Raw genomic sequence first — 72,089 nt, 5'->3', positions numbered from 1 at the left:
GTTGCAGTGTATGACTTTTACTGACTGCACCAGCAACGCGTTTCAGCTTACGCCTTAGTCACACTAAAGGCTAAGCAGTAACAGCACATTTTTTATACATAACAAACATAGTGAAAGGACAATTAAATACATCATAGTGAACAAATAACAACCCATGGCGGCCATCTTAACACTATTACTCAATGTATTAAAGAATAAACAATTTCAAAATAAGTTCATTGCTAATTCATTCAATACTTATCCTAAAATAGTTAATGCCACAAATAATAATTGAAATTATTGAATGAAGCACGTAAGGCATCTGAAAAAGCATTATATCAGCGAGTAAGAGACTGACTAGTAAATGTAAATTATCATCAATGTATATTAAATAAATATAAACAATATAACCAATGTGGTAAACGTCAGTCAATAGTCCTGATACCAGATGCAACCAATAAACAATTCTGCCCAAGTGGGCGAAGGATTTCATCCAATAAACAAAGCTGCCCAACTGGATGAGAAGTTCCATACATAACATGTGTATGAACGGCCTGAGTTAAACGAGTGCAAATCACCTAAAAAAATGTGAAAGAATAAAATGAAATTAAAAATTAAAATTAATGATTCCAATCATATTAAAATTATTACACAACAGAATTGGCAGCATAACTATATTTACAGTTACATGTCTTTAAGCTTAATGATGCAGGTGTACTGCTAACTCTTCACTTGAGTTTAACCCTAAGGGAGTCATGGTTTCTAGGTCAATAATGTATCTTGACTCTAGTTGGCGTAATGCAAGTTGTCTGTCCCCACCCCGTGTATTTTCAGGAACAGCGTCAATCACCACCATTCTTAAAAGTTTTTCATCTTGAAGATGTTGGTCAAATTATGTTGGGCAGCAGGATACTGTCTGCTATTATGACGTATAGCCCTGACATGTTCAAGTACACATTTTTTAGCACAATGAATCGTGTTCCCTATATAAGCCTTATTGCAAGGACAGACAAGTACATAAATACAATATGTTGTATTGCAAGTGAGAGCTTTTTTAATCACATGTTCCCTCTCTCTGCTTGAGATGGCTAATGTTGTGCAATCAATGCTATTCCTACAGGCTTGCATTTCTTACAACAACGAAACCCAGGGCAGATATTACTCATTGCCCCACTATTTTGAATCACATGATTGGGACTCAATTCATCTCTAAGTGTCCGATTTCTTTGAAAGGTAATTTGGGGGCAACTGGTAAGATGTTTCCGATGGTTAGAGTCAGTTAACAGGACATGCCAGTGTTTTTTTAAGTATCTGGCGATCATCTTGTGCTTGTCCTGAGTATGTAGTAATAAATCTCAACTTCTCAGAACTCGTATCACGGTTTACCGGATGTAACAACTGTGTACGAGTAACCGACTCAACTCTGGTGAATGCCTAGGAAATCGTTCTAAGGCTATACCCTCTTTCTTTAAAGCGTTGAGACATAAGTTCCTTCTCTTTCAGGTAACTGCTCTCAGAGCTACAATTGCGCTTGGCGCTTAACAGCTCACCATAAGGGATACTGTATACCAGTTTCCGGGGATGGGCACTTGAGGCACTCAAGATACTGTTCCCTGCAGTTGTTTTACGGAACAGCTGTGTCTGTATGGTGTTATCAATAATTTCGACCAAAACATCCCAAAACTCAATTCTAGTTTCACTTATATGTTCAGTCAAGACAAAGTTAAAAGGATTGTCATTAAGTTTCCTGACAAAACCTTTGACTGAATCAATGTCACCATTCCAGATGATAAAGATATCATCTATATAGCGCAGCCACAGGACACAGCAGTCATAATCCACAATTTGTGAGACCACCTGCTCCTCCCACCAGTCCATCACCAAATTGGCATAGCTGGGGGTAAAGCAGCTTCCCATCGCTCTGCCCTGTGACTGGCGTAGATGACATCATCAAATAGAAAAAAGTTACTGGTTAAACAAAATTCTATCATTGCAAGAATCGTTTCAGAATGTGACCATAAAGAAATAAAACGAGTTTTCAAATAATGTCTGATAGCCTGCAAACCTATATCATGCTGGATACAAGTGTATAAACTACACACATCTAAAGTAACCAGAATATAATTAGGTTCCCAATAGATCCCATCAATGACGGTCAAAAAGTGTGTTGTATCCCTCAAATATGCTGGCAGGCTAACCACAAATGGACGTAGGTAATGATCAATGAATTGTGAGGTATTCTCTAGCAATGACCCAATGGAGGAAACAATAGGCCTCCCCGTGGGATTGACTGGATCCTTTTGTAATTTAGGTAGTAGATAGAGTATTGGGATCCGTGGGTGGGGGCATTTAAGATAATTAGATTACTCCCACTCCAACAATCCCCGCTCTCTTCAATCTACCAACAACTCCCCGTACTTTACATTAGAGTTCAAGATGGCATTCCTATCTGACATGCAGTAACACGTAACATAGGACAATTGCCTAAGACCTTCCGTCAAATAAGCCTGCTTGTCTAATATCACAATGTTCCCGCCTTAATCAGATTGTCGAATTACGATGGTCTGGTCGGCTTTGAGGTTCTCAAGTGTCCTCATCTGCTCTAAACTGAGATTCTTATTACCAAAAGGAGTCTTTTTCTGTTACATTTTTTTTAAATCAGCCAAAACCCCTCTCTCAAACACCTCAATGGCATCACATTCGATCTGAGGTAAAAATACTGACTTTGGTTTAAACCCACTTCCTGGATTCACATCAATGTCAAACTCTTGTGCATTGGAAATCATATCGTCATTACTTGCCATTTGTTCATATTGAGATGTAAAGATGTTAAGAACTTTCATATCATCGACATTAAGATTACTAAGGGAAGCTGTCTCCGCTCTAGTACAAACTGTCTTGCATTTGGTGTCAAATCATTTCTTCAATTTTAACTTACGGGAAAAGTAAAACAAATCAATCCTAGTCTGGGCAAAACTCAAAAGCATAGGGCAAAAGGGCAAACCTAACCCTAAGAGCTGAGTTTCTTCTGCCGATAAGGTTCGCTGTGAGATATTAACAACAGTAATTTTTGCGACTGTTTGCCCCTTGTCATCATTCCTACAGGGGTTGGTACATCTTGATTTGCTCCTCTGTTTTGCTCTTTTATTCCTCTGGTGCTTCCTCTTCCGCCTCTCCCTCTCCCTCTCTGAGCACCTTGCGTGACCAAGGCGTAAGCTGAAACGCGTTGCTGGTGCAATCAGTAAAAGTCATACACTGCAACTCTCAAGGTGTCCTTGCGTTTTTTCTGGAACGTCGGAAAACTGTGTTTTCATATATACATACATACAAACAAAGAACAAACTTAATTTCACTGCCTACCTTTACTGTACACACACGTGTATGCCATTCCATGAAATACGTACCTTTAATATGTATGAGACGGATATAATGATACAGCCTATGTACCCGTAATATCAGATAGCTCAGAGTAAAAGATATCTGGATGTTTATTGCCAATAGACCGAGATTTAATAAAGTTTTTTGTTATCTGGTAATAACGATAAAAAAAGAAAAAAACGTTAAAAAATGAAAAGTTAACACTGGCTAACTTTGGTTCTATCTTTATTAAACGAACATTTGCAGTTTTATAAATGTAACTTGAACCATAGAACGTCAACTATTATGAACAAACTTTGATATTTAAGCACTCAACACGTTAGGAAAGTCTGCTTTCACTTTCTAGTACACGGAGGTCAGGTGACTAATGTTTTTTTAGTGTTTTTTTCACCATGTCTCAATACTCGTGAACAAGGAAAAGTTTGTTTCCGAAACGCGTAGAGTTGTTTGCTGAATAAACTCTGCCTTGAAGCATTTGGGAGCCGTGAAGCATTGTCGTTTTTTCATATCACTGCAACGGAGTGTTTGGATATTTGGGTTTCGCTAACCCGTCACGGCCCGCCGTCATATATATATATATATATATATATATATATATATATATATATATATATATATATATATATATATATATCATCAACCAAATTCCTTTGCAGGAGAGTCGGAACGCACTCACAGATCCTGTATTTGTATTCCAAAATTTCTTTTATTTAAGCCATAAAACCCAAAGTAAATCGGAAAGAACCAACGCGTTTCGCTATCAACCGATAGCTTGTTCACGGTCAGTTTTCTCTTTCAAAAAACAACCAATAAAAACACAATGATGCCAAAACATGTAACCGCTGATGTCACTAGATTATTGCCCCTCGGGCTTCTGGTTATTGTAGTCTACAATATTAGTACATCCATTCAAATTGAAACGATAACAGTGATTTTGGGTAATTACAGTTTCAGTGGTTGAAAAAACACGAAAGGGGTATATAAAGACACTTCGCTCTTTAAACAAAAATTGCCCATCTGTGTAAAAGGATTTTTTTCCCTCTCTTCACTTGTGCTTGTTGGTACCATCCATTACTTGATTGTATTCAGACAGGCCTGTAGTTTCAGTTTAACCGGCACGATGCCACATACAATGTATGTATGGCAATAAATTGGGATTTAATGTTTATGAATTGATGCCCCCCGGTGGGCTTATGTGTGTCGAGTGTACATAAATGATGTTGTTTCCCCAAAAAGTAACTGTAATGTTTTTCTAGTGTCCCCATTTATCCTCACATCAGGTGTCCTCATTGTGGGGTGTTACTGCATTAGTTGTCTGGACTTGAATGGTTGACTAGTGGAAAATTATGCATATGTGGTGACAAGGGCCTAAAACCACCTCAACTTCCTCTCAAAGTATCAAACACAGTATAGTTGCTATGGCACAAAAACTAGGTTCTACAGATGTATATACAATTCTTCGCTCTGGTTAAGACCCCATGGTGTATAGGTTCGAAAGTTCAGAATTTGTCGCGATTCTCTGCGTCTCAGATTCTTTTCCCGGTCTCCTCCTCTTTCATGAGTTGGAATTGTCTCTAAAGCATAGAAACATAGAGTTTTCCAGTCCCCATCATGGTTACTTTCCATGTGCTTCGCAACCGCGTTGCTCCTGTCTTTGTTTACTGTTGCACGCACATGTTCAAGTATTCTTTTTTTCAATTCGCACTTGGTGCTGCCGATGTATTTTTTCTGGCAAGGGCATTCGATTACATATACCACATATTGGCTTTTACATGTAATGAAGTCTTTGATCTTCCATTTTCTGTTGTCTGGTAATGTGACCTCAGTAACGTTCTTTGCAATTTGGCAGACCTTACATGTGTGGCATTTCTTGAAGCCCTTCGTTGATAGCCATTGTGTTCCCTTTTTCTTTTTATGATCCTGATGGTGACTGTGGACTAGTTTATCTCGTAGATTCTTCGCACGTCTGTACGTAATTTGGGGATGTTTTCCCATGATTTCACTGACAGTTGGATCTAATTGTAAGAGTTTCCAATTTTTTCGGAGGATATCCCCTACTTGTTTAGCTTCTTTGGAATGATCTAAAATCAATCTGATTGTTGGAGTCTTTTGATTGGTCGTGTCGTTTTTATTGCCTTTATAGTTGACATCCAAGATGGCTTCTCTTTTCTTCTCATTTGCACGTTTCCAACATTTTTGAATAGTTCCTTTCTTGTATCCTCGATGTTGGAATCTTTTAGCTGTATTGTGACTGTGTTCCACCCATTCCTGTTGTTCTGAGCAGATACGTCGCAATCTCAAAAATTCCCCATAAGGTATATTGTCCTTCACCGATGTTTTGTGGAAACTTTTTGCATGTAGGGTGGAATTAGTGGATGTTTCCTTTCTGTGTAGGGTTGTTTCCAGTTTGTTGTTGGCCACATAGATCTCTGTGTCAAGGAAGATTATTCTTTCGCTGCTGACATTGTAGGTAAATTTCAAATTTGCATCCGTGGAATTCAGTATCTCAAAGTATTCCTCGAACTCCTGTATTGACCCATCCCATACTATCAGGAGATCGTCGATGAATCTGAGCCATTTCATAATTTTGTTGACAAATCTATCATTGCTCGGATGCCATGCTACTTGTTGCTCCCACCACCCCATGGTGAAGCATGCGTATCCTGGGCTGAACGAAAAACCCATTGCACATCCTTTGGTTTGGATGTAGATTTCTTCACCAAAAAGGAATACGTTTTGAGTCAGACACATGTGAATCATATCCATAAGCATTTGATTGTGATGTTTAAATTTAATATCCCTTTCCTTAAGGAAGTGGCTGCATGCCAATAGTCCAATGTCATTGTCAATGTTCGTATAGAGCGAGATTACGTCCATAGTAATCAACAGATATGATGTCTGCCAAGGGAGGTCCTGAATGTGTCTGAGAAGATCTGTTGTGTCCTTCAAGTATGAATTTAAATTAAGCACAAAGGGCATCAGGAAGTGGTCGATGTAACTAGCTATTGGTTCGAGGAGTGACCCTTTAGCGGATACTATTGGACGGCCAGGAGGTTTTAAGGGGTTTTTGTGCACTTTAGGTAAAAAATAGATAGTGGCTGTGATGGGATGTTCAGTGGTTAGAAATTTTCTTTCATCATCATCAATCAAATTTGATTGTTGCCATCTCCAGATTTCTTTGTCCAGATTTTCTTTGAAGTTATTTGTTGGATTCGTTTCCAATTTTTTGTAGTATTCTTTGTTTTTCAATTGGAGATGTGCTTCCGCCACATAATCTGAAGTGTCCAAAATAACAATATTGCCGCCCTTGTCCGCCATCTTGATTGTTATTGTTTTGTCATCCATTAATTCCTTCAGAGCTGTTCTTTCTTCTCTTTTTAGGTTGTCCTGATATTTGTTGCCCCTTATTTTGTAGATCCCTTGTACCACCGCCTCTTGGAATATATCGATTTTATTACCTGGAGGAAATTGGGGATAGAAGCGTGACGGAGGTTTCTTGCCGCTAAGGCCGGCTCCTTTCTGTGGGCAAGCCTGGGATTCCTCAATGGCATTTTGATCCTCCCTGAGGTCCAGATTAATGAGGGTCAGGAGGGCTGGCATGTCTGTCGTTCTTAGGGTGGGTTCTTCTGCAATTATCTCTCGATCTTTCGATATCTTGGAGATCTTGATTTTTTCTTCATTTTCTTTGAAGGTTTTGGCCAGTTTGATTTTTCTGATGTATTTATAAATGTCAATTCTTACTTGTGGTAGGTCCATAGCTTGTGTTGGACAGAAGTTTATTCCGTGTTTCAGTAGGGATATAGCATTATCCGACAGGGTACGTTTAGATAGATTCATTATTTGTAATTCTTCCTTGTCATCCAGTGTTTCGTTCCAATTTATTTCGAGGTTTTCTGCCGCATGCTCCTTGTTTTGGTGCCGGTCTCCTCGGGTCCACTTTTTTCTTTTGCTTCTTCTTGTTGGTTTTTTGATGTTGATGTGGGTGTCCTCTGTACCCATTTTCGCCCTCTGCCTCTTCCTCTTAGTGTTTGAGATTGGTTTTGACTTTGTTCCCAAAATCTTTGTTGGAGCACCAATCTCATATCCCCTAAAAAATTCCTTGTGGATTGTTCTTCACTGGGTTCTCCCTCTATATCACTTGCTCCCGTCGAGGTTAGTGATGTTAAACTTGTGGAGCTTTGTGCCCCTCTCTCCATTTGACCTTGTTCTTTGAAAAAATCAAACTTTTTGGCATACGTAAAGATCCGACCCTGTGTGTAGTCCTCTTTATCTCTCTGGAATTTGGAGTGTTTCCTCATTTTGACCACTTCCTCATGCTTGTCTACAAATTTCTCAAGGTCTTCTTTTAGCTTCGTCATTTCAGGGTTTAGTTCCATTGCAGCTAGTTCGCTCTCCAAATTTTGTAATTCATCTTTTATTTTCATTAGTGCAATTTCTATATGTTTGACTAATATTGCTATCAGTCCCAGGGAAGAGTTTAAAATATAGTCTCCCCATTCCTGTAATAATTCATTACTGGCATCCTGTTGACTCGGCATAAGTGAGATCCTCAGTCCCCTTGGTACTCTACGTACTTCCAGGTATTTTTTCAATGTTGTATGCTCCCACCATTTATTGATCTCTTTTTTGCTTAATTTCTCCCATAACTTGAGTTTACTGCGTGTGTCAGTCTTGATATTCGTTGTATTGCGTTCTTTGCGATTTGTACCATGAGGTGTAGTCTCCTGTTCGAAGAAGGAGGTTAAGTTTTCATTTCGTTTGGCATCTCGTTTATCCATATTTCGTTTCCGATTAGGTTGGGTTTATTAATGATATTTGCTGGCTATTACGGCCGATGTTCTGAGTTATTTTGCATCGGTGAAGAGAGGAAAAAGTTACGGATCTGTCCTTTGAGGGAAAAAGCACACTGATACTGCAATAAAGCGATCGCAAATACTATTTTATTTTCCTGTTGCGTTATCTTGCCAGTGCAGTCGAGTTTTCCCTCGTGTTATGAAAAAAAACAGCTATTGTGGACGTGCTCGTCTCTCAGAGCGTACGGGGATCACCGAAAGACCAACTTACTGAAACAAAATACCCAGGCTTACCTTCACCCTCCGATGTTGGTTTACCGTTTGTTATTGTCGCAATAGGTGGCTTTCTTCCGTGATTTCGCCCAAGATTTCCATAAGCTGGCGTTCACCGGGTCCAGAACATAGATATCCACTCGAAATCAGCTCCGTTTGTATGGACCCCTGGCGCCTCTTCTTTCGGTGCAGTTCCACAGCAGAGCCAAAGCCGTCAATAATTCATCAACCAAATTCCTTTGCAGGAGAGTCGGAACGCACTCACAGATCCTGTATTTGTATTCCAAAATTTCTTTTATTTAAGCCATAAAACCACTGAACATCCCATCACAGCCACTATCTATTTTTTACCTAAAGTGCACAAAAACCCCTTAAAACCTCCTGGCCGTCCAATAGTATCCGCTAAAGGGTCACTCCTCGAACCAATAGCTAGTTACATCGACCACTTCCTGATGCCCTTTGTGCTTAATTTAAATTCATACTTGAAGGACACACGGATCTTCTCAGACACATTCAGGACCTCCCTTGGCAGACATCATATCTGTTGATTACTATGGACGTAATCTCGCTCTATACGAACATTGACAATGACATTGGACTATTGGCATGCAGCCACTTCCTTAAGGAAAGGGATATTAAATTTAAACATCACAATCAAATGCTTATGGATATGATTTACATGTGTCTGACTCAAAACGTATTCCTTTTTGGTGAAGAAATTGAATAACTTTGGCGCCGGTTGACGAATCTTCGCGAAATTTTAAAAACTAATGGGGAGCTCCGCTCAGCTCCTACCCTGAAAGTCTCGGAGGGATTCGTCAAGCCATGGGCCGAGAAAAAAGGGGGGTCCCAAAACGCGTTTTCCCCATGCATTTTTCCATAGGACATTTAGTCGAAGGTACAGCCCGAACGGCTGAACAGAATTACTTGAAATTTGGCAAAGAGGTAGTCCTCAGGTTAGGGAAGTGCCTTTTGCATATATGGAGTAAATCTGTTCAGTAGTTCCTGAGAAAATTGAGTTAAAAGCACATAAATATCTATAGCCGCGCACCGTGCGCTCACCGTGCGCGCACCCTAACGTGCGCGAGCGTAATTCTGATTGGTGGTTAAATGTCAACCAACGTTCGAATCGGTCGAAATCAGGAAGTGTCGGCCGCCATTTTGTTTGTTTTGAGTGCGAGAGTGAAAAAGGAAGGTGGCGAACGTGAAAAGGGGGCAGGGTAGAGAGTTCCTGACCCCCTAGCCTTTGTCAGGGGGTCCCTGAAGGACCCCGAAGGCAGAAATTTTTTTTTTTTTTTTTTTAAATCGCATGGTGCGCGCACTGTGAAAAACCCTAAAATAAAACAAAAAACTTTTTAATACGTAGTTTATTGTAAAATAAATATATCAAAAATATAGTACTACATACATAACTTAGCATTTTTAAAAAAGTACAAATTCACTGAAAAAACCATAGGTTTCACACACGTTATAGTTAGGAATTAGCATTTAAAAAACCTTGCAAATTCACTTAAAAAACCATAGGTTTCACACATGTTATAGTTAGGTGGACATTTCACTCGTAAAAAACCAATGAAATTCCCCCGTTATAGTTAGTTCAGATAACTATAACTCGCGCTACCGCCACTCTATCACAAGGATGATGTCATCAGTGATGTCATGAGTGATGACACTGACCAAGTCATGAGTGATGTAATATGTGACGTCCTGAGCAGTGGATTGCGGGCTCGCGAGTTATAGTTATCTGAACTAACTATAACGGGGGAATTTCATTGGTTTTTTACGAGTGAAATGTCCACCTAACTATAACATGTGTGAAACCTATGGTTTTTTAAGTGAATATATATATATATATATATTATCTACTGGCGATCGCCAGTAGATAGTTATAGTTAGGACCTATTTTCCATAGGAAATTCGCAACATTCTATTCCCAATAACTTTGGCGCTGATTGACGAATCTTCGCGAAATTTTCAAATCTCGTGGGGTGCTCCGGTTTGCTCCTATCTTGAAAGTTTTGGGGTGATTCGTCAAGGGGGGCTGAGAAAAAATGGGGTCCCAAAACGTGTTTTCCCAATGCAATTTCCCATAGGAAACTTTAGCCGGGGCTACAGCCTGAACTGCTGAACGGAATTACACCAAATTTGGCAAAGAGGTAGTTCTTGGTTCAGAAAGAACCCTTTTTGTTAAATGGTGTAAATCCGTTCAGTAGTTGCTGAGAAAATCAAAAGTAAAAACATATATATATCTATGGCCGCGCAGGATCCGCGAACCCTCCCGATCACGAGCTTTATGCTAATTGGCTGTCAATACTCCAAACCAGGAAGTGTTGGCAGCCATTTTGTGCCTTAGTAGAACGGAGGCACAAGAAATCAGCAAAACTAAGGCGCAAAACGCAAAAAGGGGGCAGGGTAGAAACACTCCCAGGGCCCAAAAAATTATTCATTTTTTGTTTTTTTAAAACTGCAAAATCCATGCCGGGTGTGCAGCTCCTGCGGAGAAAAAGAAAAACGAAGCGCGGGCTCCCACGCTTCATTGCTATTTAGACCCCGGGGGCCAAGTCCCGGGGGCAATATTGTTAATTGTAATGGGGGGCCCAGAGAGACCACTAGCCCCGGGGACCGCCACCACGGGGCTTTGAAAATAACTGGGTGAGGGGGCTCAAAGGACCCCCCAAGCTCCAGGATCACCCACCTTGGCTTTATCGCAATATATGCGGGGGGCTCATGGCCCCCCCGCAGCCCCGGGGACCGCCACTCCCCGGGGCTTGTGTTTTTTAAATAAAAAAATAAAAAATAACCTGTGTGGGGGGACTTGAGGCCCCCCACAGGCCCCAGGGAACACCACCTCCCCGGGGCTCTAAATATTATAAATGAGGGGTCCATGACAGACCCCCCAGCCCCGGGGACCACCACCTCCCCGGGGATTTCGAAATGTTGGGAGGGGGGCCGTGCAGCCCCCCTCCTGGAGCACTGTCATGGCCCTGGGGACCGCCACCCCCCAGGGCCGGCTCCTGCAGTGTCCCGGGGTGCCCACCCCCGGGACACTGTAGTTTGCTATGGCAGGGCGGGAGCCTCGAGGCTCCCACCCTGCCATAGCAAACTGCTTTGGTATTTGGAAGAGAGAGCAGGAAACCTGCTCTCTCTTCCAAATACCAAAGCAAATTGCTTTTCCACATGGGGAGCTGCATCTTAGCAGCTCCCCGTGTGGAAAAGCAATGCCGGATCCCGCAGGAGGCGGGGAGCCGGGGGGTCCGTGGGGGATTGGGGACCCCCCCATGGTCCCCAATGGAGAGGGCCAGCACCTGGGGATCCCCCTCCTGAAATATTAAAAAATGGAGAAAAAAAAACATAAACAAAGGCCTGCCTCGGAGATCGGGTCCCAGGGGCCATAAATGGCCTAAGGAGGGGGGCAAGGCAGCCCCCCTCCAAACAGATGAAAAAAAAAAAAGGACCATGCCCCGGGGGATGGGATCGCCGGGGCCGATTATGGCCTCGGGAGGGGGGCCAAGCAGCCCCGATTTTTTTTAAATTGGAAAAATAATTTTTTTAAAAAAAGAAAAGACCGGCATCGCGCCGGAGGCCACGCCCCTTCCTTGCAGCACTCTGCAAACGCGCCCCCTGGCGCGTTTGCTGATGGGGAACGAATTGCCCTTGAATACTGGGGGTCCCTGGGGGCAAACTAGCCCACCAGGAACCTCGAGTATGCACCAGGGGTCTGCGTTGCAGAAAGGTGTTCTGAGGCCACGCCCCTTTTTACACCTCTCTGCAACGCAGCTCTGTGACGCTTATTGGAGGTAGCTGGTGGGCTAGTTGCACCCCAGGGACCCTCAGTATTCAAGGGGAGTTAATCCCCCAACTTAAAACGTGCCACAGAGTGCGTTTGCACAGTGGTGAAGGGAGGGGGCGGGGCCTAAGGTGACATGTGTGCAAACACGCCCTGTGGTGCGTTTTAAGTTGAGGAATTAATACCTCCCCCCAGGGACCCTCAGGATTGAAGAGAAATAAATTGTCCAACTTAAAACGTGCCACAGGGCGTGTTTGCAGACATGTCACCTCAGGCCACGCCCCCTTCGTTCGCCATTGTGCAAATGCGCCCCCGTGGTGAGTTGTATGTTGAGGAATTAATTCTCTTTCAATACTGAGGGTCCCTGAGGGCCAACTAGCCCAACAGGTATCTCTAGTATGCGCCAGAGAGCTGCTTTGCAGACAGGTGTTCAGAGGCCACGCCCCTTTTTACAGCTCTCTGCAACGCCGCTCTGTGGCGCTTACTGGAGGTACCTAGTGGGCTAGTTTGAGCCTAAGGACCCTTAGGATTCAAGGGGACTTAATTTCTCAACTTAGAACGGCCACAGGGCGCGTTTACACAGTGGTGAAGGGAGGGGAGGGGGCCTGAGGTGACGTGTGCAAACACGCCCTGGGTCGTGTTTTAAGAGGTAGGTTTAATCCCCCTGTCCTATTATATACTAGGGGCTTACAGAGGAGGTCATGCTAATCACAAGGATACCCCAACGCATAGTGTTCCCTAGTGTATGTAGGTGTTTTCACTGTATTCTAAGTGTCTTTTAGCATAGCACTGGCTCTAGGACTGGTTAGTCAGAGTCAGTTACCACCAGTACCTGTCTGAAAAAGTTGAGGGTACAGGATGATTTTGCAACCAGGCTTCTTTCTGCTCCTCTGTTTGTTCTTTCTGCACGTCTTCCTTCTTCCTGCACTTTTCTTCGTCTTTGAGGACTTCTGTTGCTTTTTTTTCTTTCTGTGCGTTTTTTCTTCTATCTTCACATGTCCTAACTCTGTAGGCATAGTTAGAAACTAGCATTTAAAACACCTTAGAAATTGACTGAAAAAAACATAGGTTTCAGGCACGCTAAAGTTAGAAATTAGCATTTAAAAACCTTTGAAATTCACTGAAAAAACTATAGGTTTCAGGCACGTTATAGTTAGGAATTAGCATTTAAAAAACCTTAGAAATTAATTGAAAAAACCATAGGTTTCAGGGGCGTTATAGTTAGCTGGACATTTCGCTCGTAGAAAACCATTGAAATTCCCCCGTTATAGTTAGTTCAGCTAACTATAACTCGCGCGCGTGCAATGCACTGCTGATGACGTCACATATTACATCACTCATGACATGGTCAGTGACATCACTCATGACATCACTGATGACATCTCAAATGGCATCACTGATAACATCATCCTTGTGATAGAGTGGCAGTCCTCCTCTCACCCTAATATAACCTTAGATACACACACTCAAAAATAGAAACTAACTTTTTCAAAACAATGGATATGCCAATACCACTTACAACACACTGTCACGGGGTCACTACCGGGGAAGGTCGGGGTGGAGACATTAACGATTCTTCGTTTCCACCCCGACCACAGGACGCTAACGGCTCCTTTAACCAGGACTGGAGCTTTAAGGAGGCGGGATGGGCAGGTCCGGCGTCATTGGCCGTGGACCAATCAGAAGACTGTCTCGACTGTAAAGCACACCCGGAAGAGGACAGGGGCGCAAAAGCCGGAGGAAGGAGCGGAGGCGAAGAGCGAGAGCGTGAGGACGTGGTGGTTGACAGAGGTGAAGAGAGGAGAGCGAGGATCGGTGGAGCGGCGGAGAACGCTGAAGAGAGGAGAGCGAGGATCGGTGGAGCGGCGGAGAACGCTGAAGAGAGGAGAGCGAGGGACGGTCACCGGACGGAAGAGAGCAGAGTCAGAGGGAGGATCCGAGAGCCAGGAGGCCAACGTCAATGTGAATCGCCCCGCCACGTTCATGGAGGAGTGTGGCTAGGAAAGGTACGGGACCGAGTCCTGGGGTTTGCCTTTACACGGGGAGGGACTAGCTAGTGGGAGTCGGGGAGGTCACGGGGGTGTGAGTGTACTTTTTTCGGAGGAAGTTCTTGTTTCTCCTTTCTCCCCTCACACTCCTCTACGAGTATTCATTGTCTTTTTTTGGAGGTGAATATAATGCGGTGACAGCCCCGGTGTTTCCACACTCCCTTAGTCCTTCTCCCTTCTAATTCAAAGCTCCTCATCTCACCCGTATGTCTCTTTGTTGTTTTGTTCCCTTCACACGTAAACGGCCCTGAGAGAGTCGGAGGGGGAGCCGGAAGTCGATAAGAGACGCTGTCCGAGAGGAGGAAGACTGGGAAGGCATTCTAGTAGATGGTTCTACATGGTTATACCTCTAACCTAATAAAAACTCGTAACTACCAAGAACCTTGCGTGTAGTGTCTCTTTCTCTCTAGGGGGTCACACTACGACAAGTGGCGAGCCAGATAGGAGCCTAAACAACCCCGTCCGATACAGGATGGAGGCCCTGATCCACCAAATGAAGGAAGGCCAGGCGAAACTAGAATGGGCCGTAGAAAAAACCTCTAGCCAGGCGGAGGCCGATCGCGCAGTTTTCACATCCGCCTTACAGAACCAAGCAGAAACCATGATAAAGCTGGCTGAAGGACATGCACAACTGCTAGCCACGTTGGGACAGGGTAGGGCCAGCAACCCACCTGGGACTGTAGTCCCTTTACAAAAACTTGTACCCGGAGACGACCCCTTGGCGTTTTTTCTGAATTTTGAAAGAGCCGCGAGGGCAAGTGCTTGGCCAGGGGAACGATGGCCCTTCTACCTAGCACCTCTCTTGACCGGTGAAGCCCAAGCGGTAAACAAAGACGGGACTTCCACCTATACCTTAGTGAAGCAGTACATACTAGAACGGCTGGGAGTAGACGATGAAACGCATCGCCTGCGATTCCGTCAGGAGAGGGGAATACCGGGAGAATTGCCAAAGACCTTGTTTTACAAACTAAAAGGGGCAGCAGACTTATGGCTTAAACCCCAAGAAGGCAATTTAGAGGAAGTGATGAACAAGATTTACCTGGAGCAGTTTTTGGAAGCCCTCCCATATGCAACCCAGCGCTGGCTCCGACAACATGACAGGTTAACCCTAGAACAAGCCATCGAGATGGCGACCTCCTTTGCCCGGGCTCAAGGACGACCCCCCGTCAGGGAACCAGAAAAGAACAACCGGAGTGGTGTCTCTGGAAAACCAGAACAGAAGTTATTGAAACCCTTACCACCCCCTCCCCGTGCGGCTCGTGTGGATAGCCCGGCTTACTCCGGGCCCCAATGTTACGATTGTGGGGAGTGGGGGCACATAGCCCGATATTGTCGGAAGAAACGGGAAAGAGAAGAAGAACCGATGGATGTGAGCTATGTACCCCGGTCTATCCTCTTCGCCCAAGAAACCGGGCCTGTCTTCTACGTAAGTGTACACCTCAACGGGAGAATATAAAGGGCTCTCCTGGACTCAGGCTGCAAGCACTCCGCCGTAAGACAGGAATTGATAAGTCCTTCTTGCCTTATACCCGGTAGAACAGTCCATATTAGATGTATCCACGGGGATGTGAAAGAGTACCCGATAGCCAAACTGACCCTGGGGACCGACTTCGGAGTACAGTCAGAAGTGGTAGTGGGGGTTTTAGAATTTCTTCCCGAACAACTAATCATAGGGATAGACAATCCCTGTTTCGCTCCAATGCTGCAAGACGCTCTGAGAGCTCCCAACCATGATGTTTTTCTTACCCCTGAACCCTGGGCAAGAGACAATCATTTTCGAACCGCCCAACTGAACGATGCCAGTCTCACTCATGCCTGGCAGAAAGCTCGAGAGCCCCAGGACCCTCAAGACAGGGTCTATCCCACGTTTATCGAACAAAATGGACTACTCTATCGGTTAGCTAAACGGGAAGCGCTACCCCAACTGTTGGTCCCTACAGGGTTCCGGGACCAAATCCTTTTCTTTGCACACGCACATCTGCTGGCTGGTCATTCAGGAGCGGAGAAAACAGGGCAGTCTATTTTACAGCATTTTTTTTGGCCAGGGGTTTATGCCCAAGTCCAAAAATACTGCCAAGAATGTCAGGTGTGTCAACGTCGCAATCCTTACATCCCTCCTCCCGTCCCCTTACAACCCCTACCCATTATTGGTACTCCCTTCGATAGACTAGGTATGGACATAATAGGGCCCTTACCCAAATCAGGGCGTGGACACCAATATGCCTTAGTGGTCCTAGATTATGCTACACGTTATCCGGAAGCCTTCCCCCTCAGGGCTGCTACCTCCAGTGCTATCGCCCAAAAATTGGTAGAGGTGTTTTCCCGAATGGGGTTTCCTCGAGAAATTATCACCGATCAGGGAACCCCTTTCGTCTCTAGATTAATGAAACAAGTGTGCGATCAATTGAATATAAAACATATAAAAACATCGCTTTATCATCCTCAGACAGACGGGTTGGTAGAACGTTACAACGGCAGCCTTAAGCTTACGCTAAAGAAACTCCTGTCTGGGGATGGTAAACATTGGGACCAAACAACTTCCACTAGCCCTGTTTGTCTTACGTAGCCAAAACCAAGCCTGCTTAGGGGCATCTCCCTTTGAATTACTCTTTGGCCGTAAACCCAGGACCCTGCTTGAAATCACTAAGGACAGTTGGGAGAGGGAGGGACTACAAGAAGCCGAAGCCCTCCTCGACTATACCCAGCAACTGCAAACCAAATTACATAAACTACACTCTTTGGCTCAGAATCAGTTAGCCGTGAGTCAAGTCAGGCAGAAAACCTTCTACGACAAGGGTACTAAGTGGAGAGAATTAGACGTAGGGGATTGGGCACTGGTGTTATTACCTACCTCTTCCCACAAGCTAAAAAAGGAATGGCAAGGTCCATTTCAAGTTCTCCGGAAGGTAGGAAAAACCACCTACATCCTACAGATCTCAAGAAAGAAAACCCAAATGTACCATATTAATATCTTGAAAAAGTGGTTAGGACCCCCTCCGGATACAACCCATACGGTGTTGGTGGCCTCTTACATACCCCACACCGTCAATGATACTCCCATAAATCCTGATCTAACGACCTCACAAAGGGAAGAGGTCCATGCTCTCTTGTTAAATTACTCAGATATCTTCTCTGATCAGCCTGGGAGAACCCATCTTGCAGAACACACGATCTCAACTCCTCCAGGAGTTGTAGTAAAACAAAAGCCCTATCGGATACCCGAAGCCCGAAGGGTGGCTTTTCAAGAGGAAGTATCCCGCATGTTAAAAGCTCGGGTAATCGTCCCTTTCCATAGCAACTGGTGCTCTCCCGTGGTCCTAGTGCCAAAACCGGATGGCAGCATCCGATTTTGTATAGACTTCAGAGCCGTAAACCGGGTGTCCAAACAGGACGCCTACCCCCTCCCTCGAGTAGACGAACTGGTCGAACGCCTTGGTGAGGCCCGTTACATAACGACCATAGACCTCACTAAGGGGTACTGGCAGATCCCCCTGTCCCCCAAAGATCAAGAGAAAACCGCCTTTTCCACCCCTTCGGGTCACTACCATTTCACGGTACTCCCTTTTGGCTTACATGGAGCACCCGCCACTTTTCAGAGAGCCATGGAAACTCTCTTGGCTCCCCATCTACGATACGCCGCAGCTTACTTGGACGATATCGTAGTTTTTAGCAAAACCTGGGAAGACCATTTGATACACCTGGGAGACATCTTTAACAGTCTTAGACATGCCTCTCTTCATGTTAACGCAAAAAAATCGAGAATAGCTTTCCAGAAGGTCAGGTACCTTGGGTATCTCTTGGGAGACGGTCATATCGCCCCACAATCAGAGAAAGTGGCCGCTATATTAGCCGTCCTGTATCCCCAGACTAAACGGGATCTACGAGCCTTTTTAGGGTTGGTAGGGTACTACCGTAGGTTCATCGCCCAGTTTGCTGATTTAGCTGGTCCCCTTACCGATCTCCTGAAGAAAACACATCCCTCTCCCCGGTTGCGGGCCCCCACAGAGCAGGAAGAAAGGGCCTTTCGGGCCCACCAGACCGCCCTTACCACCTCCCCGGTCCTAATGACCCCGGACTTTTCCAACCGTTCCTGCTCCAAACAGATGCCTCGGGGGTGGGGATCGGAGCGGTGCTCTCACAGACAGATGAAGAGGGAGAGGAGCGACCACTTCCTTATCTGAGCCGTAAACTCTTCCTGAGGGAACAGGCGTACTCAACGGTTGAAAAAGAATGTCTGGCAGTGAAGTGGGGGGTGGAGAAGCTTAGGTATTATCTGGAAGGCAGACCTTTCATCCTTTACACCGACCATGCCCCCCTCACCTGGTTACAACGCAACCGGGGTCATAATGAACATAACCTGCGTTGGTTTCTGGCTCTACAGCCCTACCAAATTGAAGTCCGTCATCGGAAGGGGACATTACAAGGGAATGCTGACTACCTCTCCCGTTATCCTTATTCCCCCGATCGGGGTATTCCAGGGGGGGGGGAATTGTCACGGGGTCGCTACCGAGGAAGGTCGGGGTGGAGACATTAACGATTCTTCGTTTCCACCCCGACCACAGGACGCTAACGGCTCCTTTAACCAGGACTGGAGCTTTAAGGAGGCGGGATGGGCAGGTCCGGCGTCATTGGCCGTGGACCAATGAGAGGACTGTCTCGACTGTAAAGCACACCCGCAAGAGGACAGGGGCGCGAAAGCCGGAGGAAGGAGCGGAGGCGAAGAGCGAGAGCGTGAGGACGAGGTGGTTGACAGAGGTGAAGAGAGGAGAGCGAGGATCGGTGGAGCGGCGGAGAACGCTGAAGAGAGGAGAGCGAGGATCGGTGGAGCGGCGGAGAACACTGACCGGACGGAGGAGAGCAGAGTCGGAGGGAGGATCTGAGAGCCAGGAGGCCAACGTCAACGCGAGTCGCCCCGCCACGTTCCTGGAGGAGCGTGGCTGGGAAAGGTACGGGACCGAGTCCTGGGGTTTGCCTTTACACGGGGAGGGACTAGCTAGTGGGAGTCGGGGAGGTCACGGGGATGTGAGTGTACTTTTTTCGGAGGAAGTTCTTGTTTCTCCTTTCTCCCCTCACACTCCTCCACGAGTATTCATTGTCTTTTTTTGGAGGTGAATATAATACGGTGACAGTCCCGGTGTTCCCACACTCCCTTAGTCCTTCTCCCTTCTAATTCAAAGCTCCTCATCTCACCCGTATGTCTTTTTGTTGTTTTGTTCCCTTCACACGTAAACGGCCCTGAGAGAGTCGGAGGGGGAGCCGGAAGTCGATAAGAGACGCTGTCCGAGAGGAGGAAGACCGGGAAGGCGTTCTAGTAGATGGTTCTACATGGTTATACCTCTAACCTAATAAAAACTCGAAACTACCAAGAACCTTGCGTGTAGTGGCTCTTTCTCTCTAGGGGGTCACACTACGACACACACCTAAATTCCAAGATCTACACACACATCCACTCATTTACCAACAGTCCTATACAGTCACTCATACATGTACTCACTCATCATATGTACTCATGCACCTATACATCCTGTTACACACTGACACTCATCCATAGAGTTACTCACACACATAGTCACTCAAGCTAATAAAGAATCAAACATCCATTTACTTGCATATACAGTTATACACACACACCACCACCACACTTCCTTCTACAGAAACTTACACATACTTACTCATTTGAACAATCACTTATAGAAACACATACTTATTCATACAGGAACTCTTCTAATCTCTCACTCTCACATATACTTACTTATATACACCAATACTCACATATACTAGTTTAAAATATATGTAGTTACTTATAAAGACACTATTGAGACAGTCATTCACTCACTAACACACCCATACACACACTCATCCACCCATACAGTCCTGTACACATACTGTCTTCAACACAGGCAAATAGTGACTCACTCATTCATGCATGTATGCACTAAGTAATACCCCCCACTGAACCATACAGACACTAAGACACTCAGACACTCATACTGATACTCGAAAAACCAAGTAATAACCCATATAGACACTCATGTAGCTACTCACCAACCCATGCAGCCACTTATACACAAAGTGAGAGACTGATACAGATATTTATATATTTAAACATTACTCACTAACCCATGTATTCACTAAGATACACGTAGTCAGTTATACAATCAATTTTTCATTAACAAAATCATCCATTTAGACACTTATATACCCATTTATTCTTCCATCGACCTTGAGATATACATATATAAAACATATTTAATTTTCAGAAAAACACACATTCACTGGATGATATCATCAGTGATGTCATCAGTGATGTCATTTGAGATGTCATGAGTGATGTCACTGACCATGTCATGAGTGATGTAATATGTGACGTCATCAGCAGTGCATTGAGGGCGCGTGAGTTATAGTTAGCTGAACTAACTATAACGGGGGAATTTCAATGGTTTTGTATGAGCAAAATGTCCAGCTAACTATAACGCCCCTGAATTCTATGGTTTTTTCAGTGAATATATATATATATATATATATATAGATATATGCTTTTAGGTTTTTGCTGACGCAGCCGCGCTGCGCCACAAGAAAAGTGCCCACACTCCAGGTAAGTCCAAGAAAGTTTATTGGGGTAGCTGACGCGTTTTGACCAGGAGATCTTTGTCAAAGCTAGGGAACACACATTGTGGCAATGTATTTATGGCATACAGTGAGACACAGTGGAGGGAAATTAAACATGGAAAAAATACTTTGGGCATAAACAAGAAAATGCCAACTCATCAGTCACAAAGAAAAAAGACTATGCAAGTCAAAACATTTTTTTAAAAGAAATTGAAAAAATAAAATCAATCCCAAAATTAAATAAAGGGTGCCTCACCCAAACAGAAGTATATATAAATATATATACAGAAATATGCAAGGTGAAAAAGTGGACAATATATCGCGAGAAGGGAATTGCAAGTGCAATGCAAAAGATCTTTACCTTCTCCATTCTACTGCCCAGAAAGAGAAAATCTCCCAAAAAGGATTCACAATCGACATTTCAGTACAGTTCAATGGACCAGTGACCTTAGAAACTAAGTGGCATGAGGTGAGAAACATAGAGAAAAATTCAATGTATTACATTTCAAACAAGTTTATTGGTCCAGTAACCTTGAAAGTTCAGTAGTATCAGGTGAGAGAGAAATTACGAACAATAGGGAGAGAGTAGAGTAGAGGAGACAAGAGAGGGCTTTGCAGTGTGGCTGGTCAGACACCACTGCAAGAAAGGATAACAACAAAACCCTCAAATTTCAGTGAAAAGCAGTTGCAGGCATGCTACCCAGGGAGCAGATGGCATTATCCTAAGTGAACATGATGCTCCTTGTCCTGGTTCAGACCTCCCGGGTGTTTGGCATTGAGCATGATTATGTATTTGGATTCCAGTCTTCTTAGTGCTCATTCCCTGTCTATAACGGGAATCCTGTCAATGCCAAAATATGAGATTATTAAGTTCTCAGGTTTTGTGGCGCTATGTACAGTGTTGCAGTGGCTAGTCATGGGATATGTCTGATCATTATTTTGTGCTCTAAAATATGTTTTTTCACCAGAAAAATCATGCTCCCAACATACCTCAATCCACAAACACACAACAGAACATAAACAACAAATTCCGTGTTGCAATTAATGAAGGGTCGTATCTTATGTTGCTTGCCATTGGGTAAGGATACTGTCTTCACATTGGTACTGTGGGTACAGGCTTTGCATTTCACACATTTGCGGAATCCTGGGAGTTCCCTCAACCAAGTGCTGCTATGCTTCTGGCTGGGTTCCAATAAGCTGTGGACCAACATATCCCTCAGTGAGTTACTTCTGCAGTATGTGATATTGGCGTCTGGGGTGACTAATTTGCCAATGATAAGGTCCAGTTTGACTAAGTGCCAGTGTCTTTTGATATTCGCCTGGACTTTAGCACAATCTGAATTGAAAGTGGTGATGAGTCTGATCACTGGCTGGGTGTCCTTTCTAGGCCTGGGTTTGAGTAGGGTTTCTCTCCTTACTTCACTCACCTTCCTCCTTGCCTCATCCACTACTTTGCGTGTGTACCCTCCCTGTAGGAATCTTTCCTCCGGCTTTTAACCTTCTGGTGTACTGCAATTGCGCCTAGCTCTGAGAAGTTCCCCATAGGGGATACTATTCTTCAGTTTAAGTGGATGGTGGCTTTTGGCATGGAGAATGCTATTCCCAGCTGTTGCTTTCCTGTGCAGGCTTGTCTGTATAGTATCATCCAATACCTCTACACTGACATCAAGGAAGTCTAACCTATCCTTGCTGGTCGTGCTCGTAAATTTCAAGTTCAGCTCATTGTCGGAGATTGCCAGAAGGAATTTGTGAAGGGCATTCTGAGGGCCATCCCAGATTAAAAAGATGTCATCAATGTATCTGGTCCAAAGGACCAGATACTTGGTGTATTCAGCAAAGTTATTTGCCCAGACAAATTCACACTCCCACCACCCCATAAATATATATTTATATATATATGTGTGTGTATATATATATATATATATATATATATATATATATATATATATATATATATTGTCCAAAACTTCTCCAAGTTCAAGAAAAGCAATCGACGCCGTGTCTGTGCTGAAAAATATTTATTGCCAGCCGAAAAAGCTAGACGCGTTTCGCCTGTCCTGCAGGCTTGTTCACTAGCAGTTTGTTAAAGTTTTCAAAGGCAATTTAAAACAGTAAGTGACGATCAACGCACGTGATGGACTACAAGCATAGAAATAAACAAAAGACTCGTAGTTCACTTCGGTTAAACTAGATACACGATCCTGGCATGTGCCATAAAGTGTAAAACCAATTCATTATTGTCAAACACAATCAGTAAGCACTCATTAGTGTAGAGTATTTGATAACATACATCAATTGTGACACAAATATTAACCAAGTGGTCCAATTAGAAACAAAATATTGTTTTAGCCTGCAAAGTGAATGCATTGCAAAAGAGGGGGAATTTAGATCAAGTGATCAGTCGCACTGTCTATAATTACAGTCATTGTGTCAAAACATGATTTAGTACATCAAATTGAAATTAATACTGAGTACATAGTATCTATAAAATACTGCCCAAGTGGGCTGATGCAAAGTACAAAAAGAGTCAGTTGTAATTAATAATAGTTGATTTGAGTCCAAAACAGTGACGTGATCAAATAAACACAATACAGATAAAACCAGATAGAAAAAGGACGAGAGGATTCTACAAATGTGTGTGTAAGTCTTCTTCCATATTGAGACCATGTGGGGTTTTAGTATTAAGTCTGATAATGTAGCAAGACTCAAGTTTGCGGAGCTTCTTTTCCCGGTTACCGCCTCGGCTACCAGCTGGAACTGCATCGATTACAAAGTAAAGAAGACCTTCGGGGTCTTTGCTGTGGCATCTATCAAAATGTCGGGCCACGGGGTAGCTTTTATCCCCATTTTTAATGGCCCGTAGATGCTGCAACACCCTCTTATGCACAGGTAAGATAGTAGAGCCCACATATTTGAGGCCACAAGGGCACTGTAATATGTAGACCGCATAGTCAGTCTTGCACGAGTACTGCCCCTTGATTTGTTGGATGGATTTATGGGAAAAACCTGCTGGGAAACTAGTTGTGTTTTTCCCATACATACAGGCCTTACATTTATGGCATTTAATAAAACCACCCTTTCTTTGGAGCCAAGAACCCGCTAATTTAGTTTGTTTGCTGGGTAACACATTGCTGACTAATGCTTGGTGCAAGGATCTAGCCTTTCTAAAGGTAAATTGAGGTCTTCTTTGAACAATTTTACTCAACACTGGATCACTCCTGATGATGTGCCAGTGTTTGTTAAAGATTGTTCTCAATTTGTTCTCTTGTTTGTTGTAAGTCGTGATGAACCTACACTGATTAGTGTCTTTTGCTAAATTTTTTTTTGACTTATTGTCTTTATTGAAAAGAATTTGTTCTCTCTTAATTTTTCCAATTTTGGTGACAGCTTGGTTAAGACAATTGTCCGAATAGCCTCTAGCTTGAAAGCGAGATTTCCAGCATGCAAGTTCAGTGTTGAAATCCTCTTGACTGCTACAGTTACGCCTGGCTCTAAGGCATTCCCCATAGGGAATGCTGTTAACTAGCTTGGCTGGGTGGAAACTGGAAGCATGCAAAAGGGTATTACCATCCGTAGGTTTACGGAACAGTTTGGTATGCAATTTGCCCTCTTTCACATATAGTGTTAAATCCAAAAAATTAATTTCAGAGTCACTGATCGTACTAGTGAGTTTGAGGTTCAGGTTATTGCATTGTAACTTGCTGACAAAATCTTGTGCACTTGTCATGGTGCCTTTCCAAATAATGAAAAGGTCGTCGATATAACGACTCCAGTGCATAACATTATTGTTCCATTCGTCATGCCAGCACGTCTGGACCACCTGCTCCTCCCACCAACCCATATGCAAATTGGCATAGCTGGGGGCGAAGCAGGTGCCCATCGCCGTACCGCAGATTTGCTGATACAGTTCTCCATCGAATAGGAAAAAATTACTATCTAGACAGATGGTAATCATTTGGAGCAACATTTGGGTATGGTGCCAATATTTAGCTGGACGAATACCCAAAAAATGCTTACATGCATTGATGCCATCTTTGTGGCGAATACTGGTATATAGTGTAGTGGCATCTATGGTGAGTAGTAGGAAATCTGGTTCCCATGGGATGTCATACACTTTGCGTAGGAAATCGCTAGTATCCAAAATAAAGGATGGTAATGCTTGGACAAGAGGACACAAAAAAGAATCAACAAATTTAGAAGTATTTTCGAATGCACTCCCTATAGCCGAGATGATGGGACGCCCAGGGGGATTAACCATATCCTTGTGCACCTTTGGTATAAGGTATAGAACTGGAATGACAGGGCAATCAATTTTCAAAAAAGACATTTCATCTTTACTCAATACACCTGTTCGTACCCAATCAACTAAGGAATTATTAAAAGATACATGACATTCCTCCATAGTCTTCTTATTGACCTTAATATAATTAGACTTATTATTCAGTTGCTTATAAGCCTCAATCAGGTACTTCTGTTTACTCCAAAGGACAACATTGCCACCTTTGTCTGCATTACGAACAATGCAGTCGTTGTTGCTGGTCAATTTATCAACTAGATTATAATAGTTTTTAGACTGTTGATTAAATGCAATACTTTTACTGTTTAGTGATGTACATAGGTTTTTGATATCATTGGTCACCAAGTCATTAAATAGATCAACAGAATCTCTTGCTGTGACAGGTGTAAATTTGGAACGAGGTTTGAAATCAGTCAGTTTGTCAATGTTCATATCAATCCCTTCCTTATACGCCAAAGATGTCATCAAATCTCTAGAGCTGGTTGCTTCCAAAGGTCCACTTGGAGATACATTAGTATCATCCTGGTTGATTAGCTGCTGCAGTTCAAGCATAAGATTCATGTCATCCACTCCCAGATTGGCAAATTGAGTGTGTGAGGGCACATGAACAGATGGACTTGCTTTCTCAGGTATTACTGCAAAGAATTTTTTCAGCTTCAAGGACCTGACGAATTTGAAGAGATCTACTCTTGTCGTGACATAATCCATGTCGATTTGAGGACAATATGAGAGACCAAGTTTAAGGATGTTTGTTTCTTCTTCGGAAAGCACAATGTCCGTTAGATTGACAATTGTAGCTTCACTTGACGCACTTATTGCTTCGGATTGGATCTGGGATTCCTTTTGTCGTTGGTATAGTTTGGAGCCTTTGCGCCTCTTCTGCCTCTGCCTCTTGCTCTTTGTACTCCGCTGTTTGTTGGTGGTCTTGGGCGTAAATTGAAGCGCCTTTCCTCCCGTAAAAAATCAAATTCATCCACTACCGATGGCACGACTGTACCCATCGGGGCGTTTGATCCTTCTTCTGCATCCGTGTCGAGTTCTGAGCTAGGAATGCTGCTGAGGTCAGAAACACAGGTGAGGCCCGTGGTAGTAATTGCATTCATCCTCAAATTTCTCATACTCTCAAACTTTTTGGCAAAAGTGTAAATTTGACCTCTGTCGTAGTCGTTCTTGTCACGCAAAAACTTCTGCGCCTTCCTTTCTTTTATGGTCGTTTGAAGCTTACCCAATCTTTCTTTCATTTCCACCAAGAATTTGTTCACCATCTCTTGGTCTGATTCCTTTTTAAGCATATCCAAGATTTGATCTATTTCTTCAAGGATTTTTAAACGGTCTATTTCCGCATACTTTATAAGGATCGTTAACATCCTGCTGGAGGATTCCTGGCTGTTATCGGACCACTCTCTCAGCATGTTAGGATTGGGGTCCTCATAAGTAGGCGCTACTAGGATACGTAACCCTCTGGGTATTCTTTTGGCATCCAGATAACAACGTAAGGATTTGGCTTCCCACCACTTGGAAAGTTCAGTCCGCTTTAACTTCTCCAAACGTTTGAGTCTTGCCTGCACATCAGTGATTTTAACTCCTGCAGCAGGTGTAGCAGGTTTATTGCCTCGTGCTGTTTTATCACAGAAGATCGACAAAGCAGCTTCCTCCCGTTCCTGTATCTCGGCGGCTGACATGTTTGCAAAATTATAACTAGTGCGGCGTGAATCCGCAAAGCACAGAACCGCCAGTATTCACATAGACCAATGCGTGTGAATAAGTAAGGTTTCCTGGCTTTCCCTTCTCCCCAACCGTATAATGAAAAACGCTCACCTGAGCTAGAGCTCCAAACGTACACAGGTCCTCCGACTCGTGTCAGCGCTGTACTCTTGGCAGAGGTTTGCGATAGTCCAATTAGTCAGGGCGCGATCCCGCTTTCCTGAATCCACGGCATATTGATTGCCCTGTCATTCCAGTTCTATACCTTATACCAAAGGTGCACAAGGATATGGTTAATCCCCCTGGGCGTCCCATCATCTCGGCTATAGGGAGTGCATTCGAAAATACTTCTAAATTTGTTGATTCTTTTTTGTGTCCTCTTGTCCAAGCATTACCATCCTTTATTTTGGATACTAGCGATTTCCTACGCAAAGTGTATGACATCCCATGGGAACCAGATTTCCTACTACTCACCATAGATGCCACTACACTATATACCAGTATTCGCCACAAAGATGGCATCAATGCATGTACGCATTTTTTGGGTATTCGTCCAGCTAAATATTGGCACCATACCCAAATGTTGCTCCAAATGATTACCATCTGTCTAGATAGTAATTTTTTCCTATTCGATGGAGAACTGTATCAGCAAATCTGCGGTACGGCGATGGGCACCTGCTTCGCCCCCAGCTATGCCAATTTGCATATGGGTTGGTGGGAGGAGCAGGTGGTCCAGACGTGCTGGCATGACGAATGGAACAATAATGTTATGCACTGGAGTCGTTATATCGACGACCTTTTCATTATTTGGAAAGGCACCATGACAAGTGCACAAGATTTTGTCAGCAAGTTACAATGCAATAACCTGAACCTCAAACTCACTAGTACGATCAGTGACTCTGAAATTAATTTTTTGGATTTAACACTATATGTGAAAGAGGGCAAATTGCATACCAAACTGTTCCGTAAACCTACGGATGGTAATACCCTTTTGCATGCTTCCAGTTTCCACCCAGCCAAGCTAGTTAACAGCATTCCCTATGGGGAATGCCTTAGAGCCAGGCGTAACTGTAGCAGTCAAGAGGATTTCAACACTGAACTTGCATGCTGGAAATCTCGCTTTCAAGCTAGAGGCTATTCGGACAATTGTCTTAACCAAGCTGTCACCAAAATTGGAAAAATTAAGAGAGAACAAATTCTTTTCAATAAAGACAATAAGTCAACAAAAAATTTAGCAAAAGACACTAATCAGTGTAGGTTCATCACGACTTACAACAAACAAGAGAACAAATTGAGAACAATCTTTAACAAACACTGGCACATCATCAGGAGTGATCCAGTGTTGAGTAAAATTGTTCAAAGAAGACCTCAATTTACCTTTAGAAAGGCTAGATCCTTGCACCAAGCATTAGTCAGCAATGTGTTACCCAGCAAACAAACTAAATTAGCGGGTTCTTGGCTCCAAAGAAAGGGTGGTTTTATTAAATGCCATAAATGTAAGGCCTGTATGTATGGGAAAAACACAACTAGTTTCCCAGCAGGTTTTTCCCATAAATCCATCCAACAAATCAAGGGGCAGTACTCGTGCAAGACTGACTATGCGGTCTACATATTACAGTGCCCTTGTGGCCTCAAATATGTGGGCTCTACTATCTTACCTGTGCATAAGAGGGTGTTGCAGCATCTACGGGCCATTAAAAATGGGGATAAAAGCTACCCCGTGGCCCGACATTTTGATAGATGCCACAGCAAAGACCCCGAAGGTCTTCTTTACTTTGTAATCGATGCAGTTCCAGCTGGTAGCCGAGGCGGTAACCGGGAAAAGAAGCTCCGCAAACTTGAGTCTTGCTACATTATCAGACTTAATACTAAAACCCCACATGGTCTCAATATGGAAGAAGACTTACACACACATTTGTAGAATCCTCTCGTCCTTTTTCTATCTGGTTTTATCTGTATTGTGTTTATTTGATCACGTCACTGTTTTGGACTCAAATCAACTATTATTAATTACAACTGACTCTTTTTGTACTTTGCATCAGCCCACTTGGGCAGTATTTTATAGATACTATGTACTCAGTATTAATTTCAATTTGATGTACTAAATCATGTTTTGACACAATGACTGTAATTATAGACAGTGCGACTGATCACTTGATCTAAATTCCCCCTCTTTTGTAATGCATTCACTTTGCAGGCTAAAACAATATTTTGTTTCTAATTGGACCACTTGGTTAATATTTGTGTCACAATTGATGTATGTTATCAAATACTCTACACTAATGAGTGCTTACTGATTGTGTTTGACAATAATGAATTGGTTTTACACTTTATGGCACATGCCAGGATCGTGTATCTAGTTTAACCGAAGTGAACTACGAGTCTTTTGTTTATTTCTATGCTTGTAGTCCATCACGTGCGTTGATCGTCACTCACTGTTTTAAATTGCCTTTGAAAACTTTAACAAACTGCTAGTGAACAAGCCTGCAGGACAGGCGAAACGCGTCTAGCTTTTTCGGCTGGCAATAAATATTTTTCAGCACAGACACGGCGTCGATTGCTTTTCTTGAACTTGGAGAAGTTTTGGACAATATTTGTGACCGCGTTTGGGAGGTCTCTTCATCGACGCGCCCTTCGTTCTGGAGGCAACGGGTGTTCCCATTCACTTGTGGATTATATATATATATATATATATATATATATATATATAGAGAGAGAGAGAGAGAGAGAGAGATATCCGGCTGCCAGTAGGTAGTTATAGTTAGGAACCTAGTTTCCATAGGAAGGGCGTTTTTAGTTTGCCAATACCTTTGGCGCCCCTTGATGAATCTTCACAGACTTTTCCAAATGTATACGTTAGCGGTTCCAGCTGGTATGTTGAAAGTGTTGGGGTGATCCGTCAAGCGGGGGACGAGAAAAAAGAACGGTCCCGAAACACCTTTTCTCCATGTTAATTCCTATAGGACCTTTAAGCACGACTACAGCCCAAACCGCTGGACGGAATTTCACCAAATTGACAGAAAGGTAGATTTGGTGATGCAGATCACCCTTTTTGTGATTTGGTGTCAATCTGTTCAGTAATTTTAGCGCTATTAAAGGGCCGCTGATTCTTGCAGAGTACTTGTGGATCCATGCTGCAATCTGATTGGCTGCCAACCCTTCAACCAGGAAGTGTTGGTGGCCGTCTTGGTTTTTTGTAGCCAAGTCACACAAAAAAAATTACAACATAGAAAAGTGGCCAGGGTAGGGACACCCTGAGCCCCTGGGCGCTGTGCAGGGTCTCCTAGAGACCCCACCATGGCTAAAAAGCATTTTTAAGAAAATATACGCCTGGGTCTTTGAATGTTTTCTAGATGTAAATAAAATGGTCTCCTGTGCTTTTATTTTATTTGGCCCCCTGGGGACTTGGGGGCTGGAAAAGAAGGGGGGCCCCCCTCCTAGCTCTTATAGTAGCCCCGGGGACTGCAACCTTCCCAGGGCTTTACATTAATAAAGTGTGGGGGGGCTGCATGGACCCCCGCAGCCCCAGTGACCGCCATCTCCCTAGGGCAGTGTTTCCCAAACTGGGGTCCGAGGACCCCCAGGGGTCCGTGGCACATTCCCAGGGGGTCCGCAGGCAGCAGTTTTAAAAGCACTGCAAAGTTCCTTGTTAAATTAGCAGTTTTCGAGCAACTATAAAAGTGTCAAGAAAATGCCAGTGATTAATGTACCTGCTGGAGAGAGATGAGAGTTTTGTCCAGTGGCAGCTTTGACTTATCTAATGTGACACAGAGGGTTAATATTAGGGGTGGGCGGAATTTGCGGAATTAACCTTCGCAAATTATCGCGAGAATGTTTAAAATTATCGCAAACAAGCAGAAATATCGCGAAGATGCGGAAGTTTTTTTCCGGCATGTTCGCGAGATTTTCTGCATGGTTGCGGGTCGCCAACTTACCCATGTGGTTGCTTGCGGGCGCGGCCATCTTGTTTTGAGTTGTTCTCGCGGTGCATGATCGCGAGAAGAAAGACGTGATCGCGCGACGCATGACGTCACTGCGGGCGCGAACTGTCGCAAATGGCTAAAAACAATACAACATCTCATGGAGAACGCGACCGGATCAAGAAAACTTGTCGGCGAACGCAGGGATTCAGGTAAGGCGATCGCGCGCGCGCGAGAATGTATCATTTTACAGCGCGAGCAAGAAACAAATTATCGCCAAGCTGCGGAAACCGGAATTTTTGACATTTTCGCGCTCTCCGCGGAACGCAAAAATGTCAAATTATCGCAATTTCCGCGAACGGAACGAAATTTTTGCCCAGGCCTAGTTAATATGCCTACTGCAAAGAACGTGTACCATGCATTTTAAAAAACAGTATTTTATGTGCATAGGTCAGTGGGTTACTGATTTTGTCACAGAGATTCTTTTGTCACTGTGCAATTCATAAGGGACAATCGTAATCTAGCAGTGTCCTATAAACTGTCATCAAAGAGCTGCTTGCAAACTGCATGGTAAAAGTTAGCTACATATGTTTATTCCCAGTCTATCATTATCCTGATGCTGCTATGTTCCCACTTCCTGCACAAGAAAAAGTTTGTAATGCCGTTTTGTCACTTCTATGTGTGCTGCCTAATGCAGCACACATGAAAGTTACAAAACGTCATTTTTATTAAAGATTGTGTATGTGCAGGAAGGGCCACCTTCCTGAACATAAACAATCAAAGGTGATTTGCTTTTTCCGTTGGAAAAAGCAAAAACGAGGAGAAATAAGGCATTTCTCCTCATTTCGCCAAGTTAAGACCAGGTTTTCATGGTCTTAATTTTGGTGCTGTCTCCTATTTAAGCTGACCTTGTAAATAGAGGGCAGCGTCAAAATCAATGGGTATTGGAGTGGAACGCCCACTGCAACTCCCACTGCCCACCTTTTTCACGCTAAGCATTGCGTGAAAGGGGGCCTTATTTACAAGGCAGCCTTAAGCCACAATAAGTGGCTTAACGCTGCCTTGTAAATAAGGCAAAGCCCCTATTGCCACAGGAACATCGCAAAAAGTGACGTTTCCATGGTGATAGGGACTTGTAAATATGCCCCTAAAATCCTTAGTAATTCGAGTATTTGTTTTATGTGCACGTGTGTGTTTATTTTTTCGAATTACTGTTTTAATGTTTGAAATTAAATCCTACAAATTGCTTGGGGGTCCCCGGCTTCCAGTAGTGGTGACTCAGTGGGGGTCCTCAGGAGTCAAAAGTTTGGGAACCACTGCCCTAGGGCAAATAACTTAAATAAATGCGGGGGTCAACACGAACTCCACTGCAGCCCCAGGGACTTCCACCTCACCTTGTCTGTAATTGAATACAATGTGGGTGGTCACACGGACCCCCCCTGCAGCCCTGGGGACCACCACCTCCCCAGGGCAAATAACTTAAAGAAATGCAGGGGCCCACGTGTCCCTTCTGCAGCCCCGGGGACTGTCACCTCTCGGAGTCAAATATAACAAAATAATGAGGGGACCTGGGGACCATCACCACACCAGGGTTAAAGTAAACATTGGAGGGGGCCACACCCCCACTTCCTGGAGCCATACATAGCCCTGGGGACCCCAGCTCCCACGGCCGGCTACTGCAATGTCTCAGGGGGCCCTACAGTTTGCTGTGGCTTGGTGGGAGCTGCCAGCCAAGCCACAGAAATGCTCTGCTTTCAACTAGCGAGAGCTCACAAATGCTCTCGCTTGCTGAAGGCTGAGCATTGGACTGTTTCCCTGTCTGCTGTCAAGTGAGCAGGGAAACAGACAAATTGCTTTAACCCTGGGCGTAGTTCGCGAAGTAGCACTATGTGAAGCTACGCAAAGTGCACTTCGCACTACGCGAGCTACGCGTAGCACTTCGCGAACTGCGTAGTACCCTGTTCGCACTGTGCGAGATGCCGTTTTCAAATTTGCACAGTGCGGACAAGCATCCGGCACTGTGCAATCATTGAAAACGGCATCTTGCACAGTGCGAGCTGTAGTTTTCTGCCGCTCGAGTAGATTTTTACTCGAGCGGCAGCTTTCTCAACGCGATCTGGTAGTTTCTCATCGCGAGCGGTCGCGAGCATACGCGACCACTCGCAATGAGAAACCTGACCTCCTCGCATTGAGAATCTCACCGGGATGTTTATTTTCCACGCTCGCGATCGGCAACTTGATGTTGTTGATTGCGAACAAGGAAAAAGTCTCGCCGGGATGTCATTTTGCTTGCTCGCGGTCGCCAACTTGATGTTGAGGACCGCAAGCAAGCAAAAAATAACCACTGCACTACGCAACGCTACACTACGCATTTTTGCACTGTGCTATGTGCAATTCGCGTAGTGCGAAGTAGTGCAAACTTCGCAAACTACGTGAGCATAGCATAGTGCTTTGCCTAGGCTTATTTAAGATCCAGGGAGCTGCATGTTTAGCAGCTCCCTGGGCCTCAAAGCAATGCCAGCTTCTGCAGGAGGGGGGAGCTGGCAGGAACCCTGGGTGCCTATAGGCCCCCCTGCCATCCCCAACGGAGAGGCCAGGCCTCGTGGTATATGTATCTGGGGCTGAAATCAGCCTGGTAGAGGGGCCACCTGGACCCTCCCTTTCAGTTTATAAAAAATTAGAATGCCAGTCCTCTGGGATGGTGTCCCTAGGGCCACAACCAGCCGAGGGGGCGGGAGCCGCGCGGCCCTCATCCCCCATTCAAAATAGGGCAGGGATAGGGTCTCCGGGGCAGAATTGTCCCAGGGATGAGGGGTCATGCTCCCCCATCCCCAAATAAATGAAAAAAGAGAACAAAAAAAGGCACATCGCCGTAGTCCCCACCCCTTTTCACCACCACAGTGCATTTGCACCTTGTGGCACACAATTAGTTGGAGCACAACACCTTGGCTCTATAGTGTCCTTGGGGGGCCAACAAACCCTCCTGTTACCTCCAGTAAGTCCCACACAGCGAAATTGCTGAGAGGTCTTTCGGAGGCCATGCCCTCTTTCTCCACCAGTCTGCAAACAGGTCTCCTGGCGAACTGCTGGTTGGGGGATGACATTCTGTTGGATGCAGAGGGTTTTTGGGGTTCTAGAAGCCCTCATGTTACCGCCAGCAAATTTCACACCGCAGGATTTCTAAGAGCTGGTCGCAGTCCCCGCCCCTTTTCTCCACCCTTCTGCAAATGTGATTACTAATTTTTTTAAAACCTAGAAATTAATTTTTTTTAAACAAAGGTTACAGAGATGTTAAATAGTTAGGTTCTGATTTCACTTGTATAAAACCAGAAAAATTCAGCAGTTAGAGTTATCTGAGCTAACAATAACTTACACCCCATGCACTGCTTATGTCCTCACATATTGCATCACTCATGACATGGTCAGTGACATCACTGATGTTATCTTAAATGACATCACTGATGACATCATCCACAGAAGCACTTACATACCCACTCAAGCCACACAACCTCCAAATGCCCACTCACATACCCACACAACCACTCACATACCCATACCAGTACTCACACACACACTCAATCCTCCATAGATGTACTCACACATCCACTCTCTCACTCATTTAGCCACTCACACAACCATTCACTCACCTATACAGCTACTCATACAATCAGTCACTCACCCATACAGCCACTCACACAGCCACATACTCTGCAATACAGCTACTCACACACCCACTTATTCACCTACACAGTCACTCATGCACCCACTTACTTACCCATACAGCCTCTGAACACAGCCACTTACTCACCTATACAAGCACTCACACACCTGCTCACCCACCCATACAGCCATTCACACTGACACTCACTCTCCAATACAGCCACTCACACTCCAACTCACTTAAACAAACATCCACTCATACAGCCACTCACTCACTCATACAGCCACTTGCACACCCAGTCACTCACTCATAAAACTCATAAAGCCATTCAGACACCCACTCACTCACCCATACAGTTACTAAACTGCAAGTTACCCACCCATAGAGCCACAAACTCTGCCACTCACACCCATACAGCCACTGACACACCCACTCTCTCACCAATACAGCCACTCACACAGCATCTCACTCACCCACACTGCCACTCACACACCCACTTATACACCCATACAGCCACTCACACACCCATACACACAAGGATACATACAATCGCACAGCCACTCACATAATAATAGCTATTTAATATGTCCATGTACAATCTGCAATTTGCATTCGGTCTTAATAAGGATGTTGCATATATACTGTGTTGCTACACTGAAAACATCATTTTTTTCTTAATTGTCACTGAATATGTTTTTTGGGAGTTATCAAAACAATTTGGGCAGCGCTGAGGAATACGATGTTATGGAAATCTTTATGTCAATTGCTTTACAGGAACTCTTGTGTTTAAAGATGGTTGGGCACTATGTTGCTGTGTAACTAGACGTGACAAAGCGCCAAATGAGGGTGAAACGCGTTGCTGAAATAAACTTTCTGAAAATCAGAACTGTGGAGCGTGAGTCTTACAGCTGGAGGGTTATGACATCACCCCAGTGCCTGCTTGAACATTATTGATGGGTGCTGCACTCTGCTCTCGCACCAGCCCCGTTAGTGTGGATGAGACCAGCTTCTCGCTGCAGGGATCCTTTGTGCAGCATATATATATATATATATATAGAGATAGATAGATAGATATATAGATAGATAGATAGATAGATAGATAGATAGATAGATAGATAGATAGATAGATAGATAGATATTTATTACCTACTGGCGGTGACCAGTAGAGTTATTGTTAGGATCCAGTTTCCATGGGAAAAGCGTTCTTTGACCTGCCTATATCTTTGGTGTCAGTTGATAAATCTTCACATAATTTTTCAGCAAAGTGTGCCAGTAAGTCTTATTGTGCATGTAAAGTTTCAGGGTGATCTGTCAAACGGTAGCTGAGATAAAGGGGTTCAACAGAAGTGCGTTTTCCATGTTAATTCCCATAGGGATTTTGAACACTACTACAGCCCGAACCACTAGACGGAATTACACCAAATTTGGCAGAAAGGTAGCTCTTGGTCCAGAATGAGCTATTTTTGTTATTTGGTGTGAATCTGTTCAGTAGTTTTGGAGAAACTAAAGAAAATCCAAATTTCTATATTTAGGGTCACTACGCCTCCACGAATATTGACAATCTTGTGCAGAGATCAGATTAGCTGGCAAAACTTTTTTTTATGTGTGAATTACATTTATGTATATCACACTGTAGTTTTGACTAATATGACTTCAATTATGATGTTACAGAGACCTGCCTTGAGAAGGAGCATCAATTATGCAATTGTAGGGAAGATTTGCAGGATTAAGTCATAATATAGTCCACATCATTGAACACAAAAGTAATGTTTCTCACCTGAAAGGGAAACAATATAAAGAAAAGAGAAACAAATAGGGTTAAACCAAACAGCTATAACTCTGGTGCCAATAATGTATATAAGTGTTGTGGGTCACGTGTAGAGTGTAGCGTAGAGTGGGGAGTGAAAATACGAAGGGTAACTGATAGTGAGAGAGTGTTGTGCATCATCGCCCCCCTTAGAGCAGTTGGTAGGCGGGAGAAGGCCAGTGCTCTGATTGACGTCAGTGTATGCTTGGCGTGCCAGTAATAAGTGTGAGTCAGTACTTGTCATCAGTGGGGTGGAGTGGTGCTTGTGTGCTCCGAGCAAGGAACCCCGCATATTCCACCAGCCAGCAACAAGAGTGTTTTCCCAATATGCGTGCGTGGCAGCTGTGTAAAGCGCTAAGGTGTGATTCATTACTTTAAGTAAAAAAGTCTCCCAGCATTCCCCACCTGTGCGAGAGTCCACTCTCATGTACAGCAATTTGAGAATATAGGCTTCTGCTCTAGTCCACGTCAACAACATTCCGAGCCCACGCCTGAGCTTGGGAGGTGCAGGAGCCTTCCTTGCCATTGCTATTTGATGTTTAAACAACACATATGACAGGTCAATAAAACGATGAAGGTGTTTGGCCCCCTTGGCCCAAGAGCATAATCCCAACAGGCAGAAGTCAGCGGTGGGCTTCAGGGAATGTGAGGACAACTTGGTCACCATGGCTGTTACCTCCTGCCATACCAGGTGTAACACCGCACAGGATTACACCATATTAGAGATGTCATCAGAGATGTCACTGACCTTGTCATGAGTGATGTAATATGTGAGGTCATAAGCAGTGCATTGCGGGGGCATATGTTATAATTAGCTCATGTAACTACAATTGTTTTGTACGAGTGAAATCTGAGCCTAACTATACCGTCCCTGTAACCTTTGTTTTTTTCAATAAATACATATATACATATAATACATGTGATCAAGGCCGTTCGTCGGCCGAAACGCGTCATGACATAAGGGAGACTTCAATACTTTTGAAAATAAACAACAGTATTTACCGACGAAGAGGAGTTTGTGCATTCTTTTTTCCCGGAGAAAACGACGAATGCTCTGAGTCCATATATATATATATATATTTTGAGACCAAGTCCCCTCTGATGAAAGGATTAGGCACACGCACAGGCTTTCAGGTAATCAGCAGCTTTATTGACAGGGCATGATGCATTTCGGAGTGAGTTCCTTCTTCTGATGCCTCTTCCAACAACAGGTGCTGTCAGTGTCCAGATTTATGTAGCGCCAGCTTCGCTCCGATAGGCGAGCTGAGCGTGGTGGGAGTGGCATGGATTGAGGCATCCAGGGTAAGTACCTTCCCCAAGTGGGTGGCGACCTCGTTCCCGCCAGAATCACCACTGCTTCGCGCACAATACTACCTTTCCCAGAAGCCTTCATCCTGCCGCCATTCCAGCCCTCGAAAGATCCCGGCATGGATTGAGTAATCAAAGTCCGCCCCAACAAGTGTTGCTGGATGCAGGAATGGCGGCGGTGCAGCAGTTTTCCAAAGTTTTTGAAAATCACCAAAGCTGCCACTTTTTCTGCTGCGCTGCTGTAGGATGGGGTGCCCAGGTGCTGAGTGGCCAAAGCACCAACAATTTGAGACCAAGTCCCCTCTGATGAAAGGATTAGGCACACGCACAGGCTTTCAGGTAATCAGCAGCTTTATTGACAGGGCATGATGCATTTCGGAGTGAGTTCCTTCTTCTGATGCCTCTTCCAACAACAGGTGCTGTCAGTGTCCAGATTTATGTAGCGCCAGCTTCGCTCCGATAGGCGAGCTGAGCGTGGTGGGAGTGGCATGGATTGAGGCATCCAGGGTAAGTACCTTCCCCAAGTGGGTGGCGACCTCGTTCCCGCCAGAATCACCACTGCTTCGCGCACAATACTACCTTTCCCAGAAGCCTTCATCCTACCGCCATTCCAGCCCTCGAAAGATATATATATATACAAACATACATATATATATATATATATATATATATATATATATATATATATATATATATATATATATATATATATATATATATATATATATATATATATAATCTACTGGCGGTCGCCAGTAGATAGTTATAGTTAGGACCGTGTTTCCATAGGAAATCCGCAACATTCTATTTGGAATAACTTTGGCGCCGGTTGACGAATCCTCGCGAATTTTTCAAAACTAATGGAGCGCTACGCTCCGCTCCTACCCTGAAAGTCTAGGGGGGATTCGTCAAGCGGGGGCTGAGAAAAAAGGGGGGTCCCAAAACGCGTTTTCCCCATGCATTTTCCCATAGGACCTTTAGTCCGAGCTACAGCCCGAACGGCTGAACAGAATTACTTGAAATTGGGCAGAGAGGTAGTCCTCAGGTCAGGGATGTGCCTTTTGCAGGTCTGGTGTAAATCTGTTCAGTAGGTCCTGAGAAAATAGCATTTAAATCAATATATATATCTGTAAGCGCGCTCCGTGCGCTTACGGTAAGCTTACCGTACGCGTACGGTGCCGTGCGCGAGCTCAATTCTGATTGGTGGTTACATGACTGTAAACATTCGAATCGGTCGAAATCAGAAAGTATCGGCCGCCATTTTCTGTCTCTCGCACTGAAAAACAAAGGTTGATAACATGAAAAGGGGGCAACGAAGAGAGTTGCAGACCCCCTAGCGTTCGTCAGGGGGTTCACGAAGGACCAAAAAGTATGAAAAATAAATTTAATAATTTTAAAAAAAAATCGCGGAGTGCGTGTACGGTAAGCTTACCGTACGCGTACGGTAAAAAAAAAGAAAAAAAAAAAAAGAATTAACAATCACATTTAATATATAAATCTAAGGACCCCTAAGGGAGAAAAAAACAATTGATATTTTGTAAAAAATGGCGAAGCGTGCACGGTACGAAATGTGCAACGTGGGTGCTCGGTGCGCGAAGCGCACCGTGCGCGCAAAAATTAAAAATAAATACATAACTTAGCATTTAAAAAACTGTACAAATTCACTGAAAAAACCATAGGTTTCACACACGTTATAGTTAGGAATTAGCATTTAAAAAACCTTGCAAATTCACTTAAAAAACCATAGGTTTCACACAAGTTATAGTTAGCTGTACATTTCACTCGTAAAAAACCAATGAAATTGCACGTTATAGTTAGATCAGGTAACTATAACTTGCGCGACCGCAATGCACAATGTGTCATTTCAGATGTCATCATTAATGTCATGAGTGATGTCACTGACCATGTCATAAGTGATGTAATATGTGACGTCATCAGCAGTGCATTGCGGGGGCGCAAGTTATAGTTACCTGATCTAACTATAACGTGGAATTTCATTGGTTTTTTACGAGTGAAATGTACAGCTAACTATAACTTGTGTGAAACCTATGGTTTTTTAAGTGAATTTATATATATATATATATAGGTGTGTGTGTGTGTGTGTGGGCTGTGAGGTCAGATACACTGGCCTGGATGAGGAGGGGCGGCGCAGGATTAAGGACAGGTTTCTGTGGCGGGGGTTCACTGAGGACTTTATTGTGAGCAGCAATTGTGCGTATCTTAATTTTTAAAGGTGAAAATAAATTGCACTACATCCCCCACAATGCCTACAGCACTGTCTGATTGCAGCTGCCCCATTCAGGGGCGTGTCATTGTTGGTCAATATATGAGGGAGTAATCACACCGCAGCACGCTTACCTTTCACCAAGAGCCTTTGAAAAAGCTAATCAGCGAAACGTGTCAGGCATCGCAAAAGGCTGGTTTTAACCTACCTGCTCCATGAACTCTGCCCATACCTGTGACTAAAGCTGGTAACCTCCGTCGTCTCCTCCAGTGCTGCTCAATTGGGACTACCACGTGTTTGCATATATACATATATATATATATATATATATAATATGAAACAAGTGAGAAATAGGGTCCGAGGGAAACACACGACCACCCTGGACAAGTCCCCCTACTAATTATGTATAAACAAAGAGGTCCAGGGGTCAAAAACACAAAAATACAAAAATCAGTAAGGTGGAGAATATGGAAACCTGAATGGTACTCAAACTACTATCTGGACAAAGAAGTCCTGATAAAGAGGACATAATCCCATCACCCACCGTGGTGGCATGCTTCATCATATGGGATCTCCTCTTAACCACACCTGGTGTGGTTAAGGAGCTACTACTCCCTGCGTGTGTCTAAGGGAGGAGCTCACGGATGTTTTAACTATACAAGAAGGATCAGATCTCCTAAAGATCAATGAAGATAGCCTAGGTAAGGTGAAAAATCAAGGGCAGTGTAGGAAAAAAGTGATATAAAATTGACTACTGGGAAAGAAAGCTTTAATAAAGATTTGCCGGTGCCAATGTTAAAAGAACGGTAGTAGCGCGGTCTGAACGAATTTGCGAGCGTGCATACAGTGAACCAAACAAAGATCTACATGTTTCAGCCAATATAGATCAAAAGATTGTGATCATGGCTTTCTTCAGGACCATACAAAAAACTACTGCAGCCGAAACTTAGTGCCTAAATCACTAATGTGTATAATTGTCACAAAGACTGTATTAAATCAAAACGATACAACCAACTTTGTACCTGAGTGTAGATTAGCGCACTACAGGACAAGAAGATAGGTACCTGTACAAAATGACAAAAAACATAAAACAAATGAGAAAAAATTCTCAGCCAGATAGTGTAGACCACACAACTTTAAAACCAACATGCCCAACCTGTGCCAGACAACTCTTGGCAGATCTTACCCGTATTAAATCGGGACTACCGCCTGCCGCTCGTGGTCACAACTCAGGGCGTGAGGCAACGCTCTGTGAAAGATGAAATAAAGTGAAATAAAATAAACTAGTATAATGGGAGTCATACGCAGTGATGATGATAAACACAGCGAATGTATTAATGATATTATCAACAATACTTATTGCTCGTGACGAACCCTTAGAAAGGGATCAAAGTAGCCGCTAAACAGCTCTCTTGTGACGTAAAAGGTGCTGGCACATCTAAACACACCGCAATAGCTAGTAGATATTACATAGTTACTGCCGGTTAGTCATGCAAAACAGGTTAAATGGCCAACACCTGGAGAAGTAAAGAAACTAGTCTCAACATTTCAGGAAGGGGTTACAATTGCTTAAAGGCCGTTGTATACGAAACACATCTCCAATTGCAGTGTTAGAAACAATCTCATTCTAACATACCAAATATGTAGCCAGATCGTAATGACCAAGCAAACGTCAAGACACCAAGGGTCTCTGATAATATTGCAATGCAAAACGAAAGCGGTGCTCTTTACCTCTCCGTCGTTACCCTTCCAGGTTGCTCCCTGCGGTAACCGAAGGACCTGGGAGCTCGGAATTAAATACTGCCATAGCGCTGAAACGCTAGTGTTACTGTGCGTGATGACGTTATACGCAAAAACTGCTAGCCAATGTCAATCAAGGCCGCGGTTAATGACGTAGCTCGAATTAGTGGAAAGGTGGGAAATGTAGTCCACAGACACGGCTACATTAAACAAATGCTCAGACCACAATTGACTCTCTCACATGTTGTACGTAACTACAACAACTCGTGGAACAACCCTTAAAAAACGAAAAAACTAAATCACTCGTAACAGCAGCAGTCCAAATATCGAATAGCAGCCGACTGAGCACAGACAAAATAATCCCATTCATGAAGATGACAGTCAAGTCGTACAAAACCATCTTTGGGATTAGTAAGTGCATAACCAGAAGGCAAACGCTGTCATACAGTAATCACTGCTACTTGAGATGAAAATAAACGTGTAGTTAATGAAACACGGTACCAATTATGAAAAATAGAGTAAAAATATACGTGCTGCCCAAGAGTCATTTGTTCTATGTACATAAACTATAGATGGAATAAATTCAAATGCGATCATGAAGTATATACATACACATGTACAAAATTGGGATTAAGACCGATCTCATCAGACACCTCTCATCATCAATAAAACTGATGGCCTTGAAACAGAGATCAGAAATTATTGTAATAGAGTCCAAGGTATGGCATCATTCAGACCAATTTGATCACTGCATAACTTGAACACCCAGCGCTGCTCTTTTTTGAAAAGGAACTTAGACACATCTGAAACATGTGCAGGAATATAGGGTTGTTCAAGTACAGTCCACAGAAGCTGTTCAGGAGTGTGATTACACTCCAAGAAATGATTGGTCAATCTTGTGGATGACTTCCTGCATCGAATGGTACTCTTATGCTCCATAATGCGTTGTTTGATCATTCTTGTGGTCATTCCCACATAGTATGTTTAATAAAGGCTTCATTGGTAGAGCAATTTCTCCTCAACCTAAAGAACTGGCCAAAGGGCAAACCTGCCCTAAGCCCCTTAGGATGGAAACTGTGATATTTGAGCAATGAGTTCCTTGCCATAGGTTTGGTGTATAGTTCACTTCCCAAGCCTCCATCAAACGGGAAAATCCAGAGGTCCAAGAACGACAGGCCCAATTTGCTGAATTCCAAAGTGAAATTCAGGAAATCGTTTTGATCATTGAGCCAGTGATGAAAAGCATTTAAGGTATTATCATCACCTCTCCATATCACCAAAATATCGTCGATGTAACGTTTCCATACAATAATGGAGCTCAGAAAAGGATTAGTTGCCGTGAGCACATGGGTCTGTTCGAAAAGATGGACATAGAGATTAGCCAGGCTGGGGGCGAAAACACTGCCCATAGAAGTACCGGAAATCTGGAGAAAAAAACAGTCTTCAAACTTAAAAAAGTTTTCCATCATAGCCAGCCTGGCACACTTCATGATAAAAGGAACCGGTGAACTCAACGGCTCCGTGGTGTCATCCAATAGCGATCTAATCGCTTCTAGTGTATCCAACTGGGGGATACAGGTATATAGAGATTCTACATCGAAACTAACAAGATAGTCAGTCTCAATGTTAAAATCAATACCTGGAAGGATGTTTAAAACATCCTTGCTATCCTGTAGATACGTCGGCATCATTTTTACCAATGGTCTTAGGAAGAAATCTACAAAGGAGGACAAAGGTTCAAGTAATGAACCTATACCCGAAATGATGGGTCTTCCTGGGGGCGGGCGCTGCTCTTTGTGCACCTTGGGTAACCTATAGAAATAAGATGTCACAGGGTGTGTGGTAATCAAATAATCAGCCTCATGACTGGAAATCCACCCTTCCAGTTTGGTTTCAGACACTAGTTCCCCAATTTCTTTCTGCAATCTCACCGTAGGATCAGCACTCAACAGTCTGTAAGAACATTCATTATTGAGTTGCCTGAGACATTCATCACAGTAATCTGTGGTGTTGAGAATAACAATCGCTCCCCCTTTGTCCGCAGGCTTGATAGTAATAGCCGAATTCTTGGACAAAGAGTCAAGAGCCTTCTTGTCAATATTCGAAAGATTTTGGTAATGTTTATTGGAAACCGTATCAAGTTTTGATACTTCGAGGGAGACCGCTGATTCAAAAGCCAAAACATGTGCTGGTATTGAATTGGCTGGCGGTAGAAAAGTGGATTTAGTTCGTAATCTGCTATCAGCAACCTGATCTAATGATGTCGCATTGTCTTTAGTTTTGTCCTTAAAGAAAAACTGTAATCTGATTTTGCGAAAAAATCTGGCCTTGATTGACATTGGCTAGCAGTTTTTGCGTATAACGCCATCACGCACAGTAACACTACTGTTTCGGCGCTATGGCAGTATTTAATTCCGAGCTCCCCGGTCCTTCGGTTACCGCTGGGAGCAACCTGGAAGGAAGCCCGGGGTAACGACGGAGAGGTAAAGAGCACCGCTTTCGTTTTGCATTGCAATATTATCAGAGACCCTTGGTGTCTTGACGTTTGCTTGGTCATTACGATCTGGCTACATATTTGGTATGTTAGAATGAGATTGTTTCTAACACTGCAATTGGAGATGTGTTTCGTATACAACGGCCTTTAAGCAATTGTAACCCCTTCCTGAAATGTTGAGACTAGTTTCTTTACTTCTCCAGGTGTTGGCCATTTAACCTGTTTTGCATGACTAACCGGCAGTAACTATGTAATATCTACGAGCTATTGCGGTGTGTTTAGATGTGCCAGCACCTTTTACGTCACAACAGAGCTGTTTAGCGGCTACTTTGATCCCTTTCTAAGGGTTCGTCACGAGCAATAAGTATTGTTGATAATATCATTAATACATTCGCTGTGTTTATCATCATCACTGCGTATGACTCCCATTATACTAGTTTATTTTATTTAACTTTTTTTCATCTTTCACAGAGCGTTGCCTCACGCCCTGAGTTGTGACCAGGAGCAGCAGGCAGTAGTCCCGAGTTAATACGGGTAAGATCTGCCAAGAGTTGTCTGGCACAGGTTGGGCATGTTGGTTTTAAAGTTGTGTGGTCTACACTATCTGGCTGAGAATGTTTTCTCATTTGTTTTATGTTTTTTGCCATTTTGTACAGGTACCTATCTTCTTGTCCTGTAGTGCGCTAATCTACACTCAGGTACAAAGTTGGTTGTATCGTTTTGATTTAATACAGTCTTTGTGACAATTATACACATTAGTGATTTAGGCACTAAGTTTCGGCTGCAGTAGTTTTTTGTATGGTCCTGAAGAAAGCCATGATCACAATCTTTTGATCTATATTGGCTGAAACATGTAGACCTTTGTTTGGTTCACTGTATGCGCGCTCGCAAATTAGTTCAGACCGCGCTACTACTGTTCTTTTAACATTGGCACCGGGAAATCTTTATTAAAGCTTTCTTTCCCTGTAGTCAATTTTATATCACTTTTTACCTACACTGCACTTGATTTTTCACCTTACCTAGGCTATCTTCATTGATCTTTAGGAGATCTGATCCTTCTTGTATAGTTAAAACATCCGTGAGCTCCTCCCTTAGACACACGCAGGGAGTAGTAGCTCCTTAACCACACCAGGTGTGGTTAAGAGGAGATCCCATATATTGAAGCATGCCACCACGGTGGGTGATGGGATTATGTCCTCTTTATGAGGACTTCTTTGTCCAGATAGCAGTTTGAGTTCCATTCAGGTTTCCATATTCTCCACCTTACTGATTTTTGTATTTTTGTGTTTTTGACCCCTGGACCTCTATATATATATATATATATATATATATCCAGAACAAGCAGTTGCGGTATACTGGCGTGCTGCCAGATCGCTGGTGGTGCACAAAATGTAGCGCTACCGCGAGCGCAAAAAAATGTGAGAAAAATATCTCCCAACCTATTATGATTAAGGAGCAGGCACTCGTTGTTGTGGGGATTCTCCCATTTATTGCCTTAGTTACATCAGACACCTAAACATCAGAGGGACGCGTTTCGGCAGTCTTGCTGCTTTTTTCGATCTAAACATGCGCCATATTGGTGCTTCTTTTAAAGCTATCCCATCAATAATTAAAATAAACAATGCACTTTGTTAAATAACTATTGGGTATACATAAGCATGTGGGAAAATCACCACTATTTCAAAGCACTGCATAACTCTATAAGTTCCGAAAAAGACACACTAGCATAAATCCTGTAATTGAAATTACTTCAAGCTTATTCACCAGTTGTGCTATTTAAAGTTATGCTGTTCAATTCAATACGTTCTCCCAAATCCCATCATGCTATACTATGTCTCATGCAAGATCCGGACTGGATTATTTACAAGTCCTTAATTTTGTAAAAGACAAAGGCATTGCAATAATGTCTTTCATTTAAAAAACCCAACAGTCACGCATTTCTGCCAAACCAAACAGTATTCCTTGGAGTGCAGTTGCCCACCGTATTGTCTCGTTAACCTCTTCCCAGAACATGTGTTTCCGAGAGCAGACCGTTCCCTCGCTCGGAAGCAGTCCGTTTTAAGATTGTTAATATCCAAGTGCAAAGGAGAGGAACTCACGGTGGCGACTGCATGCTATTCAGGATTCCTGTTCATGTGTCCAGTGCAATCCATTGGCAATCAGTGAAAAGGTCCCAGGACACTGTTACAGTTAGCGCTCTAGCCTCCGGCTAGAGCGCGGTGGTATTTGCGCAACCTACGCTCACGTCGACGGACGTGAGCGCGTAGGTATAAAAATAAAGGGGCAGGCGAACTTAGTTAGTTCGCGCCGAACTAGCATACAGAGTCGGCTCCTTATTTCAGCGCTGCGCGCTAGTGGCAGACACCGCAACGCAGCCCCCGCCCCCCCCGCTGGTTACTCCGGAGGCAGATCAGAACACTGGCGATGAAGGTGGGCCCCTGCCCCTCCTTCTGTGCAGAGCAGAGCAGCACCTGAGCGGCGCATACACCGGCTGCAGGAGAAGGGAGAACCACACTACCCTCTCGAGGACCCGTGCTATCAGCCACCGTGCAGAGCACCCTGCAGGTAGAGTCACCTGGCAGCGGGGCGGGGCGCAGTGGCCTGCAAAGTGGCCCTGAGGACCAGTGGCACACAGCACGCCTCCACAGCAGCAGCAGGCACGTGGCTTCCGCGTCACCATGAGCGACGATGACCAGGCCGGCCCAGCAAGGGGCCTGCCTCATCACCCCCCTTCAGGGGTGCTACCCCCATTCAGCGAAGCCGCTAACCCCACGACAGATGGCTAGGCAGGTTGGAAAATTACTTCATCGGATCCAGGGAGACAGATGGGGTGGTGAAAAGGTCCCTCCTCCTACACTACGCAGTTGAAGAAGTGTACCTCCTTTTCAAACACCTGCCGAACACGGGGAACCCAGACGACTACAGTGCGGCGGTGGCGGCCCTGAACGCGCACTTTGACCCCCAGGTCAATCCAGATTATGAGCACTTCAAGCTCCGCCAAGCAAAGCAGCGCGAAGGTGAGTCAGTGGATGCCTTCCACACGAGACTAAGGGCCCTCGCAGACACTCACCTCGTAGGGGACAGGGCCAAGGAAGAAATCAGGGCACAGCTCATACTAGGAATCCGGAGCAAGACACTAGGAGGACTAATACTCCGTCAACCTAATATCCCGATGAATGATATCCTCGTCCTGGCCAGGACACATGACCTGTCTGCGGCGAGAGCGGAAGAAATGGACCAGGCCCTGGTGAAAGGGACAGACAAGAGCGCGGAAGTGAAAACGGAGAAAACGGATGCGGTGCGAGTGAAAGAAAGACCACAGCGACCCCGTGACCGGCGACCACCAGCCCACGCCAGGCTGTGTGGCTACTGCGGGTATGAAGATCACCCCCTCAAGGCATGCCCAGCGAGAGGGAAGACGTGCACGAACTGTGGCATTGAGAACCATTTCACGTCTGTCTGTTGGAGGAAGACGTAAAAAAGTGGGAACAGGCGGGACGGACCGCTGAGGAAGATGGTGCGGCAACTATCGCACACATCACTGTCGTCACAGCCAAAGTCAGGACGCGAGAAGACCAGGGGTTTCCAAGACTCAGATACAGACTCTGACGACGAAGGGGAAACATACCTCGTGTCGTTCACCAAAGCCCTAAAGAGTACCAGGCGCCCGCAGCCTCGCTGTGATATACTGATCGCTGGGTCTGAAGTCAACGCAGTGATTGACACAGGCGCATCCGTCACAGTGATGAGCATACAACAATACAACCGTCTCAGACCAAAACCTGAACTCCGACAATCCAAGGCCAAGATCTACGCTTATGGGAGCGACACGCCGCTACCACTGAAAGGCAAGATGACGGTGGCAGTGCGGTCAGAAAAGTCGGAAATTGTCGTCGACATCCACGTCATTGACCAAGAAGTCTACACACTACTCAGCGGACACGCTGCGGAGGATCTAGGACTGATTGCGTTCCTCAAGAAGGTCCAGGACAAACAAGTCGAAGACCTGCTGGAGACATTCAAAAGCCTATTCTCAGGGCTGGGGAAGATCAAAAGGCCACCAATACGCCTCCACATTGACCCATCAGTAACACCAACAGCTCTCCGACACCGGCGGATACCATTCCACCTACGCCCGCTAGTCGAGGAAGAACTCCAGAGGCTAGAGGAACATGGAGTCATTGAGAAGGTTACAGGGCCCACACCGTGGGTATCGCCAATGGTAATCGCCGAGAAACCCCGTCAGCCCGGGAAGATCCGGCTGTGCATTGATATGCGCCACCCAAACAAGGCCATCAAACGAGAGAGGCATATTACACCTACCATGGACGACATTGTGTCTGATTTAAACGGAGCCCGATGGTTCTCAAAATTGGACCTAAATGCCGGATACCACCAGCACACCCTAGCGAAAGAGAGCCGGTACATTACCACGTTCAGTACGCATCTGGGACTGAGACGATACAAACGGTTAAATTTCGGAATATCCTCGGCAGCAGAGATTTTCCAAAATACTATCAAAGACATTCTGCTCGGCCTGCCTGGTGTCTTAAATGTGAGCAACGATATCCTCATATATTCCAAGACAGTCGATGAGCATTAGAAGCACGCTGTTGCGTCTGCAGGAGCATGGCGTCACCCTACACCGAGATAAGTGCCAGCTGTTCCAGCAAACCATCGAGTTCTTCGGCTACGTCTTCACCAAGGAAGGCATCCAAGTGGACCCCCGGAAGTCACACGCCATCAAAGTGGCCGCAGCCCCAACGTCAGTGGCGGAGGTCCGCAGCTTTCTGGGTATGGCCACTTACTGTGGATGATTTATTCCGAATCTGGCCACCCTCACCGAACCGCTCAGGCACCTAACCAAGACAGATGTGATGTGGCAGTGGACAGTCGCAGAAGAGACAGCATTCCAAACGATCAAGGAAGCTCTCTTAGACCAAACCACACTGGTCTACTTTGACCCGAGCAAGAAAACGGAGTTCCTAGTGGACGCCAGCCCCGTAGGGCTAGGAGCAGTCCTGACGCAAGAGCAAGGACCAGGGCAGTGGGCAGCTTTAGCGTACGCCAGCAAGGCCCTAACGGACATGGAGAAACGGTACTCACAAATTGAGCGTGAAGCCCTCGCGATCCGGTGGAGTTGCCGTCACTTCCATCTGTATGTGTGCGGACACCCGTTCACAGTGGTGACAGACCATCAACCGTTAGTGCCCCTCTTCCGAGGAACGGCGCCACACCCGCCTCCAAGGATAGAACGATGGGCCATCAACCTCCAACAGTACCACCTCAGCTTAATATACAGGCCAGGATCCCGAAATCCGGCGGACTTTCTATCACGGCACCCCGAGACCGGTAGCAGGCCCACGCCGATGGATGAAGAAGAAGAGGTAGAAGGTCACTTGGACATGGTGGCTGCCCTGACGTGTCCCCAGGCATTGACATTAGAGGAGATCTTGGAAACAGCCGAACAAGACCCCGTGATGGTCAAGGTTAAAAACACAATCCTAGAGGGAACCTGGCAGCAATTCCTACAAACAGCCAACTCATGGACTAGCGAAGGGAGGAATGACCTCCAACACATGTGGAAGATACAACATGAGCTAAGTGTGACCAGAGGAGGACTCATCCTACGAGGCTCCTGAATTGTCATTCCAGCCGCCCTCAGGACCCGAGCAACACAGCTAGCACACAAAGGACATCAAGGGACGGAAAAGATGAAAGCTCGAATGAGGGAGAAAGTCTGGTTTCCGAGCATGGATGAGTTTGTAGATGACGCAGTTCGCAGCTGCCAGCTATGCCAGATAACCAGCGGAGCCCAGCCGCCAGCCCCCATCATAACCGAGGAACACGGCTGATGCCCGTAGGAGAAAATCAGTGTGGACTTCGGGAGCCTGCCCGACGGGCGAGTCACACTAGTAATCATCGACAGCTACTCGAAATACCCGATAGCCGAAGCATTGCCATCCACCGCTTTCACACACGTAGGCCCAGCACTGGAAAAGGTGTTCGGAATGTTCGGGTGCCCAGAGGAACTGCAAAGTGACAATGGACCCCCATTCCACGGACACAAGTTCGAAAAGCTTTTAAAATCACACGGCATCCGCCATCGGCGAATCACCCCCCAGTGGCCACAAGCCAATGGAGAGGTAGAGCAGCTCATGCACACCCTCAATAAAGCACTGCGCATTGCGATGGCCGAACAACTAGACCCGGAGCGAGAATTGCAGCGGTTTCTGGGAGAATATCGCAGCAGCCCCCACTGCTCAACCCGCCAAGCACCGTGGGCCTTGATGTTCAACGGGGCTCCTAGAGACGGGCTACCAGTTGCTCCAGGCTGGACAGCCCCACCCTTCGACGAGGAGAGGGCGTTCCAGAGGCGCCAAGAGCGAAATGCCAAAGTCAGTGAGGCGCGAAGAGCCGTGCCCAGAGAGGTCCAAGCCGGAGATCTAGTACTTCTCAGAGAACGACGGCCCGGAGGGAAATTCAAGACGAGGTATGAGAAGGGCTACTGGAGAGTGGTCGACAAGCAAGGAACTATGGTGACTGCACGGCGAGGAGGAGAACTGGTCACCCGGAACATATCGTGGTTCAAAGTGGTGAGGAACCCCTCTGACGACCATGGAACTACTGAGGTCGGGGAAGAACACAACCCAGGGGCTCCCCCAGCCAGCTCTCCCAGCCCCAGCCCCCAGGGCGGACCCGGGTCAAACCCGAATGACACCGAGAGCCCTGATGGTGAGTCCGGGAAAAGGGCATCACCAACAACCCAAACCCCGGCCCATCGGGGGAACTCGAGGTATGTGCTGAGAGAAAACCCCAGGCCCAGCAGTCAGCTAAGAAACTTTGCGTGCCAATTAAGTGACGCCGCTGAATAATGTTTGAACTGTTGTCAAGGACCGAGTTGTAGAGGGATGTTACAGTTAGCGCTCTAGCCTCCGGCTAGAGCGCGGTGGTATTTGCGCAACCTACACTCACGTCGACGGACGTGAGCGCGTAGGTATAAAAATAAAGGGGCGGGCGAACGTAGTTAGTTCGCGCCCAACTAGCATACAGAGTCGGCTCCTAGTGGCAGACACCACAACGCAGCCCCCGCCCCCACCGCTGGTTACTCCAGAGGCAGATCAGAACAGACACCACCCTGTCCATTTGGAAGTCCTCGGTTTGTGGTGAGTCCACTGTTATTCTTGAAACAGGAATCATTATATTTCTGCTTCAAGTGATTTTGATTATGCGGTCATCGATACGGAGAATGAAAAAAACTGAACAACTCAAGGAGCAATCGGGCACCAAGAGTGACAAAGAGGGGATCAAGAAATTTGAAGAAGAAATGCAGGTTGCTTACAAAAATATGAACAATCAATCAAGAAACGAAAAGAGGATATTAGGACTAAGGCTCCAATACCAACGGTGGAAGATGAATTCCGTTTTTTATGGTGGGACTGCAGCTTGAACCTCCAACCCCTGGCGGATCGTGGAAGGAATCCGCGAGGGGGGAGGCAGAGTCAAAGGAAGGGGAAAAGGAGAAGAAATTGCAGAAAAAAGAAACAAGCAATAACAATGAAGAGGTAGCAGAAATGAACAATGACACGATTGATATTATCAATGGGACCAATATGGAATTGACTGAGCAAGAATCAAATATTTTAACTTTGGGATTATCATTCTGTATTCCGACTGGCTTCAATTATGTGCAAACAAGAGTGGATTGCTATAAGTTTCTTAAAAAACTAAAATTGATGAAGTTCTTTGACAGGAATGTAACACGGAGTAGTGGGGCTCCTATTATGGAGGAAGACAACAATCTAGCAATTGCAGATCTGGATACCCTACGGGATTTGAATTCTTTACTAAATGAGGAAACGGAGGAAGCATCAGATGACTGGCTCATACAAGATGGAGGTTTCAATGTCTTTGGCAGACCAAATACCAGGTTTAGGCCAAAATCTTTATTTACACCGGTTACGCCCGGAGATTGTATAGACATGTTTTCAAGGGCTGTAATTGGGGATCTCAAGGTTTTACAAACTAAGAATTATATCACAAAGACACCACTCAGCAGGAATATGCAGATATAATATGCGCAATTAGTGTTTAAAATTAAGAACAGGAAGGAAAAAGTTGTGGGATGGGTATGCCAAGACGTGGGTCCTGTGCTCTCCATACCACTGGAGTCAAGCTATCCTGGCTGATGAGGGCTGAAAGCCCGAAACCTGTCCTAGGATGCTTGTTTCCAGTCCAGGGAGGACCTGGCCTTGCAGTTCGGGCTGGGCTGTTCCCATTGGGCGCAGGGTCAAGACTGATTTGCATATAGCTGGGTCCGAACTAGAATGGCATGGTGAGCAGAAAAATTATGGATTTAGGCCAAGATCTCTGTACTACGGTGAATGTATGACATTGTTCTGCATTCTATCCATCAATTGTTCTTTTTGCATTTGTCACCCCAGTGGGACGGGTATGCCCAGACATGGGTCCCGGGCTCTCCATGCCACTGGAGCCAAGCTATCCTGGCTGATGAGGGCTGATAGCCCAAAACCTGTCCTAGGATGCTTGTTTCCAGTCCAGGGAGGACCTGGCCTGGCAGTTAGGGCTGTAATGTTCCTATTGGGCGCAGGGTCAAGACTGATTTGCATATGGCTGAGTCCAAACTGGAATGGCATGGTGAGCAAATAAACAATGGATTTAGGCCCAGATCTCTGTACTGGGGTGAACTTATGACATTGTTCTGCATTCTATCCATCAATTGTTCTTTTTGCATTTGTCACCCTGAGTGGGACGGGTATGCCCAGACGTGGGTCCTGTGCTCTCCAAGCCACTGGAGCCAAGCTATCCTGGCTGATGAGGGCTGAAAGCCCGAAACCTGTCCTAGGATGCTTGTTTCCAGTCCAGGGAGGACCTTGCCTGGCAGTTCGGGCTGGACTGTTCCCTTTGGGCGCAGGGTCAAGACTGATTTGAATATGGCTGAGTCCAAACTGGAATGGCATGGTGAGCAAAAAAACTATGGATTTAGACCCAGATCTCTGTACTGGGGTGAATGTATGACATTGTTCTGCATTCTATCCATCAATTGTACACAAAGATACACTGTGTGGGATGGAATTTAATCACCAATAGGTACACTTGAATTATAGGTAGTAAGCTCGTAGTGTCCTGTGAGTGAACAGGACCTTGAAATAAGTTTAATATAGAGGGTAACAATCAATTGAAATTTACTATTTTTTGGTTTGAAATCAAAGACCAATGAATATTTAACGAGTAAGAAAGATTGACTAAAATTAGAAGGAAAAATGGTGATGAAATCGAAATAAGTATCAAGAAAACAAAAAACTAAAAGAACAGTGGACACAAAAACTTTAGTGATCATGTCCGAAAATTAACTTTATTGTCCAGAGTTGCACAATAACTTTAATGTCACTTTCTTTAATGGATGGGAATGTTTCAATACAAAACGTTGTTCGTAGTTGCTCATTACCTGCATTGTGCTGTTACTTTAATGTGTGGGAATGGTATTTAAAGCACAAAATGGTGATTTGAAATTGTTGTGAACAAGACCACTTTTGACGGTCGAAACGTGTAACCAGCAGCCAAAATAAACAGCTGAATACAATCCGAGCGTGTCGAGTCCTGTTCTGTGGAGGAGAAAGGGGATGTTGATTGATTTTCTCCATGTTAATTTCTATAGGAAACTTTGGACTAAGCTACAGCCCAAACTGCTGAATGGAATTACACCAAATTTGGCAAAACGTTAGCTCTTGGTTGAGAAAGCGACCTTTTTTTCAAATGGTGTATATCCGTTCAGTAGTTCTTGAGAAATTCAAAAATAAAAACTGTCAATATCTGGTGACCGCGGTGGATCCGTGAACCCTACCGAGCACAAGCTTCATTCTGACCGGCTGCCAACACTCCAAACCAAAAAGTGTTGGCAGACATTTTGTGACTCGATTAAAGGTTAAAAATGAAGAAAAGGGGGCAGGGTAGAAACACCCTCATCACCTAGGCCTGGCGTTGGGTGCGTGAATCCCACTGATAAAATAAAAATAAAATGAAGCGTGATGTCCCGTGCTTCGTTTTACTGAGCCCCGGCTGGGCCAGGTCCCGGGGCATCTCTGTATGTTTATGCGGGGGCCCCGGCTGCCCCGGGGACCGCCACCTCCCCGGGGTGATATTTATTGTAATGCAATGGGGACTCGCGCCCCCCCCCACAGCCCTGGGGGCCGCCACCTTCCCTGGGCTTTATTATTAAAAAACAAACATCACGCAGCCTGGGCCGAAGTCTGCCACCTCCCCGGGGCTTTAATTAACAAATGTGGGGGCATGTCACCCCATCCCCGCAGTCCCGGGGACCGCCACCTCCGAGGGGCTTTAATTAACAATGAGGAGGCACGTTGCCCCCCGCAGCCCCGGGCACCACCACCTTCTCAGGGATGTGCTTAAAATGAAGTAGTGTGAGGGGGCTTGAGCTCCCCCACATGCTGTGGGGACCACCACCCTCGGGGTACTAATTAAAAGAAGCTGGGGGTCCATTGCGGACCCCCGGCTCCAGGGACCACCACCTCTCCGGGGCTTTTTTCATGTTGGGAGGGGGCCGCGCTGCCATCCTCTTAGAGCCCTCTATGGCCCCGGGGACCCCCACCCCCCAGGGCAGGCTCAAGCAATTTCCTGGGGTGCCCACCCCCGGGACATTGCAGTTTGCAATGACAGGGTGGGAGCACTTCCCCTGCCCTGTCATTGCAAACTTCTGCTTTGCTTCGTGGAAGCAAGAGCAGAAAACCTGCTCTTGCTTCCATGAAGCAAAGCAGTATTGCTTTTGGACAAGGGGAGCCGCATGTCAACAGCTCCCCTTGTCCGAAAGCAATGCTGGCTCCCGCAGGAGGCGGGGAGCCAGCTGGGACGGTGGGGGCATTGGGGCTCCCCCCACTGTCCCCACCATGAGGGCCAGCCCCGGGGGATGGGGTCCCCGGGGCCAAAAGTGGACCAGGGAAGGGGGGCCACGCGGCCCCCCTCCCGTGCTATTAAAAAACAATGCCAGACCCCAGGGATGGGGTCCACGGGGTCAATAGAGGCCCGGGAAGGACGGTCACGCGTCCAGTGAAAATATATATTTTTTTTATAAATTAGGCCAGGCCCTGGGGTCTCCGGGGCCAAAAGTGGCCCAGGGAAGGGGGGGCCACGCGCCCCCGTCCCGTATAAATAATTTTTAAAAAAAGGAAAAACAAGGCCATGCCCCAGAGGATGGGGTCCCTGGGCCCGAAATCAGCCATGGGAGGGGGGGCGTGCGGCTTGCTACCCATTTTCTTTTCCTTTTTTTAAATGGGTCAGGCCCTGTGGGATGGGGTCTCCAGGGCCCACAAAATATTAAGAGAAGGGGGGGCCACACAGCCCTCCCTTCTAAATATATCAAAAGAAAAGTCGTCATCTTGCCGGAAGCCCCACCCCCTTCCTGCACCACTCTGCAAACGCCCCTCCTGACGCATTCCGCGTTGGGGGTTTAGGTCCCCTTGAATGCTAACGGTCCTTTGGGGCCAACTAGCCCATTAGGTACCTCCAGTAAGCCCCACACAGTGGGATTGCTGAGAGGTGGTCTGAGGCCATGCACCTTTTTACAACACTGCAAACGCGCCTTTTGGCGCATTGCTGGTGGGGCAAAGAGGTCCTCTTGTGTCCAGAGAACCTCAGGACTAAAGTGGACTTCATTCCCCGAGCAGCAGTGTGCGAAGAGGCGTGTTTGCAGAGTGCTGTAAAAAGGGTGCGTGTCCTCATGTCATCAGTGATGTCACTGACCATGTCATGAGTGATGTAATATGTGATGCCATCAGCAGTCCATTGTGGGGGCACGAGTTATAGTTAGCTCAACTAACTATAACGGCCTATTTCTCTGGTTTTGTATGAATAAAATGTCCAACTAACTATAACATCTCTGAAACCTGTGTTTTTTTCAGTGTGTATATATATATATATATATATATATGGAACAAAAACTTCTCTCAGGCTTCACCCCGAGTCCCAGGGTTCGTCGCAGCAAAGGAAAGCACGGCACCACAGAGAGTTCACCTTAAGTATTTATTCAATCAAAATCTTCAAGGACACGCAAAAAAGGACGGTCGACGCGTTTCGGCACTCAGCCTTCAACTGGACCATAGAGTCCTAATGTCCAGAATGTCTCTTTTAAAGCAACATTTTCAAATTAAGTAGTAAAAACTGAAGACATACTAGACATGCATCGCAAAGTCAATCGAAATATATAAATTACAAGTAAATAAAATTATAAATCAATTTAGAATCACAGTAGTTCAAGCCACCATGGTGGTTATTTGTTGAAATGAATAAAGTTTTACAAGATTCATTACAATTAGTCTCAGGGAGTTGTAAATTGATGAATGACAATCAAGGTAAAGTACCATTGGAGGTAGACATTTACATCAAGTATGTAAATTCATGAATAAAGTACGCATTGTTGTCAAAGTTCATTACGTTCCCAATCTTGAATCAAGAAGAGATTATACTGAATTAATTTAAGGTAAGTTTCATATGCCAACAAAAAGTAGATGGTTTTGGAAGAGATGCAATGAGAATAATGGACAACTGACAATTATTGATCAAGCGTGGAAATATGTACAAGTGCAAAAAGGCAAAAAAGACCAAGGAGAGACTGAAAAATGCCCCACATGAATTTTCAGTTTGAGAGCCATTAAAGGTGCACATATAACTCAGCATCCAAGTTATGTCCCAATGGGTTTTCAGTACCCATTAGTAGTATCATTCTTGACTCTGCTCTTCTCAAGGCAAGCATGCGATTTCCACCCCTTTCCTTCAACTTGACAATTTTGATGCCAGAATATTTAAGCTGACTGTTATCACCCGAGTGGAAGTCATAGAAATGTTTTGCCATAGGGTATGTAAAGTCCTTATTCTTGATCGCACGCAGATGCTGTAGGATGCGAAGTTTGAGTTTATTGATCGTGCTACCTATATAATATTTCTGGCAAGGGCATTCCAGTCGGTAGACTACGTATTTTGATTCACAAGTGATATGGTCTTTGATCATTTCATAATGGCCATTCCGTAGTTGATAAGAAGTGATGTTCTTGCCATGTTCACATGCCTTGCATTTTGGGCATTTCCAAAATCCAGGTGTGGTTAACCAGGACTTGGTGATTGGTAATTTAACTTCAAAGTGGCTTTGTGTTAGTATATCTCGCAAAGAGGCTGTCTTCCGATAGGTAATTCTGGGTGTGGGAGGCAAGATTTTCTTTAAGGTTTCATCAAGCAGTAATACTCCCCAATGTTTAGAGATCATTTTTTGTAGTGCATTGCTTTGATTGTTAAAATCAATAATGAGTCTCGTGATATTAGCAGTATCATCTTTGTGCCGACCCACTTGGAGTAATTCTGCTCTATTTTTGTTCTGGACTCTATTTACTGCTGTTTGAATCACTTCCAGGGGGTAACCACGTTGTAAGAAACGTTGACTCATCTCCTCAATTTGTAGATTGAAGTCTGACATCTCTGAGCAATTTCTTCTGGCTCTCAACATTTCCCCATAGGGGATACTCCATTTCAGATTTGCTGGATGCCCACTGTTAGCATGAAGTATGCTATTACTGGCCGTAGGTTTTCTATGCATTTTGGTGCAAAATCTGCCGTTAAGTATATATACTTCGACATCCAAGAATATGATGTTGGAAGTGCTGATGGTAAAAGTAAAAGTCAATTGATATCTGTTGGTGTTGAGAGAGTCCAGAAAATTCCTAAGGAGCTCAGGGTCACCTTCCCAGATGATGAACAGGTCATCAATATATCTTGACCAAAATTTGATGTTCTTGGCGTGATCGTCTTTTAGGACCTCAGTTTCCCATGTTGCCATCAGAAGATTGGCATATGTTGGGGCAAAAGATGTACCCATCGCGGTCCCTTGAACAATAAGTCAGCATTTCAATCAACATTGCAGAGTGTTCCAAAAAGCAAATTGCTCTGGTATTGAGGAATTCTTTTACTGCTGTGATTCCATCAATATGACGAATGGAAGTGTAAAGTGAAGAAACATCAATAGTGGCCATGATGTAATTTTCTTTCCACTGTAGTTGATCAATTTTTTGCAGAAAATCCATTGTATATATATATAGCCCCCCCCAAAGAGGGTCAACGTATTAGCTGGAGGTCGATCCCCTACCTATATTGCTATACTTTTTTTGGGAAATGTGTGATTCCCCTGGAGACCCGTCACAGTCCCTAGAGGAACTACACATTTCCCATAAAACAATTTGGGGTCCACAAGTGGTCAACCTGGGTGCTAGAGGGCTGACCCAGAAGCAATTTTGTGTTGCCCTGGCCCTTTTTTGTACAAAATGTAATCCTCTAGTGCTCGCACCAGAGGATCTATTAGATCCCTCGCCAGTGTAGGCCATTGGCTGGCACCCACACTGGGGAGGGTGTGCGGGTGTTGGCAAATCGCAGACACCTGCATCTATAGAATTAAACCACCACCATTCTCAATAAACCAAGCAACACACTTCTCCCATGCACTAGGTTCTCCCATAGTATGAGCTTCATTCACAATTTTAGTTATGTTATCAATATTTTTATTAATACTCTCACTATTAATAGGGATATAGGTGCAACATTGTGGCATCTTAATTTTATAACACACATCAACTTCTTTCGCAGATAGCAAATTTTACACAAGACCGTTCTGAGTAACTATTGAACGAATAGCTAACATCTTCATTAATTTTAGTTAGTGCACCAATGGTGTTAGCAGCCAATCATTCGACCAAAGGAGACAGTTTTCTAATCTTAGCGTCCTTCATTGCCACAACAATAGGCGGAATCAATACACCAAACACACCTAATAACTGCTGTATACATTTTCTCTCTTCACTCTTCTATGAATAACTTCACTCACTTCACTCATACTAGTCACATGATATATTTTTGGGAAAACTAATGTTAAATAAAAAATAACCTACCCAACCTTGCGGAAGTGTGATATAAACAGTCCTATTGCAGACATAATAGATACCTTTAAACATAATTTAAATAATAACTAACATGTTAAACTTATCTACAATATAGCAATATGCACAATTCCCAATCTCAACTGGTCTATCATATTCATTTCGTTTGATTCAGGTCACATACCCATTTGGTTTTTTTCTCTTTCCAAATTCTAAGACTGGGGTGTATCTGTGAAGTCTTGATCGTTGTCTCTTCTCTTAAATAAAAGCTAATTCCTTTCACTATTTCCAATCTATCTTTTGATCTCTTTTTGTTATATTATATAATAACTTCACGCTCAACTTCACCTAACTTATATATACTGTTTGGATTAGTAGCATTAGTGTTAGTACTATAAAATGTTATAGCGCCTCTAAAATAATCAGTTACTTTTTAAACTGGTAATTTATCACTAGGAAGATCATAATCTAAATTGGTTTCTTCTAAATAATCTGGTAAAAATATAACAGAATATATCATAGAAGAAGACGAAGTATATGTAAGAAGTAACAGAACATAAGTCACACATTCAGAAGCAGATGTGGGCAAGTGTAATCAAACACTGCAATTAGATAACTTCATCATATCACTATAATACTTTAGTAGGTTTATTGACTCATTTTATCCAAACTCATCAGTATAACAATTCCCATACTCTACCCTATAATATTCTGACTAGGGTTATTGAAATAAAAATCATAGAATTTACTTGGAAAGCCAAGCAAAATGTTGCCCTAATTTAAGCCATTTTCTTCTGTTCATAATATAGTCTCTCAAATCTTCAATCTCAAAAGGAAGACACAAAATTTAAAATTATTTAAAATTCATACAGTCAAAACTATGGAAGTATTACAAATGCCAAAAATTATAAAAAATCAAGAGACAGTTTATGCAGGCATAAAGAAAAAACTTCAAAAATATGCTTCCCAAAAAAGTTAAATGTGGGCAGATCCTAGACAATAAATGCGGACAATTAAAAAGGAAAGACTTAATGCAAGCAGAAATTTAAATCCAGATTCTCAAAAGCTATGTGAGCATATTAATTATTATCAAAATCAAAGTTCAGAGTCCATTCTTTCTTCAGGCAAGAATCTATTTTGCATCACTTATTTAATTTCTCAGTTCATGTGCCACTTCATGGAGGATCTTCAAGCCAAAATTGAAATTCTTTCAGGTCAATGTCTCTTTCATCTGGCACAACCTTTGTCCATTCAGGAGCTGTATATTTCTTGCTTGGCACTTTTATTCTTGATGATCTTATGATTGCTGCTACACTGGTTTCTTTGTCAATCAGCTCTGTTAATGTGTTTTCAGAGTTTCTCTTCTTGTTGATTTCAAAAGTTTGATTTTCTTCAATGCCTTGTTTTTCTTCTTCTTGAACTCTTTATTCTACCCCCCTCTGGGTCCAGGTGGCAAACACAAGCTTGACTTAAGGAGTTTCTTCATCAGCCGTGTACACTCTTTTCGTGTGAGATGCATGGATTCACTATGGTCAGCCTCCACATTTCACAGCAGTGTTTGTCAAAAGTATGACCTGTCATGGTTCATTCCACGTGGCCTCCAGGCTCTCGGACATGGCAGGTCTCAGTACTTGCAGAAGGTGTTGCAAACTTTCCCTGGTGAGTGATAGAGTTTACTACACCAGCCACACTTTTGAAGTAGTCCAAGATTAAGTAATCGGTATTATTCACTGGGGCAGTAGATGATGGAACACCAGGAAATCTCGTGAATCTCCCTATGAGTACTTCATGGGCAAATAAAACCCATCTTCTATCTTGGGGTGCTTCTCATGCTAAGTGAGACTAAAGTAAGAGCATTTCAATGACATTGAAGAGCACACATTGGCTAATTCTGCTTTCATCGTACCATTGACCTTCTCTACAACACCTTGTGCTTCTGTTTGATAACTACAATGGAACTTTTGTTCAATCATCATTGCTGTACACAGAACTTTCATGATTTCATTCATAAAATATGGTCCTTATCTGTCTCTGTAGAAGTTTGCAAACCAAAACTTGAGACCAAATCCCTCAGGAAAGATTTAACAACTGTCTGTGCATCGCACATCCTCATTGGATATGCCTGTATCTATTTTTAAAACAAGCAATCACTAAAATATACTGTAGATCATTGCAAGATGGCATCTTTAAAAAATCCACCTGCTGCCTTGAAGAGGGACCTTCTGATTTTCAAACATGACTCATGGATACTCTGGTTCTTTATATTAATCTTCTGATATGTGATACATATTGGACACAAATTTCAGGTAATATTTTGAAAAACCGGATTAACCTAGTCCTTTGTAAATGTGTCACCATTCCATCATGTTTCACTTGCGTAGGTCTGAGCATGTATCATGGTATCTGCAGTAGCAGTGAGTCTTGCAAAACAAATCTCTCCTCTGTGATTTTCCAGAATTCATTTTCATCTTGTTTACATCCTGATTTTTCCCATTTTCTCTTTTCCTCCTCTGGGTACCTCATTTGGCAAATCCCTTAACTGATCTACTGTCTGAACTGACATGGAAAGAAAATCATTTACAGTTTAACATCCAAATCATATGCTTCTGAATTGGCAACTAGAATTAGTAATTTGATAGGCATAAGAGCACAATATTTTACAGTCTCATCATAGAAAGGTCACCCAATTCAACCATGTCACTGCCACTATTATGTGCAGCACATTCCACAACAGCAATCATTTTGGTCAGTTTTAGGCCACATAACATCAAAAATGCATGACCATTTGTAATTGGGTTGCAAGCAGGTGTCATAAACTCTACTTGGACCACCATTGTCCAAAGTCATGGGTTACTTCAAAGCCATATTGACCGTCTGTGTATATTCTAATACTCAATTCATTGTCTATGCAGTGTGCTCGTATGATTACAATCATTTCAGCTACTCGTGCTGAGGTTACATTACACGAGTATGATGCCTCCACAATGTATGTTAATGTGCAAACTGCACATGCTGCTCAAAGGGTTTCATGATGATCTCTCAAACATAAGCCATCCAAAAATAAAATCAATTCAGTCAACTCTCAAGCGGTACATCTTGAATGTGTGGTCCTTGCTTGGTACACAATTCTGTTACATCAATACAATCATGATCAACATCATTAATCTCATATTCATCATTTTCTTCTCTAGGACTTGGTAAGAAAGTGGCTGGGTTAAATGTGTTGCATTTTCTTATAGAAATGTTTTATAAAGCCAGGATTATGTGCTCATATTTAGTTAAACAGCTGCTTGTCAGGTGCTGAGTGTAAGTGTGAGTCAACAATGTTTCAACTTAATGTGGAAGAAATACAACTAATGTGTAACCCTTTACAATTGTTTCGCTCTGTGATTGCCAATGCTATGGCTACAATGTTCTTCATACACTCAGGCAGAGATGCCATAACTGGGTATAGTATTGCAAAAAATTAGGCAATGGGTCTCTTTGCATCAACATGTTGTATGAGAACAGAAAGTGTGCACTCTTCTTTTTCATGACAAGATAGATAAAAAAATCCTTCTCATAGTCAGACATTCCTAGTGTGGTGCCTTTCACAAACTGTGTCTCAGCTCTATGAAGGCTTGCAGGCATTCACATCCCAGGTTTTAGGATCAGGGACATCCTTGTGTGCCAGTCTATATAAAGGCTTCACAATCAAGAAAAATTAGGAACTCCACAGACAACAGTAGCCAACCTTTCCTAGAAGCTTCCATAGTTCTAGCTGTGTTGTAGGAGGATTCATTTACAGAATCACAGACATTAGTTCTTTGAACACCTTCCTCATAACTTTTTTGATTTGATGACCCTACTAAATGACTTTTTTTGGCAGTAGTGCATTTTAATTGGGGGCACTTCATGCCCAATATTTAACAATGCAATTGTTTAAAATGTACATCCCTCTTTTGTTATTGATGCAGTCCTCAAATCATCAATGTACTGCATCAGTAATTAGTCACAAGGAAATTTCAAAGATTCCAAGGGCCACATGTACGACAGTTTTTAGCGGTCGCAAATGGGAAATCGGTCATGTGCAAACACTATTTTGCAGTCTGTATCCTATTACCGACTCACAAAACGAGGTTTGCAACTTGCTATTAGGAAGGGCCGGGCCAAGGGAGTTCATTCCTAATAGCGACTTCCTACACCAATCCTATTTTGGAATCTAAATGCAAAAAAATTACTATTCTCCTGAAGAGGACAGAGAAAATTGCTGCACACAGATCAATCAATGTGAACCACTCTGCATCTGCTGGAATTTTAAATAACATCAGTGCTAGTTTCTATACCACATGACAACATGGAATCGCTATACCTTTTATTTTGAACAGGTCTTAAACTATTCTCCAATTTCCATTTGGTTTGCTCAAGACCATTACAGGTGAGTTCCATGTATTCCCTAGGACTTTATTCAAAATACCTTGTGTAGTCACCTTTTCAATGACCGGTGTAAATTCCCTTCTCTGCTTAGTGAGTAAGTGAGTAAGTTTGTACTGAGGAGTAGGAGGATAGCTCCATTAGGTTTTACTGTAATTTACACTGTTTCTGCACTCTGAATCAGCCCAATTACTGTTCCTGAAAAATACTGAACCTCTCAATTTACAGTTGTCTTAAATCTAGAGGTAAGTCCTCAGTTGAAAGAATCAGAAACATGTCAACTTTTGTTTCTTGAGATTTTAATTTTAAGTCAACATCATCATCTTTTGTCTGATTCAAACACCAATGATTATGCAATTTAACTTGCACAAAAGGTTCACAGCACAACAAATATACTGGACCTGTCTAACTAATTATAAACTCATGATTATTCATAGTTGAGATAATTTTCACAGGGAAATTTGCAGACAATTTACCAGTCATTTGTTTTTTTGAAAAGCCTACAACTTGGGCTTCTTTTCCTGAGAGGGGGAGGTCTGGAACTTCTACCAGTCTAGCTGCGGAACAGGTAGCACCTGCATCAATAGAAATAATATGGGATAGCCATTAATCTTTCTTTCCACATAAGGGCCACCCTGGTCTAACTCTAGGAATACACCAAGCATGCAATTTTCCTCCCGTCTCCGACACTGTCATTGTGCTTGACTTAGTCCAGAAGGGACGCTGAGTGTAGCTTGTTGTTAATTACTAAATGTTGTTTCTGAGATTTTAAATGTTGTTGAAATCTTTGTGTATTATTCTGCATTGGTTGTTGTAGGACTGGGGCTGAAGGCACAGTCCCATTGATCTGCCTTGTAGTCTGCATGTTCTGCACAGATGCTGGAAGAACTGGGTCCATTCACTGCATCATCCCATCCCATTCCGTGCTATTGGAATTGGGTTCCAATTTCTACTCTGCTGTATGGAATTAATTTTAGGGACCGTTTAGATCTCATTTTGAAATGTATTCACATTAAATTAACAATTACTTTTCCAGTGTCCTCCTCTGCCACAAATGTGACATGCTCCTGATTTCATTTGAATATTGTTAGCGTCAATGCGAAGCTCCAGTGTACCTGACTGCCCCACCAGGGATGAGCTGCAACGCAAGATCTGCATATCTTGCTACAGCATCAGCAGCCTGTGGTGACCACCAATGCAAATTTCCAGCAACGACCATCGATGACGCCCAACAGGATCTACGTTCTGCACTGATGACCATCCGTGACACCAGGCCTGCTGTTTGGGATACAGCGATGACCATCTGCAACGCTATAACTGCTCCTTGCATCCTCCTCCACCATGAATGGAACTCTTCAAGCTGGACTATAGAAGGTAACTTTTTCAGCTGGACTAACCTGGCCCCTGTATCCAGCCCATGCTCCATCACGATCGGCCTGAACTTATGACTTTTACCCTGGTCTCCCATGACCAGATAACTGCGAGTGGTGCTTTGTGCTTTTAGGTGCTATATGTACCTGAAATCTTTGAAATTGATATATCTCCAATTTTTCTGATTGAATTTTGGTCGTTTAAGTGTCAGATAATTTACTAAAGTTTACTCCATTTTTCTAAATTGGTGTGGAATTTTTCTTGTGTTCTGGTTTCACTGTATTATTGTTCAAATGCTGCATAAATACTTTGCACATAGCTTTAAAGTTAAACTGTGATGATGTATGCACACACCAGTGGAATTGCGCAGGTGCTATTTACTTCCATTTTTTATTCACCAATCCAAAATGATGAACATCACTTGGACTGGTAAATTAAAGCATAAAACTTTTTTTGAATGAAATCCCCCCCCCCCCCCAAAAAAAAAGACTGCTCAATTGGCTGGTAATGGGTAAATAAAAGAAGGAAGCGAGTGGACCAAGATAGGAAAAGCATTGCATAAGGGAGATGGCAACATGAGAGGTGGGGGAGAAGCAATCATGGAGAGAACACGTAGCACGAGGGGGTCTGTGGAGAGAATAACATGGATGGGGAGAAAGACATGAGAGAGGAGGAAGCACACAAACGTGACAGATGCACCGCGAGTGGGCGAATAGGACACGAGGGAAAGAACAACACAGAGCTTGATGGTTGGCATGGAAAAGTTAATGAAAGCAAAACATCGAGTGCAGGGGCATTTTGAAGTATACACAGGGAAGAAAAAGAGAGAGCTAGAAAACACATGCAGTCTCATTAAATGCTTAGCCAAAAATAAAACAGTTCCCTAAAAGTGAGCAGTGGAAGGATAGTAGCCAGAGAATTAGAGAGATGTAAAGAGGCTATGATACCTAGGAGGGACAAATACAAGATGCACAAGATGGGACGAGGAAAGGCTAGGTGCAGCCTGATTGTGCATTACTAAAATTATATGACTGAAAACATTTGTTTTATCTTAAACACCAAGGCCCCAATTAAGATCGTGTTGGAATGGAAACCGACCGACAAGCAGCTGTCGGTTCCATCCGATGAATTTGGATGCGACTGCCCATGAGGCAGTAGTAAATATCCATTTACCTAATGTGGCTTGTGCAGCGGGCGGAAAAGGGTCCCTGCACAACCCGCATTAGGAAAATGGATGTTTGGGGGAGCACCATAGGTGCCCCCCAGACCTCTTAGCAGAGGCCGCGGAAGGATGGGGGCCTTGCTAAGGGCCCTCAAAATCCGTTGCAGTCTGCCTTTCTATGGCAGGCAGACCGAAAAGGACATTGTAATCCCTGCAGAGGTGTCTGAGAAGGCACCGCCCTTTTTATAGGGATTACATTCTGACCGCTGGGCCGACGGGCTCCTTGAGCCCGTCGGAACAGCACCAGTTGGTCCCTTTGAATACTGCCTCTGACCAGCGCATCATAATGCAGCGGGCGGAACGCAGGGGCATATGTCAGTCGTATCGCAACCGACAGGTCGTTGGTTGCGATCTGAAAGACAACTTAATCAGCCCCTAAATCTTTTTGCACGTTGTGTCACAGTTTTTGTTACATTATGTGTAATATATTTTTTAAATAATAGCTTAAATAATCACAATGCTTTCTGACATAGGCTGTAACCTTGTAGCTCTATAAGCGCATGCCACTGTTCTCCTGTGCACCAAGCAAAATTCATATTTGAGATCCTCCTGTTACACATGTGCATGTGCAGTTAGCTTTGTCAACTGGCCGTTTCTTACCAGTGTGGATGTATTTATAGGTCCAGGCTGGTGAAAATATTAAAAAAGCAGTGAAATCTAGTATTTTTCTCTTCTGAAACATAAACCTAAAACAGCAAACATACAGAATTCAATTAAAAAGTATCTCAGAACTGTCTAAATTGTTTCATTATGTTTATGAGAGCAAACACAGGAATGATTAGCATGTTACAAAAGAATCCTGACAATTTTACACAAAATATTTTTTCTACCAGATCTTTGCTGTTCCAGAATAGAGAAATGTAAACAGATGGCCCATATTTTTTCCAAGAAAGGTGTTAACGCTATCTGCAGTGTATGCGTTAACCAACTGAGCTTTGGTTGGAACAGAGTGTGTTTGCCAGAGGATAGTAAAACTTATATTTTTTTCCATTTAAGGCACGCATTATATTTTATATACATATTCACATAAATTGGGCAATCTAATATTCTTTATGGGCTTGGGTATTGAAATATATAGCAGGTAAGGTGCCAACAAGGGATTTAATTAATAAATGAATTAATAGAAAGTATTTGACTGTTTTGATCATTAAATAAATTCAAACAAACGGGTGTAAATCTTCTTTTTAAGTTTATATCCGAGCTGAAAAAAGTATGGGGTTCACAAGAATATTCTCACAAACATTAATGGCAGGTATTGTAAGTATTACAGATAAAAATTAACTAGTAATCAATGTATGGAAACACATTTCCTCTATTATCAACAACAATGCCAGTCCTAAGCATAGGAACAAAAACGTGTCCATTAAATTTAAAAACCACTAAAAGGAAAATTGGGTTAGATGTCAGTATTTTGATCTCTGTAGTGATGAATCTGTGAGACCAACTTCAGGGCGGTCTCTGACCGCCAAAGAGAGGCTGCAGCTTAATCCAATTGAAAGAGAGATCATGAAATGTCCTCCCTTAAATGAGCTTAACCATGATATATGGTATAACTTCTGTTCCACAACTATTAGAAGTGTAATAATTTACAAGAACTGGCTAGGGGTCTTGACTCTTCACTTGAACCAACTGCCCTGAAGATGACATCACAGATTCATCACTACAGAGACCGAAACGTCGATGTCTAACCCAAATTTCCTTTTAGTGATTGTTACATTTAATTTATGAGTTTTTGTTCCAATACATAGGACAGACTGTTGTTAATATTATAGGAAATGGGTTTCTATACATTAATGACTAGTTCATTTTTATTGGTAATAATTACAATACTTGTCATTAATGTTTGTGAGAATATTTATGTGAACCCTGTACTTTTTTCTGCGTGGATATAAACCTTAAAAGAAGATTTACACCCGCAAATTTATTTCATGATCAAAACAGTCAAATACTTTGTATTGATCGATTTATGATGTCCTGACTAGACATCCTTAACATTTGATGATCTAGTAATATCTCAGACAGAATTATATTTTATATTCATTTACCTGTACGTGAAAGGCCAACGAAATAATTACCCGGCCCCTGCCCCCAATGCATTTAGAATCATAGCTCTTCGACTGCTGACTCCAACCATGCACCTTTGCCCAGAGCAATCTCTCTGGGACACGTAGCGCGTCAATTACTTTCCCATAGCGCTGGAAGCTCAAGCCAGACTTGAGCCAGACTCCTGGATCTGGCTTAGCTCGAAGTCCTCTTGGATCTCCAAACAGGCTGTGTAGGCTTCTGCCAGCCACCAACGCTCTAACCTCACACACCAAGTCTTAAAGACGATGCAGTAAATTTTGACGTAATAAGAATAGAGAAAAAAGAGACCGATTTAGTGGCTGAATAGCACAAAATGAAACCAGAAAATGTAAGACCAATTACGGCTTCCCCACTTAACCAAACAATGTCATCCAAGGTAAATAGTTTAGTTCACCTTTCTTCCTATTGTTTCATCACAACATACGCACATGCCAACACAACCGATTCAGACAGGAGACTCCCGATTCTTTATGCTCAAAATGTGTAGGCGTCTTTCGTCTAAAATGTCCTCCACTTCACTGAAAGTCAATGGGAAAAATAAATTATATTTCAGGACCGGAGGCTCCGTTTATTGCTTCTCTTTCTTTACTGCCAAAAAACACAGCACTCAATGAAAAAACGTTTAACTTTACAAAAACTACATTTCCCATGATGCTTTGCCACCAACCATAGCTCAGCGGACCATATAAGAGTCACCATTTCCTTCCTAAAAGCATCTTTCTTTGCTGCTTGCGGCTGGGATAAGTGGCTCTTAATTGTTTATATTTAGCGACATGCATATTGTGCCGTTTGCTCATGTAAATAAGTCTGATCAGCTGTTTCCCCCGTGCGCTTGCGCCCAAGGGAACGAGCTGCCTGTGTTAGCATTTTGTGTCTATCTTAGGGAGATATATTTCTCTGTGTGTACTGCACGCGTGTCTTGGCAGAGTGAGTGTCTCGGGCCCTCCTGTTGCTCCGGGAGCGGTCCCCTGTAACTTAATCGGATCAAATTTCTCTTCTTCGTCCCTCTGACATCGCTGTCTCCACTGTGACACGATCGGAGCCTTGCGTAATAAGGGCCTAATATTACTTGAGCTTTTTATTCCAATGTACGTGTGTAGCCCAATTGAGCTGGTTTGGGTGGTTTTTGGGCTTTGCACATCAATACTAGATACTCCCTCCTCGCCAGTGTAAGGAAGTAGGTTCCCCTCTAGAGCTCTCAAGCAAACAAGGAGGCCACACGTGGTTGCGAGGGTAACGCACGTTTATTATATATTTATGCAGGTTAGCGAGAGCGCCGGCAAGGAGCTCCGATCACATTCGAATCGGCGCGCTAATGCGACCTCAAAATGGCCGCCCCCGGAAGTCCGCTGACATCACACGCAGTGTGCGTCGCAGACTAGACCGCTACACCACATCTCCCTCCTTCGCAAAAGCATGAATTACAGTACTCAACTACAACTAAGAACAGTCTTACTTGTTGTCCATGCTGAACTCCTCGAACCTCCTTGGTAGCATTACTTTCCTACCACAACGTGTCCTTCCTCTTCCTTCGCCCGTGGTAGGGGTGGAGTCGACCCCGTCTGGGTAGGAAGTTTCCCTCTCTTCTCTGAGTTCTGTCCCGCTCCGTCCTGTCTCCTCAGGTGTCTCCTGGGTGTCCTGTTCTTGCTCCGTGCTTTCTCCTCTTCCTCTGCTCCTTGTCCCCGACTGGGAACCACCTTCTTCTCCGCCTGATCTCTTCTGTGCCGTCCTCGCGTCCGGCGTGACTCGGGCATTCCCTGTGTCGTTCGGCTCTCTAGCGAGTTCCGCCCCATTGGTCCTGGCGCATCTCGCCATGCGATCTTGGACCCATATTTTTCCGTCACTTAGCAGGGCAGACCTGGAGTAAGGCTCCACTACTTGAAACGGGGGTGTGAACTTGCTGTCTCCTTTCTTCCCGGGTGCTGGTACTTTTACTCTCACCCATTCCCCTCTCTCAAGTGCAACCTCCTTGGTGTTGGGCCTTGTGTCGTAATAGTCCGTGTATACTGCTTGTGCCCTCTCCAGGTTCCTGCGCACTACTGCCGGAGACCAGTGACCTTGTGCCGTGAGCTTTTTCCAAGCTACGTTGTCCTTAGTGAAAGGCTCTCTCCCTCTCAGCACACGGAACGGGCTGTACCCTGTGGAGGCAGGAGTTATCCGGTACGCCCATAACAGCCGCTTCAGCTCCTTTTCCTTTGGAGTAACGATCGATGACCACCGTAAGGTACTTTTGGACTCCATTGGCGTCTTGTATGGGACCCAGGACATCAATTGAAATTTCTTCCCATGGGTTCTCGGGACACTCAAAGCGCCCCAGGGGTGGGCGTAGCACTCTTTGGGTCTTATCCGCATTGCTGCATTGTTCGCACGCCCTCACATGACGCTCCACTGCGAGGTCCATTCCCGGCCACCAGTAGTCTTCCTTCGCTCTTCCCTTCGTTTTCATTATCCCCAAGTGGCCTTCATGTGCGATGGCCACAATGCATGCCCTTAGCGTGTTTGGGGGAACTACTTTGCTGCCGCGTAGCAGGAAACATGGGTTGTCCCCTACCGACAGTTCCTCTCGGACCTCCCAATACTGTTTTAGTTCCTCCACTAGTAGTCTCTTGTCCGGCCATCCCTTGGTTACATACGCTTTAACTGCTCTCATTTTTCCGTCTTTGTCGTATTCCATTTCCCATTCTTGTCCACTTATGGCCTTCTCGTGGTCGCCGGTGAATGCCACCACATACTGTTCCCATCCACCTTCTTCCTGGACTTCTGAGACCTCCTTGGACGCGGCTCTGCTTAGGTAGTCCGCTACCTTGTTCTTGTGCCCCGGTAGGTACTCTACATCGTAGACGTAGTCTAAGAGTCTCAGCGTCATCTTGGCTATTCTCGGTGTGGCATGTTCATGTCCGCTGGATGTGAGGACCTTTACCAGCGGCTTGTGATCCGTGCGCAAAAGGAATCTCCCTCCCCACAGAAATTGCCGGAACCTCTCCATCGCCCACGCGGCCGCTAGCATTTCTTTTTCGATGACGCTGAATTTGCTTTCATTGGGAACCAACGTGCGAGACGCAAAGCTGATCGTGGAGGTCCTCCCTTCTGTGGATCTTTGGGTGAGGACTGCGCCGAGTCCCCTGTCGCTGGCATCCGTGGTTAGTACAGTAAGCGCTGTCGGGTCAAATCCTTGAATGGGCACCGCCTCACAGATATCATTCTTCATCTCTTCGAATTCCTGCTGTTGTTCTTCCGCCCACCTGAACGCCGCTTTGTCCTTCAGGAGCGATCTCATGTGGTGGGTCTTGGAGGCAAAGTGTGGTACAAATTTGCTGTAAAATTCAGCCATGCCCAGGAATGTCCGGATGTCTTCCTTACTTGAGGGCGTAGGTGCGTCTTTAATTGCTGCCACATTGGCTGACTTGGGTTTTATGCCCTCTTGGCTGATCTCGTGTCCTAAGTACGTGACCTTGTTCATGCCAAACTTGCATTTGTCCCATTGGGCTGTGAGCCCGTTCTGCCTTAGCACTGTTAGCACTTCTCCCAACTTCCTATTGTGGTCCGCCATGGATGTGCCCATCACCAAAATGTTGTCCTGGAAAAATTGGATGCCCTCCTTCTTGTGGAACAGCCGGTACATGAGCTTTTAGAAGACGGCTGCTGCTGAGGCTAGTCCAAACGGCATCCGCAGGAATTTGTAGCACCCGAACGGGGTGATGAACGACGTCAGGTGGTTGCATGACCTGTGTAGAGCAATCTGGTGGTAGGCCGACGTCAAGTCTATTGTGGAGAACCACCTTGCCCCTTGGGTCTTGGCCAACATCTCGTTGATTCTAGGAAGGGGGAACTTGTCCACTACAATGTTCTTGTTAAGCTCCCTGAGGTCCACACACAACCTCACCTTCCCGTTGGGCTTCTGCGCCACGACTTAAGGGGCCAACCACTCCGCGTTGTCTATTGCATCTATTATCCCGTTGTCTTCCAACCTCTGCAATTCCTCCTGCACGGCCGCCCTGGTCCGGAATGGGATGTTTCGCACTCTG

Source organism: Triturus cristatus, chromosome 8, assembly GCF_964204655.1.
Source record: "Triturus cristatus chromosome 8, aTriCri1.1, whole genome shotgun sequence".
NCBI classification, from domain to species: Eukaryota; Metazoa; Chordata; class Amphibia; order Caudata; family Salamandridae; genus Triturus; species Triturus cristatus.
This window is presented reverse-complemented; position numbering follows the sequence as displayed.